General features: G+C 41.8%; 1 protein-coding gene and 1 long non-coding RNA gene across 3 annotated transcripts; both read right to left on the bottom strand.

Moving 5' to 3' along the window:
• Nucleotides 1-32,558: 32,558 nt before the first annotated feature.
• Nucleotides 32,559-40,313, bottom strand: LOC144899857 (uncharacterized). The gene is made up of 4 exons (XR_013628190.1): nucleotides 40,159-40,313; nucleotides 36,795-36,859; nucleotides 35,036-35,180; nucleotides 32,559-32,593 (listed from the first exon to the last, which is right to left on the bottom strand). It is a non-coding gene; the product is annotated as an uncharacterized LOC144899857 (long non-coding RNA).
• Nucleotides 40,314-41,493: 1,180 nt separating this feature from the next.
• Nucleotides 41,494-70,353, bottom strand: mxi1 (max interactor 1, dimerization protein). 2 transcript variants are annotated; one of them, XM_058073126.2, is made up of 6 exons: nucleotides 69,971-70,353; nucleotides 67,860-67,962; nucleotides 61,972-62,001; nucleotides 46,597-46,711; nucleotides 44,739-44,922; nucleotides 41,494-44,605 (listed from the first exon to the last, which is right to left on the bottom strand). In XM_058073126.2, the coding sequence occupies exons 1-6, from the start codon at nucleotides 70,197-70,199 to the stop codon at nucleotides 44,442-44,444; spliced, it is 825 nt and encodes a 274-aa protein (XP_057929109.2). In that variant the 5' UTR covers nucleotides 70,200-70,353; the 3' UTR covers nucleotides 41,494-44,441. The 2 variants fall into 2 exon arrangements, with proteins under 2 accessions (XP_057929109.2, XP_057929116.2); XM_058073133.2 differs by lacking the exon at nucleotides 69,971-70,353 and adding an exon at nucleotides 68,147-68,640.
• Between the last annotated feature and the right edge of the window lie 434 nt (nucleotides 70,354-70,787).

The raw sequence follows: 70,787 nt of genomic DNA, 5'->3' as shown, positions 1-70,787 counted from the left end.
CCAGATTATTTCTTTAGTGGTAATGTTCAAGTACTGTTTCTTTGTTTTTTTGCCACATCCGACCTGTTGAAGTGACCTTCACCTTCTGTCCTGCTTGACCTTGCTGCTCCGCTCACGGATTCCCCCACCCCCGTTCATATACTCTTGACTTTCAATGAACTAAAATCACAAAATTAGTACCAACTTATGATGAATAAGATGTGAAATGTAAAAAAAAAAAAAGTGTTATGACTGCTGAATCGCAAATGTACGGAGGTCCACTGTAACATAATTGGAACAGAACAGAATAATCTGAACAACAGGCGGCTTCTCCCAAAGCTCAGTGGCTGGACAACAAGTAGCTGACAGAGGCAAACCCCCTAACTTCCGCTCAGTCCCATGTATAGCCGAGTGAACCTGCTGTATATCCTTTGGCATGTAAGCCTAAGCCGCCAAATGAATTAACAGGTTTAAATGTCACACTGCACGCACTCACATGACATGCAATCAATCTGGGGGGTTTGGTTCATGTATGAATGCTGTGTTTGGATGTAAATACTCGACGTGAGCGACACTGATATGTTTTTTAAATATATCACAGTTAAATATATCACAGTATCACAGTAAATATATTTTTATCGCTGATGCTGTTTTTCCATACAGAATAAATGATTGATTGATATGCTCAATTTCTTTAATGAAATTCTATACAAAACATTTACCTGCATTACAAATGTTGTTCATATTCTGTAGCCCCAGTGACAAAATATAATGTACTACTATGTATATGTAAGAGATCAAATGACTTGTAACAATAAAAAATAAAAAATAAAAAATAAAAAATAAAAAATAAAAAATAAAAAATAAAAAATAAAAAATAAAAAATAAAAAATAAAAAATAAAAAATAAAAAATAAAAAATAAAAAATAAAAAATAAAAAATAAAAAATAAAAAATAAAAAATAAAATAAAAATAAATAAATAAATAAATGCAACATTACAGTGCATTTCTTACATCGATCAAAATATAACTTTCCATTATATACATTTGTATTCAACTATCTGATCACAAGCCCAAAAAGGAGTAGGCTGAAGCATAAGCTTATAAATGCCTACCCCTTTTTGCAAGATATAATCATGTTCATGCCACTGTCTTGTTTTCCCGTTATATCAATTATATCAAGAAAGCAGGAAGTGAACAAATGTAACAGTTACTGATTGTAAAAGTACCAGATGGAGGGGTAGGATTTAATAAAATTTGCTTCTTCCTACTCCTTTTGGACATGTGGAACTGTGAACTGATTATGTGATGCATTCAATTGTAATCTGATGCATGTTGAAATGAAATAAAACCATTACCGTTACCATTATCATTGTAATATTATTATTGTTATAATCTTTATCATTATCATTGTTGTTGTGTTGTGTCTGAACTGTAACGTTACACACAGTGACAGACACAGTGACAACTCCCGTGATAGACACCACACGGTGCAAAATCTATCTGGTCATCATGGCGTCACAGTGTGCGATCTGCTTGAATGTAGAGGACGGTGAATGAAGGAAAACAACATGGAGGCAGAGATGTCTGGAAGGCAGAGGATTAGCGGGGCCAGCAGGCAGCGTGCCATATGGTCCAGTCTAATCTGGGCTTGTGACATCACAGCCGATGAGTGCCGAGGCCCACCATCCGTTTCCAAGCCCTCATTTCATTATGGGGTTTGGTGGTGTCAGCTGTAAATAACAACAGCGGACTCGTGTCAGCCAGACAGACATACTTTGTGCTCTACTTGCTATCACTTAAGCCTTTTCTTTGTGGAGCTTGGGATTTTTTTTTTCCTCTTCCTGCTTGACTGGCACTCACATGAGTGGCGTGAACTCCTACACACTAAACTAGCAACCTGCATTCATTAGTTGTCTTCACAGATATTTCCAATTCACAATTACACATGTCTGAATAAGCAGTGCTACCTATTTCACATCAATTGCTAATACATTTGTTCACTTCCTGTATTCAAAGTGCACTATTTACATTATTCATTCATTCATTTTCTACCGCTCATCGCGGGGGTGCTGGAGCCTATCCCAGCTGTCTTCGGGCAAGAGGCCAGCCAATCACAGTGCACATATAGACAAACAACCATTCACACTCACATTCATACCTATGGACAATTTGGAGTCACCAATTAACCTAGCATGTTTTTGGAATGTGGGAGGAAACCGGAGTACCCGGAGAAAACCCACGCATGCACGGGGAGAACATGCAAACTCCACACAGAGATGGCCGAGGGTGGAATTGAACCCCGGTCTCCTAGCTGTGAGGTCTGCGCGCTAACCACTAGACTGCCCTATAATATATATTATAATTGGCAACTCCAAATTGTCCATAGGTATGAATGTGAGTGTGAATGGTTGTTTGTCTATATGTGCCCTGTGATTGGCTGGCGACCAGTCCAGGGTGTACCCCGTCTCTTGCCTGAAGACAGCTGGGATAGGCTCCAGCACCTCCGCGACCCTCGTGAGGAAAAAGCGGTAGAAAATGAAATGAAAATATATATTATTATTATTATTATATATAGTATATATACATTAAAGAGTAATGTAAATAGTGCACTTTGAATACAGGAAGTGAACAAATGTATTGCGGTTGAAAATGAATGAATAATATTATATAATAATAATATTATATATTATATTATAAATCCTAAAATTATATATAAATAAAATATAATATAATATATTACTCTATAATATTCGTTTGTGGTCTTCATAGCTAGAAGCAATCCACTTCCAGGTCTTCCTGTGCTGCAGTCATCATAATGTTAATGTAATTGAATATAGATACATGGGTTCCTAATTCCAGTAGGCCCTCGCAACATGCTAGTGATGTCAAATGTGATTGGACGTCATCTTCCAACTGCATAATTCGTTTGTGGGTCGTATCCTCCATTTTCCTTATTGTCATGCTTATGTGATCGGTAATATTCTATATTACAACAAGTACTCTTGCCTCTTCGGGCCCTTTGTTTAGTTTGATGTGTATTTTGCAGTTGGTACTCAAAAGTACCTTGTCAATCCTTGCTTCCTCAAGTTGCGTTCATTCGTTGTGACCTTAATAAGGCAGTTCATGTTGGTTCATGTGACTATAATTCTGCAAAGATCACAGTTCTGTTAGAGACTCATTGCAAGTTATCACAAATTTGATTGCAATTGTTCAATATGTGCATAAAGATAATTACACATAATAGTTTAAAATAGCTATGCAGTGGTCATTATACATCCAGTTAGCCTTTGCTATCAGACACTACAGATACAGGCATGAGCATCCCTGGCATCCCTGGTACAAACTATCATCAACAAAGTAGGGATTTTTTTTTTTTGCTTTAGGAATACAAAATGTTCCATCCGAATGTTGTTGACGCTGCAATGAAAATCCTGTCAGACTTTTCATTTTCATAACCGACAATACTTCTGGCGAGACCACACGGGCATGGTATGCGAGTGCGTCATATCACTTCCTGTCCAGATAGTCCCCTTTTTCCATGCGATTTATAAAAAGCACCCAAAACACAATAGGCCCGCCCCCCCTCCTCCTCAGCTGCACAGGTGTTTCCTGGTTTGCCAACACTGCGTCTGCACACTGTGCTGCTGCTGCTGTGTCTCAATAAGGCCATGACTCATTGCAGTCACATGACCTGACCACAATTGGCAGTTTCAAAATGTAATAGTGTCAAAAGATTGTGATTAGACTATTAGCTTACATTGGCCTGTTAGCAATAGTATGATATACGTAATATCAGATGTGCTAGTTTTCATTCAATGCTGTCTTCAGGCGAGAGGCGGGGTACACCCTGGACTGGTGGCCAGCCAATCACAGGGCACATATAGACAAACAACCATTCACACTCACATTCATACCTATGGACAATTTGGAGTCGCCAATTAACCTAGCATGTTTTTGAGAGAAGAAAACCCACGGGGAGAACATACAAACTCCACACAGAGATGGCCGAAAGTGGAATTGGTCTGCGCGCTAACCACTAGACCGCCGTGCCGCCCTCAGTTGTGTTGTTATTGACTAATATTTAAATGAGTTTGATGAGTTTGAACAATGTAAACGTGATAAACATGCAAACAAATAGGAAATCAGACTTTTTCACGTCACTGTATTCATCACAACAAGCACAACCCTCTCTCTGTTGGTTTATACTCCCACAGGGACGGACCTGTGCGTGCCCCTCAAATCAGCAACCTGCCAATCAATATATCAATATAGCAATCACCTGTTAAAAGACATACAGAGTATAGTATAGTTGGAATGTGGGAGGAAACCGGAGTACCCGGAGAAAAACCACGCATGCATGCGGAGAACATGCGAACTCCACACAGAGATGGCCGAGCGTGGAATTGAACCCTGGTCTCCTAGCTGTGAGGTCTGCGCGCTAACCACTAGTCCACCGTGCCGTCGATAATGGTGACATGATACTGAAATAATAAACGATTTTGACAATCAGATGTGGATTCTACCACTGATAGTGAAATATTTCAGATTCCGAATGCAACAGGAATGTTTGGCATTCTTTAGTACAAGTCATGATCAGATGGCACATATGACACATGCCGCATACACACACACACACACACACACACACAGACACTCAGCCACATACACACATGCTTTCAAGGCTTGAGTCACTCCTCAATCCCACCCACTCTGCTCCGTTATGACTCTTCGAGACAAGCCGAACCTTTGATGAGAAAGACGAGGGGAGAGAAGTGAAATAAATATCAAATGCAATACCAGTGAGCTCATCCGCGTGCTCAACTCATAAAACAACAACAAAAAGTCACACTGAGTGAATTTTCCAGTGAGTAAAAATAGTTCAGGCCTCAGGAGGTGACACACTTTAATTGTTTATGCTCCAGAGGTAGGAGTGTTGTGGGATTTCACGGCGGAATTCCAAGCACTGTTGTCTTCTCAAAGGACGCCATGTTATGTTCCTGTGATATTTTCTTAGGTTGCTTGCACATTATATGCGGTTCTAAAGTTGAAAAAACTTATGGTCATGCTTATTAAATATCAAAAGATCAGTGAGTACGACCACATGTGGTAATCCCTTGAACATCGTGCTCTTGCCTGCTTCGCATTTACACACACTCATATTTGAATGCAGCGTCACAACCGCCCTTAAACCAGGTGAATCATTGGATTACTGCTTTATTCCTCTTCCATTCAACCGGAGAGGTTGAACAGAAAAACATCTTTTTTTCCGAGTTTCCACTGTGACCAAAATAACAAGCCTTAGACATTGAGTTAGCGATGGTAATGGACAATGCATTGTAAGCACACGGCGCCGTACCTGTTTGTCGTTTAATACATTGATACCCTGTTGCGTCGTGATGTCACAATATTTGCGTAGCCGATGCTACTATTGTGATCCTGCCTACACACGTCCGGTATGGTTGGAACACGAGGCTGATCAGGGTTTACTTTACTCAGACAAACCATATCGAAGTGTAATACTTGTGGCTTGGGGACAAGAAAGTAAGGACCAAAAAAATGCAAACGGAAAACAGAGTTTATCAAAATAATAAATGGGGCGAGTTTCTGGAAAGGTGCCGTTTCCCAAGGATAGTCAACTGTAGTACACTGTATTGTTATAATAATAATAATAATAATAATACATTTTATTTGTATATCATTCATTCATTCATTTTGTGCCGCTTTTCCTCACGAAGGTCGCTGGGAGTGCTGGAGCCTATCCCAGCTGTCTTTGAGCGAGAGGCGGGGTACACCCTGGACTGGTCGCCAGCCAATCACAGGGCACATATAGACAAACAACCATTCACACTCACATTCATACCTATGGACAATTTTGGAGTCGCATGTTTTTGGAATGTGGGAGGAAACCGGAGTACCCGGAGAAAACCCACGCATGCACGGGGAGAACATGCAAACTCCACACAGAGATGGCCGAGGGTGGAATTGAACCCTGGTCTCCTAGCTGTGAGGTCTGCGCGCTAAACTTTACAGAAGAATGGAGTTGAATAAAAGCAAGTAAACGATTGGTTTGCGCGCAGACCTCACAGCAAGGAGACCAGGGTTCAATTCCACCCTCGGCCATCTCTGTGTGGAGTTTACATGTTCTCCCCGTTCATGCGTGGGTTTTCCCCGGGTACTCCGGTTTCTTCCCACATTCCAAAAACATGCTAGGTTAATTGGCGACTCCAAATTGTCCATAGGTATGAATGTGAGTGTGAATGGTTGTTTGTCTATATGTGCCCTGTGATTGGCTGGCGACCAGTCCAGGGTGTACCCCGCCTCTCGCCCGAAGACAGCTGGGATAGGCTCCAGCACCCCCGCGACCCTCGTGAGGATAAGCGGTAGAAAATAAATGAATGAATAAATTAGCACAATTAATAACTGAACAGCGGGCCTGCTTACCATCATGGCAGCCAAACATGCATAGGGCAAACTTGTTGTCAAGTTAATTTTTTTACTAGGATCCTTTGCTAGTATTATACACAGTATGTATTATTTCCCACGACTGTATACAGATAACGATGACATAAGATGTATTTATTCTTTTTGTTTACATTACATTGGTAGATTGACTCCCACACCTCCGCCATGTCTGTCATTTGTTTCCCCTTCACTGTGTTCATTCACCCCCCCCTGATGTCCAGTCGGCTTCCCCTCTCATCACCTGTGTGGGAGGCACAAAACCCAATTCACTCAGCTGAGATTAAACTCACTGGGACCATACAGATTGTGCTGATCCGCTTTAATCACCTACAAAGACTCACACACACACACACACACACACACCTGTACATTAACGCACACGTTCTCACACTGACACAGATGCGCTCCCACTCAGTGGATGGAAAGACATGCAGAGGCAGGGGTGGAAAGATGTAACAGGAGCGTTGGGAGAGGGTGGCGATGGGGGAAGGCGCGCACGTCACAGGAAGTGGGCGCGACTGTCACACACACACATGCACGCAGTGTGTAGGCACACACTGTTATCATTGGAGGGTTGGTGCCAGTGTATCACAGGATGGCTTGGGAACACACTGCGGCCTACTGGTGAAAGCCAATGAAAATAACAATTTCTACTTTATGTGAAGTACACTCGTCCTTCCTACATTGTTGCTCGAATTTTCCGGCTTCACTCTGGGCACTTTTTTAAAAAATGTATCAAATAAGATATAATATTATATTGCTCCTTTAACACAAATGGTTTTTTTTGCAGATATATTAGCTTGAAGTAGCTCACCAAGTCCGATTCTGCTCATTTTTGGCGCTTTGTATTGAATTGTGGACTCCTTTTGAGCAGCTACACACAATAACCTACAAAGAAAGCTTTCTAGATCTTCCAGATTCTGCACCTCTTTCTGCAGTGTTTCCACTGACTTCCTGCTTCTAAACCCAAACAGTCTGTTTAATTCACTCCACACCTTACCTTCCCCTAGATACGTACGCCCATTCCGCTGCGATTAGTCACACTCCTAAGTGCTCCCGAGAACTTCAGGCCCGTATAAGGGATAAAGTCCGGATCTCATTGATGTCAGTAGAAACTCTGTAAATCAGAGCTATTCAAAACTTCTTTCAAGGCTCACTTCAGAAGTTGCAGACCTCGTTTAACACGAGAATATAAGAATAAAAGCATGATAAGTCCTCATTAGCGGCACAGCGGTCTAGTGGTTAGCTCACAGCTAGGAGACCAGGGTTCAATTCCACCCTCGGCCATCTCTGTGTGGAGTTTGCATGTTCTCGTGGGTTTTCTCCGGGTACTCCGGTTTCCTCCCACATTCCAAAAACATGCTAGGTTAATTGGCGACTCCAAATTGTCCATAGGTATGAATGTGAGTGTGAATGGTTGTTTGTCTATATGTGCCCTGTGATTGGCTGGCGACCAGTCCAGGGTGTACCCCACCTCTCGCCCGAAGACAGCTGGGATAGGCTCCAGCACCCCCACGACCCTCGTGAGGAAAAAGCGGTAGAAAATGAATGAATGAAAGTCCTCATTAATTTTTCTGTTTGCGGCCCTTGGCAGAAATTGTTTGGACACCTCTTCACCTAACGAGGTCAGCCCAGACCAATTAAATATGGAACATGTGTATTATCTTTTGATGATTATTTGATGTTGGCAGTTTAGTGTCGTTTATCTGAAAGTCCACACTAAATAAACATAAACAGTGATATTGTGTATGTAAACAGTGACAAAATAACTGGATAAAAGCACATATCCCGCCGGCAGTGAAGATGGGGGTAGGTTTTGCGGGGAGTAGGCTGGAGTTTTGACAGATCTTCTCTCAACATTTGCCAAGAATTGTTCCAGGATCTGAGATACGGAGACAAACCGGTGACTCATACATCTCCCCTCTTTAGGGGGCGAGGGAGTAAAGCATATAGGAGGTTTGACTCGAAATTTCCTATTGGTTGTATTGGTTGTACGTCCCCCAGCAACCACCTCAACCCACCGAGTCTGGGGGGAAGGCTTGTTTCATTGAAAGGACATTATTTCGGGAGCACCCCCCCCCCCGACCTCTTTCCCGATGCTTCTTCCCACCGAGTTATCAGATGGAACAAGGCACTAATTTTATCTTAACCCACAACCTTGATTATGAGGAACCGCTGAATCTTGATAAAGCTGCTCTGTGGGTGGGGTGGGGTGGGGGGGTTGAAGAGCTATACAGCAGTAGAGGGGACGGTGGGGGTGTGCGGCACAATGCTCGAGGGGCAGCATCCTTTTCGAAAAGGAAAAAGGACATTCCTGGGAAGTCAGATGAATGACAACAAAACAATATGTTGCCTGAAAGAAAGAAAGACGTGTTCAAGTCTTACTGGCGTGAATCTAGCAAGATTTCAACCAGTAACGCAAAAATTGCTGGGTTGCAACGGCTTGTGTCACTTCGGGCTTTGATATGGAAGGTATTGATGTGATTTTAAAACGGTGCACATATCTGTCAGAAACATGAGGGATACAGATGGTAGGGTCCAAATCCAAACCGAAGCAAACCACTTTTAGGCTGATCTTTTGCAATCTCAACATGATGACCTGACAAATCGTGCAGGATTCAAACGAAACTAGAACGAAACGTGTGCATGGGAACAGCTCAATGTTGACAGTGCCTTGTTGTCAGTTTGTGTTGAAAGCAAATGTTGACTCACTCAAAATCCAGAAATATATTTTTTCATTAACAATTTATGTTGGACATTAAAATTGCACTCAGTGAATCAGCATGTTGGAAAGTATCTCCTCTCGAGTGACGTATGAGCAATAAGATGTGCAAAAAAAAAAAAAAAGCCAAAGTTTTATGTTTGTAGCCAAACAGACACATAATCCATAAATACTGTATAATACAACGGAGGGCATCAGGCGGGCTGATCAACTCCCCTCTCACTACTGAGTCAACAAGCCAGCAAAAATAGCACAGAAGACGGACAGTAAAAGGAAAGTCGATTTAAAAGCACAATGCCACTTCTATTCATCATGTTTGCTCGTTCCATTTAAACGTTCCAACAGCAGCGTTACAAAACTACTACTAGAAATGTTGCCATGAAGGAGATTTTCTCTTTTTTAGTTTTGTAGGAAATCATTGAAGGGAGTTGTAAAAACAGTCCCTGTAGGACTGCATCAGGGATCTGCTCTCAGCCCCTTCTTGTTTGCTATGGTGATAGACAGACAGGCTGACAGATGAGGTCCTTGAGAAGAATATCCATGGACTCTGATGTTTGCAGACGACATTGTGATTTGTAGTGAGAGTAGGGAACAGGTGGAGGAGATGCTAGAAGAGTGGAGGTTTGTCCTGGAAAGGAGAGGAATGAAGATTAGACGCAGCAAGACGGAGTATATGTGTGTGAATGAGAGGGACTCAAGAGTGGAAGAGTGAAGTTACAGGGAGAAGAGATGCAGAAGGTCAACAGTTCAGAACAATGGAGATTGTGACAAGGAGATGCTAAGTTTCAGCTAAAATGAAAGACAGGAAGCCGAACTGTAGGTAGCAGAGATGAGGATGCTGAGGTTCTCATTGGGAGTGACCAGGATGGATAGGATCGGGATCGAGTACATCAGAGGGACATTGCATGTTTGTGGCTTTGGACATAAAGGATAAAGTCAGAGAGGCCAGACTGAGATGGTTCGGGGGGGGGGGGGGGGGGGGGGGGGTGGCAGGGAGGACTTTCAGACCTTTATACATTACCCAGCATACTTTGCTGTTGTTAAAATTACAACTTATTGTGTACAGACAGGGTGTAATAGTTAAAGTACTACTGTTTTTAGTCATGTACAGTTAATTATTATGTATTTTGATCTGAATCATACTTAATAGCAGTTAAGAAATATATCCTTTCTGATTGTAATCTACCAGTTATTTCACAGATATTTTAAACATGATTTTATTTTATTTTTCAAAATCAGGCCTTAAAAAAACTGCGATTGGCTGGCAAACCAGTCCAGGGTGTACCCCAGCTCTCGCCCGAAGTCAGCTGGGATAGGCTCCAGCATACACCAGCGACCCTAGCGAGGATAAGCAGCATAGAAAACGGACGCTGGTGTCGTATATTTAGGCTCATCTTTATTGAGGTATTTTGTACATAGCAAAAACTAGCATAAAAGCAATATATTTATATTTTTGATGAACTAAATAGTATTTTGTACCACTGTGTTAGACCGACTTGTAATCAAGTCATTCAAGTCATTTAATTCCAAATTCATTCCAATTTCCATATTACTTAAGTGAAGTTACTTAAATTTACATTTTAAATTTAAAATTACAATAACAATTTAAATTTTTTTCAAAGTTAATTAAAGTTACTTAAAGTTAAATTACTTAAGTTAAGATATTTCATGGAAAGCGCCTTGTCAAAAATATATTTTTCATTTTACTATTTTTTTTGCACTGTAGCATTTCTACATCAGACAATACAATAGCCTCGGTGCACCGTACATAGCATGTTTTTTTAAGTCTCATTGTGTGTTCCGTGAATTGCAGGCAAATTAAGGCTGTAGCTTATTTTGCTGCACCAATGTCCCCTCAAGATAGAAGCAAATAATCATTCTGTGATTGGCAAACGTGCGTCTTACAAGGTAAAAGACATTAACTGCTGGTAATTTCCTGTCTTCTGTAAGATGAGGCATTGACGTAGAGTGACGGAACATTTTGCAATGGTCCCTAACCGGATATGTGAGTAAACAAGGTTATCTCTCGGCTTTGTTTATCTGCATTTTACAACCATATATATGTAAACAATGGAGTCTTAAAAATGCGCCCTGGAGATAACTTCTGGTTTGATTTGCTGCTATATAAATAAAATGGACTTGACTTAATGTGAGTGGCTCCGTGGCGTCTGCTTGCCGAGGAAGCAATCAATGACTGGAAATGAGCCCTTCTACCTGAATTCAATCAGGGATGCGGCTCAAGCCTGTTATCATGAGCTACCTCCACGACTGATGAAAGGGGACGAGGCAGGCAGACGTCTCTCAGGACACGGGTGGGAGTCGGGTGGGGTTAGATGCAAAGAAAGGAATTTGCTGGTCAAGTGGAATTCCTCCAAACAAACTGGGAACAGTGATCCAGGTTTTGGATGTTGATATTCCTCATATCTTTAGAGCAGGGGTCTCAAACACGTGGCCCGCGGGCCAAATGTGGCCCGCAAGACACTAGTTTGAGGCCCCCGCCTTGGTATGAAAGTTTAATGTTTGATATGGATGCTGTATGGTATCATGTACCCAGAAAAAAAATATTATGTTTGATTAATGTTCATGTTAAAGGTTAAATAACTGTTAATAGTTATCCTCTCTATCCGTGTGGAAGTGGTAAGTTTTGGGGTTTTTAAGTTTAAAGGAAATAACTTGGAGGCTACCGTTTAGGTCGCTAGCTCTCTAGTTTGCGAGTCAGCATGTGTCTCAAGACCCCGTAGTTGCGCAATATGTAAATAAAGAGTATAAATGTGACTATAGTCGTGTTTTGTCATGTCTACAGGGCTCTAATAATGCTTTGTTCATTTTAATCTGAAAAAATTAATTTGTCTACCCACCAACTATATGTGGTTTCTTAAGTTTTTATTATTTGCCGTTTTATTATTATTATTATTATTATTATTATTATTATTATTATTATTATTATTATATGTATTTATTTATTACTGATTGATTTTCTTTATTCTTGATTCGTTTATTTATTTTTCATCTTATTTTGTGTAGAAAAATAAAAAGTAAGATATTTGAGAACAGTGGAATGTTTTATCAGAGCTTTTCTTGTAGAAAATCGAAACCAAAGCAAAGTTTATTCATATTTCTGTTTTTAATAAATGTGTTTTTTTTGGGGGTTTTTTTGGAAAACCTGATGCGTCCCAGTCTCGCCCAGACCCTAGCTCCAGTGGCACCCAAGTAAATTGAGTTTGAGACCCCTGCTTTAGAGAGTCTAGGTAAACCAAGATTATAATAATAATAATAATAAATAATAATACATTTTATTTGTATAGTGCTTTTCAAGATACTCAAAGACACTTTACAGAAGAATGAAGTTGAATTAAGCAAGTAAACAGAATAGAAGGAGTCTTTGGTGACCTCAGGGATGAGTCTTCGCTGCGCTCTTGAGCCGGACACTCCTAGGAAGTTTCACTATTTTTCCAGGTTTTCGCAGATTTGTGGATCATGGCTCTCGCTGTGGTTTTCTGGAGTCCCAAAACTTAAAAATGGCTTTACAATCTTTTCCAGGGGGCAAATCGATTTTTCACACAGGGCTATATACTAAAAACTGCATTTTGCGTTCGGTTCAGTTGTATAATCTGATAATTAAGTCTGACAAAAAATTAATTGGGGGGCAAACATTTTTAGCTGCTATTTTTGTGAATTTGACCTCAGCCGCTTTGACCCTCACAAGAGTATTCCCATGCATTGTTTCAGTCTCGTGACAACCGATAAAGATGATAACCCACCGGATGAGTCAGAGAAATGGCCGCCCCCCTCCCCACCGACACTCAAGACACTTCGCCTTAACGGCTTATTTTATCTCATTTAATGGCACTTATGTACCTAGCCCCTTGACTCATCCTCTCGCTCTTTGTTTTCACCCACACACCAAAAACCGGATAAATGTCATCTCAAATAGCTTTCAGGCATCACTCAAAAACTCTTTTCGTTAACTCCACTCATGGAAGCAATGATCTAATTCATTGCAAACTTCCATCCATTTTTCCTTCAACTAACTTGCACTGATTTTGTCCGACCGTGGGAGTAAGGCTTCACCCGGGTGAGTCACCGCCATGCAGCCCCCTGTCTGGATTCACACTCTTATTAGCAGCCGCCGTCGTCAGCATGCTAATGATACTGCTGACCTCAGTGCTGACGACGGCTGAGGTCACGTTCAGACTCCACTGAACTGATTCCTGTGTTTTGTAGTGTGATGACGGAATATGACGGTGGAGATGTGTGACCACATAAAGCAGGGGTGGGCAAATAATATACATTTTTATATTCATTTTTCTTCAGGATAATTGTAAATATTTGCAGCTTGCTGTCTATTAGTGAATAGAATTTAATGTCTCTATTGTCATTATAACAGATATTGAGGATGCAATCCCCTAAAAAAGGATAATTAGATCACTTAGAAACTCTCAAAGTAATGAATGAATGATGAAATATCAGAATAAGGAGCTTCGGAATTCATAGTATCCTGCATTCTTTGTGATAAAGATATACTTTTCAAACGTAATTTTGTTGTTTTGATACATTTTCCCAGTAATCTTTATGGCATCAAACGGTAAATAGAAACAACAATAACACAGAAAATAGAAAACAACTCAACTTTGTCGATTGGTGGCACATAGACCAAAGAATTCATTCCATATAGTTTGAGTCACTATTGCAAAGGGAACAGTGCAACTCCCACAATCATAATGACACACCGCGGCTGTTTGTCATGATCCATGACCCAGTAGCTTCCTAACAACCGGATGGACAAACAAACACAAATACACACCAAATTTTTGTTAACAATTCAGCCTTGGTGGAGGTCTTCACTCTAGTACAGGGGTCTCAAACTCAATTTACCTGGGAGCTACTGGAGCTAGGGTCTGGGCGAGGCTGGGCCGCATCAGGTTTTCCAAAAAAAAACCAAACGCATTTATTAAAAACAGAAAAATATACAAACTTTTTCAGTGCTTTGGTTCCGATTTTCTACAATAAAAGCTCTGATAAAACATTCCACTGTTCTCAAATATCTTAATTTTTATTTTTCTACACAAAATAAGATGAAAAATAAATAAACAAATCAAGAATAAAGAAAATCAATCAATCAGTAATAAATAAATAAATAAATATAATAATAATAATAAAACGACAAATAATAAAATCTTAAGAAACCACATATAGTTGGTGGGTAGACAAATTATTTTTTTCAGATTAAAATGAACAAAGCATTATTAGAGCCCTGTAGACATGACAAAACACGACTATAGTCACATTAATACTTTTTTTTATTTACAAAATATTGCGCAACTGCAGGGTCTTGAGACACATGCTAACTCGCAAACTAGAGAGCTAGCGACCTAAACGGTAGCCTTCAAGTTATTTCCTTTCAACTTAAATAGCCAAAAACTTACCACTTCCACACGGATAGGGAGGATAACTATTAACAGTTATTTAACCTTTAACATGAACATTAATCAAACGTAATAATTTTTTCTGGGTACATGATACCATACAGCATCCATATCAAACATTAAACTTTCATATCAAGGCGGGGGCCTCAAACTAGTGGTCCTGCGGGCCACATTTGGCCCGCGGGCTGCATGTTTGCGACCCCTGCTCTAGTAAGTGACATTGTAGTCAGTAGTAATTTCATTATTATTTAATATCGAATACTTTTGCAGCACATCATTATAGGTTCCATAAAATGAGATGGAGATAAACACTCGGTACGTTTCCATGCCCTAAATTAGTCAGATTGGAAGTATTTGGTTTCTCCATTCGTCACACTTCAGTGTGATGTCCCTGTTTGGATTTGCGCAATCTCCATTCCATTTCATTTTTTTCCCCATATCCAGGTCGTGGGGGCAGTCTCCAGCCCCTTTTCCACCCGGACGACACAGAGGCATTCCCAGGCCAGCTGTGTCCTAGTTCCGCCCCGGGACCTTCTCCCGGCTGGGTAGCATCTAGACAAGGTACCCGAGCCACCTCAACTGACTTGTCTCAATGTGAAGGAGCAGCGGCTCTACTCTGAGCCCCTCCCGCATTTCCTGTGTGAGTCACCAGGGTGAGTTCAGCCACCCTTCGGATGAAACTCGTTTCAGCCGCTTGTATCCACAATCCTGTTCATGACCATAGGTCAGGGGTCTCAAACACGCGGCCCGCGGGCCAAATGTGGCCCGCAGGACACTAGTTTGAGGCCCCCGCCTTGATATGAAAGTTTAATGTTAGTGCGGCCCGCGCAAGTTTGATATGGATGCTGTATGGTATCATGTACCCAGAAAAAATTATTACGTTTGATTAATGTTCATGTTAAAGGTTAAATAACTGTTAATAGTTATCCTCCCTATCCGTGTGGAAGTGGTAAGTTTTGGGCTATTTAAGTTTAAAGGAAATAACTTGAAGGCTACCGTTTAGGGCGCTAGCTCTCTAGTTTGCGAGTTAGCATGTGTCTCAAGACCCTGCAGTTGCGCAATATGTTGTAAATAAAAAGTATAAATGTGACTATAGTCGTGTTTTGTCATGTCTACAGGGCTCTAATAATGCTTTGTTCATTTTAATCTGAAAAAAAATAATTTGTCTACCCACCAACTATATGTGGTTTCTTAAGTTTTTATTATTTGCCGTTTCATTATTATTATTATATTTATTTACTTATTACTGATTGATTTTCTTTATTCTTGATTTGTTTATCTTATTTTGTGCAGAAAAATAAAAAGTAAGATATTTGAGAACAGTGGAATGTTTTATCAGAGCTTTTATTGTAGAAAATCGGAACGTTCCATAACGTTTAACATCCGTTTCCTGTGTTATTCTGTTTTTGGAATAATTTTGAATTCTTCCTTTGGAATTTGTGTATTTAGTTTCAGGTATAGGTGTAGGTGTGTTGTAATACAACATTTTTTTTATAGATAGATAGGAAGCATACGTTAAATGTATTGAAATTATAAATTATAAGTGTCCTATACATCATAAGTGGCCGAGTGACTGATTTTCTGTAATAATAATAATATAGTCACCTTATTGTTAAGTGTCCTAAAATAGTATAATATTCTTACCACAATAAGGGTTGTGGTTCCAGAAGTGTGGCAACTAATGTTTCACTGCAGACTCCTTACTTATGAGCAAATGTAGTAAAAATGGAATATTTCAAAAGAAGGCAGCTACACAGCATGTTTTAAGGCAGGGGTTTTCTAAGTCTAGTCCAACACTAAGTGTAGTGTAATGCAGGTGGGGCCTTTTTTTTGAGTAGACCTAATAAGTGCTATTGCAGAATATTGCTCATTACAAAGAAAAGAGGAAGTAGTTTGACGCAGTTGTAGATGCACATAAAAAAGGGGGAAGGTAAATGGACAAATAAGGTATAGGCTACTTCCTGTTTCCTAGACAATTGCAACTACAATTTACTTAAGTTCTGATTCCAGGCAGAGTGGAGTTTACAGTACAACCTCTGACACTATCATACATTAAAAAAACTCACCATCTGATACTATTCCAACCGAGCTCTGCCATTATTTCCATCAACCCACAATCCAGTTACCCATTCCAGTAGTCACATTTGAATAAGCCTGACGGGCTACGACTATGAACATCAAACGCCCCAATCGTTTTCATCATGATTTGCATTTAAATAGCATTCATACTGTATGTGCGCAATTACATCTTCCATTTTCATCATTTTAATATGATTCATTGTAGGCATTCAAATTGTAGTCCCTGCTAACGTCTCATATTATCTTAAAACAAACTGACAAGTTGCGGACTTCCTGTGTGAGTAAACAAAATTGTAGATTCAGCACTAACACGACTGATTAGAAAGGTCATGCAAACACAATGTTCGGTATGCCAAAGGAAACAGGTTCCTGTCAGCCAGCATAGACTTCCTGTCCCCACACTATAGAATGACACAGAACTAGTCGTTACATTTCCTCAACAGGAAGTAGAGCTGCTTTTGTCAGGGTCTCTAAGGCGGGACGCTGAAACGGTCAATACTAAACAGACAAATCTTAGCTATTTATACTGATTTTAAGTGCATGTGTGAATGCTAGGATTCATTTGAACAACTGGGCACCAAAACCCGTCTAAATTAAAAAAATTGACATTACATTGGCATCTCTGAAATGTTGGAAATGATAGCTCTAAAAATGTGGAAAAATATGCATGGAAACACAGCATGGACACACTCATTTGTTTACACTCCCCCGCCAAGGATGCAAAGCAATGATAGCCAAAGTGCGGCCCACGGGCCATTTGTGGACTTCATTTTTATTCACCTTACGTCTGTAAAATATGATAATTTGGTGACTTCTGGGAACTTTTACAACAGCTTAGCTACTTACCTCACTGAAGAGTATCCCATTCTAACCTTTGCTTTCTGCGGTCGGGGACCAGACTTGATATGAAGGAGTAGGCAGAGTCTACTGGAAGAATGGAGACCAAAAGAAGCATATAAATATAAAATATTCATTCATACACCCTGGACTGGTCGCCAGCCAATCACAGGGCACATATAGACAAACAACCATTCACACTCACATTCATACCTATGGACAATTTGGAGTCGCCAATTAACCTAGCATGTTTTTGGAATGTGGGAGGAAACCGGAGTACCCGGAGAAAACCCACGTATGCACGGGGAGAACATGCAAACTCCACACAGAGATGGCCGAGGGTGGAATTGAACCCTGGTCTCCTAGCTGTGAGGTCTGCGCGCTAACCACTAGCCCGCCGTGCCTCCCCAATATTCATTCATTCATTTTTTACCGCTTTTTCCTCACGAGGGTGCTGGAGCCTATCCCAGCTGTCTTGGGGCGAGAGGCGGGGTACACCCTGGACTGGTCGCCAGCCAATCACAGGGCACATATAGACAAACAACCATTCACACTCATATTCATACCTATGGACAATTTGGAGTCACCAATTAACCTAGCATGTTTTTGGAATGTGGGAGGAAACCGGAGTACCCGGAGAAAACCCATGAGAACATGCAAACTCCACACAGAGATGGCCGAGGGTGGAATTGAACCCTGGTCTCCTAGCTGTGAGGTCTGCACGCTAACCACCGCCCCAATATATAATATATAAATATAAATATATATAAAAGTCAATAGCATTGATTGATTTTCACCCATGTTTTGCATTGTTGGATGTCGCTAGTTATACCATCGTCGTTTGCTGTGAATGATAGCATTAAATAATAACTGCATGACATGTATTCTGTGTTTTTAATACAAATCGGGTTCTAGTCATCATGCCGTGTTCATGCACAGTCATCTTATAAAAAGAAATGCTTACTTCACCGCTCTAGCAAACCCGTGTGTCTCTTTATCTGTGTACACAAAGCATCTGCTATCTGCTATCCATATAAAACTGTTGTTTCCTTGTCTGTTGAGTGCCACCGAAAACCACATCAGTTCTCCTTGTCAAAGACAAACACGGTGATCAGGAAAGTTTGTGGTCAGTTCACGTTTCAATTGAAGAAGTATCACTTCCCTCCTTACATTTTAATATGCAAATAATCCTGTTGGTAAAAGTACAAGCAACAGAGTCACTTATCTAGAGTGGTAATTCATAGTCTGAGTATGTCTTTTTCAGAGTCCCAGAACCCTTCCAAGTAGGTAGACAATTGACATCTTCTCTTAAAGATTCTTGGTCCTTGGTCCTTTATACGCCAACATCACGAATAAACAAGCCTGCCTCAGCCTCGCCTCGGAGTAAGACAACAGTGAGTAATCCAACCCAATCTGTTCCTGCACAGCACTCTGCAGACTTGAGCCAGGAGCCTGAACGTCACACAGAGATGGCCACACAGGGTATATTGTGTACGTATGAAACAGACCTTGGCTGCGATTTAAGACTACCATCATAGGGCGAGGCAGGGAAAAGGGTCTTATCAATCAATCAATCAATCGAACTGTACGGGACCACGGGACTACGGTAAAGGACCGATGACCGCACTATGTAATTAGACCGAGGGACCTCGGTCTATTGATTAACTGAGAACATACGTGTTAAGTGTTCTTAGCATGCACAGGCATGTCACAATCAAAACAACAATGGTGGATCCTACTACTGTCGTTACATTTATGTGTATAACACTTCCCCGGGAAAACCCACCCGTTTTCTATAATGTTTGTCCTTCTGGAGCCTATCCCAGCCGACTTTGTACGAGAGGTGTACACTTGGGACTGATTACCAGTCAATCACAGGACACAACCATTCACACTCAAACAACCCAGTTGTTCTCGCTTATTTTCTGCCATGCCCCGCCCCAATTTGAAATACTACTTATTTATCTCTACTGTACAAACTGAACTCAAAACTGAATGGTAATGGTAATGGTTTTATTTCATTTCAACATGCATCAGATTACAATTGAATGCATCCCATAATCAGTTCACAGTTCCACATGTCCAAAAGGAGTAGGAAGAAGCAAAGCTTATTAAATCCTACCCCTCCATCTGGTACTTTTACAATCAGTAACTGTTACATTTGTTCACTTCCTGCTTTCCATAATACAGTTTAAGGTTTTTTTTTGTTGTTTTTTTTAATAATGCACCTCGAACCGAAGTACAAGGTGATATGAGCATCCAATGACATAATGTGTACCATAGTAAGTGTCAATATAGTGATATATATAGCACATCATGACTGGTTCAAGACTCTTCATCCTTGTATTTAGCAAACATCAACTGCTTGTATTGTTTCTTGAATTGGCTCATCGTTGTGCATTGTTTGAGTTCCTTACTCAATCCATTCCGTAGTGGATTCCAAATCCATTAAATAGGAAAATGTACCAAAATGGAGAGCTGGTACGCATATAAGCATATTCAAGAGTCAAATTGCAGTGTGATAAATTTGTACATGTTGGCAGTTCTGCAGAAACACTGAAAGTACTCCCTGCCTTTCACCCCATAAACAGTTCACCGCCCCACTATCTGAGAAGCACCGAGTTAGAGTTCCAGTAGAATGTTGAAAAGCTATACTAAAAAGTTTCTGCTTAATCGTCGCCAAGGCTGCCTTGTTCAGCGGATGTGGTTAGACTGACTAGATCCCTCTGAGAAATAATGTCATCTGAAATTAGGGGACAAAAAGAGGAAACACACTAACCATACTAAGTGTTGGCCAAACAATGAATATGGGTATTTCCTATAGTTCTTGAAATAAATGTCATATTTCTTCATTTCATTTACACGATCTCCACTCATTCACTTTAGTATCACATGAGAGGAAGTGATGACACCTTCATGACCAACATGGGTGTGGCAGCATCTGACTCAGCCTCAAACTAAACCTTCCGATTTATAGTAAAACATTACCATTCAAACTGAAAAACACTTTAAAAATAGTCCTATTTGTTTCGATCTCTATTTACACATGTATTACGTCTTCATTGACATGTTGATACACAACCGACAAGAAAGGGTGTGTGTCTATATAACAGCATGTTGACCCCCCCCCCCCCGCCCCCCAGTGCGGTGTATGTACCTGTCTTACTTGTGAATCACCTGTTTGTGTTTGAGATGTATCCGTCATGTGTCAGTCCCGTAAGAGTGATTACATTGTTTTGACAAACAACATGTAAGCGAGTGTTCACCTTTGAGGCCCATGGGACAGAAATTGTTACACTGGGTGGCACTTGTGCCAGGTGTTGAGGACCCCAGAGCAGAGACCAAGGCAAATGTATTTAAAAGTATTTAACAATAAACAAAGGGCACTCACAGAGGTGGAAAAACTAAATACAACAAAAGACCAATGTCACTGTACTAAAGCTAAAAGTACAAACAAAAGAGTAAGAAATACAAGTACAAGGCAGAGAGACAAAATGTGCGGGCAGCATGAAGTATGACAACGATCTGACAGAGGAACAATGGAAGTGGAGTGGTATAAGAAGGCCTCATGGCTGATGGGCAACAGGTGTACAAACCAGGAGAGCAAGGCAGGATACAACAGGGGGCAGCAGACCAAAAACAAGTACAGATCATGACAGAAATTGTACCACTTCCACACTAAACTGAATGGTTGCATAATATAGTACTTGTTCAATCAAAATGTACACAATAATTGTGTATAGTTTATACACAATAAATAAAATCTAAATTTAACAAAGCGCTTCTTTACAGCCCTTCACATCAAGGTGAAACATTAGACTTGAATTGGGATGTAAAATAAATATAACGTAAATATATAATATTCATTCATTCATTCATTTTCTACCGCTTTTCCACACGAGGGTCGCGGGGGGTGCTGGAGCCTATCCCAGCTGTCTTTGGGTGAGAGGCGGGGTACACCCTGGACTGGTGGCCAGCCAATCACAGGGTCACATATAGACAAACAACCATTCACACTCACATTCATACCTATGGACAATTTGGAGTCACCAATTAACCTAGCATGTTTTTGGAATGTGGGAGGAAATCGAAGAACATGCAAACTCCACACATAGATGGCCGAGGGTGGAATTGAACCCTGGTCTGCGTGCTAACCAATCGACCACCGTGCCACCCACTGCACCAGTCATTCATCTGAAATGAATAAAAATATTTCAATGATTTTCATTCAGACAATTAAATGTCTTGTGGGTTTTTGACTCTTATGATCATCTGCAGGGCAGTATCATAACAACTGGTTCTTGAAGTTTGCCTAAATAACAAAGCATCTGACGCAGCGTTGTTTGGAAACGAACCATAACAATTGAGAAAGCATTGAAGTGAATGCTAAGTTCCGAGTGGGAAATTCTCTTGTAAATATCACTTGCTCCTCCTTCTCCGGTCTCCAGATGAAGTGACAAAAATGTTATTTTTCATGAAGAAAATAACAAGAGGAACATGTTTTGGTGTCATGGACACTAACCATTAGGTGTCACATACTGCTATTCTTGTTCCTAAGGGCCTTTTTTGGCATCACTGACTACCTGCCTTGACGTCTGCAGGCACTAACCTTCTCCCTAAGTGCTTCGGATGACTCAAATCCCTAAAGAGTTGTTTCCAACTGGGAAGAGTGAGTTTTCATTTCTCAGCCTCCGCCCTTTGAAGGTGCACGGTTAAGTCCATCACAACCGCTGCTTTGAAACCTTCTTCCGCCTTCACAGGTTGGGTAGCTGGCATTTTTTTTTTTATAGCGGCGTACGTACATTTGTAATGGGAATGACAAGAAATACTGTAGGTTATAGAGATGTGATTTTATTTTAGCTTTAAGTTGGCGGTGTGAGTCGGGAGGAGAGAGGATATTCACACCAAGCTGTCGGTGTTCTATATTGAGACTTGGATCATATTGTCTCTGCTGTAACTGTTATTAAGATGACAGTGGGTGTGTTATGTGCGGGAAAGTGACAACAATATAGAAATATACGACATGTGTAATCAAAACAGTGAGAGATAAATGCATGAGTGTGTGGTTATAGAATGCGTGTTGGATCTGCTTTCCTGGTAATAAAGGAATGACAAACTCATCCTATCTTAAGAGTTCTCGGATTATGCACATTAAATTGTTAGGCAGATATGTTATTTATGAATTGTAAAAGTGATTAACAGCATTTCAGTATGTGGAATCAAACTGTGGAATGGATTGAGTAAGGACCTCAAACAATGCACAACGATGAGAGAATTCAAGAAACAATATAAGCAGTTGATGTTTGCTAAACCCCTCCACTAGGACGTGGTTCCCAAGCCAAATGGCGCAATCCGACTGAGAACCATGGCCTCAGATTTGGAGGTGCCGTGTCTCATCCCAGAAGCTTCACACTCTACTCCAAACCTGTGCAGTGCAATGGTATTCTGCCACAGCAAATCAATCTCCTCCATCCAACCCTGTCTTCTGCATCTGTCTCTCTCACTTTCACACCAACTACCCTCATGTCCTCCTTCCCTACATCCATAAACCTCCTCTTTGGTCTTCCTCTACGCTTCCTACCTGGCAGCATCCTTCTACCAATATATTCACTCATGTCCCAACCATCTCAGTCTGGCCTCTCTGACTTTATCTTGAAGGAAGCTAACATGTTATGTCCCTCTGATGTACTTGTTCTTGATCCTATCCATCCTGGTCACTCCCAATGAGAACCCCAGAATCCTCATCTCTGCTACCTCCAGTTCTGTTCACCTTTCCTTTCATTTTAGTTAAAACTCTTCAATCATACATCACGTCTGACACTTTTCTCCACCCGTTCTGTCTTCCTGCACACGCTTCATTTTCACAATTTCCATTTCCAAAAAAACAGGTCACACGGCGACGGTCTGATGCCAAGGCCAAAGTGACAGGACTATAAGCTGCAATGTGAGACGCCGTCATGCACGAAGGAGCCTCTTAATTGTAATCTAGAGTCATGGTGTCTGTGAATGATTGCCAAAATAAACTACGTCACGGAGTGTGACGTTTTCTGACTAAACGTGTGTGTGGAAAGGGGAATGATTCTTCCAAAAGGTTCTAAGGATAGGTTGATATAAAGGAAAAAAATATATGAGGGAAAATAGACTCTTTTGGTTCTGCTCTGGAACCAAATCCAGTCTGCTAATTTCCAAGTGTTATTTTTAGAAAACAAAACAAAGCTAATGTGCTATATTTCTGGGGACATGTTGCAATTGGTTTTGCTCTATCACACAAGGAACCACGCAAAAAGCCTAGAGGCACACAGACACACAACGCCACTGGGGTTATAGAAAAACAGGGACGCAAGTGGTGACTCATTCTTTGTCAAAACATTGATGCGCACGCATGCTAAAGATTCTCTACTAACAACTGATTAAATAGGAGGAGGACGTTTATTAGGGATGGAGACGGCAGGCTGCCCCCTGCCTGAATCCTCTTTACATGCAACAGGATGCGGCGACCTCAGCTAACCTTCATTCAGTCGTCATCCTCCGTCTATTTTCTCATAACAAAATTTTTTTTTTATGGCGGGTGAAGGAAGAGATTTTTAGGTGTGTTGTCCTGTGCTGACCCACCACATGGTTATATACCAATGGTTATACCACTTGTTTTGTACTTTTGAATGTAACTTGCTTCGCAGCTATATAACTTTGTACTTTTGCAGCTATGCTATTACAGCTATTACAGCTATGTAACTTGCTTTGCACACTTTTTGACTTGTTTTGACTTCACACACTTAAATATTCACTGGTCCCGGCAACGGGATAAATATTATGCCCATATAGAATGTTGTGAATGTTGTGAGAAACGAACTAGAAGGTTGTGAGAAAAATGTTACCTTGAGGTGCCTGAGACAGAGGATGGAGGCGATGACTCCCCTCCTGCGGAGACAGGCTGGCCACCTGTTTTCGCACGAGCGAGCATATAAAGCATTTGTTTTCTCAATCCCGGTGAGAGTATGCTGTGAACTGTGCACGAGTGTCCAGCTTTCGGTTTCCAGATTACTCTACCGGGGTTTTTGGCTCTCCGCCCTCTGTCAACGGTAAGGTACGCTATTCTGGATTCGAACTGTGTTGATTGGAGTGTTATGTGGGGGCATGGGGGTGACAGCTTGTGTCTAGCATAATAACTCATGATGGGAAAAGTTGTGAACTGCTGTGTGTTTTACCATTAAATATCATTAATGTACATACAGTCGTTGTTTGTGATCATTTCTCTGCTGCGATCTCTCCGGACCTGTAACAACCTATTTCACAAAACATTTGGCGTCACGAACCTGGAACTTTTTGAAAAGGAGAGACTCAGTGAGAGAAATGTTTAGGAAAAAGGAAAATAGTCCCGCCGCGGAGAGCAGAGTTGTTCCGGGGTGGGGGGCAGCGCCGTGGAAGACGGTAGCTGATAAGTTGTTGCAAGCGGGGAGTTCTGGTCTGGAAGCATGGACAGAAAATACCGCTGGTGTTCCTAGGGTTGTGGTGAAACCCAAAGCTCCGCTCGGAGGAGCTGTTAAGACGGTAGCTGATAAGTTGTTGCAAGCGGGGAGTTCTGGTCCGGAAGCATGGACAGAAAATATCGCTGGTGTTCCTAGGGTTGTGGTGAAACCCAAAGCTCCGCTTGGAGGAGCTGTTAAGTGCATGTGGGCATGCGCGCAGGCATGGAAAATTCAGCCAGAAAAATATACTAGCCCGGAGCATGAAACGTTGAAACTAAGAGAACAAGTTGATAGAGTAAAAATAGAGAATCAGATGTTACAAACCAAAATAACATTGCTGGAGTGCAAAAAAGCTAATTTACAGCGGATGTGTGAGAAGGCTGTTGCTAGCACGAGGCATGTTACTCGCAAGCAGAGGAAAAATCTCAGGGGTGATGAGGTGAAAATACGAGCTTTTGTGATAAGTGGGGAGGATAATCCCGATGCCTGGGATCGAGAGGAGGATTGGGAGAAGTTTTTCCCTGATCTGTATCCTGACCCAGAGCAGGGGGAGGGTGATGGTGAGCTTCGTGTAGCTAGACCTGTACAGCGTCGGCGACGCGTACAAAGAGCGATGCCCCCTGCTGAGGAAAGGGTGACCGATGCTCAAGGTCAGCAGTTGTATGATGCACTGTGTAAATGGATGCGTGCCAATCCGCCACCAAGGGAGGAGGAGGTTGGTGTGCCTGTTAGAAGCTCTGATGATTCCGATTCAGACTCAACTACATCAGAAGGCGAACGGGAAAAGCATCAAATAGCTGCATTAAAGCGAGCACGCAAAGAAAGAAAAGAAAAGAGTAAGGCCAAAAAACAGAATCGGAAGGGGAGGCAGAATAAGAACCCCTTTTCGGAAGGCGGTGGTCTTTACCCCTCCTTAGCCAAGTTTGAATAGGATGGGGGTCAAGCCCCGGAGGCAGCGGCCAAATTTGTACCCCGCTGGTCACAAGAAGACCCTAGGCCTCATGTAAATATGATTATTCATTGGAAAAGCTCAGATCAGGAAGTAAGAGCTTTAGTTGATACAAGGGCGGAGCCCACGATAATTTCAGGCAATCCTGCTAAATCCAAGGGACCGAAAATATCCATGATTGGACTGGGAGGAGCATGTGTTTTGTTTTTCAGTCACAGCCTGGTGGCGAGCGTTGGAGTGTGGATGTTGAGGCTGCTGGTGGGACGTCTGGCAGAAGGGGCCCGAGGATCATTGTACCATGGGGTCCCACCCAGGAGATGGCCATGTCGGTTGTTGGGGCACTCTCCTGGCTGTCCTGCCTGCATGCGGCCCAAGGAACGCCCACTCTTGGGTGACACCGGTGGAAGGAGCTCCTCGCTTGCCTCGCGTGGTTTGAGTGGGATGGAAGAACAGCACCAATAATCGCACGCAGGATAACTTCCGCTGCCCTGCGTGGTCCGTCTGCCAGACTGCAAACATCACCATGGACTGCGACCCCTACCAAGGACCACATGCATGGTCCATGATCCTGAGAACGGGATGCAACGTTACCATTGAAGCTGAAGTAAGCCTCTGTCGATTAACAGGAAATCCCTTCCTGACGGAACATCCCTTCACACTTCGTGAGGACGTATCATGCTCATCGACCAAGGGGACTCAATGGACGGTAACATCAGGCGACACTGACATCTGGATTTCAAACTCAACTGAGATCACGGGACGCAGGTCAACAATCTGGGTCATTTTGGTAGTACCACCACATCAGCAGGTGACACACCCTATTCATTGGGAGATAAGGTTACCATCGATACCAACCTGCAAGCCACGAAGGAACAAACGAGCGTGGTATGATACACTGTTAGGGGGAACAGGAACTTTGTTAGGAATATTCAACACCATTGATGGGGAAGTGACAGGATCTATGTTATCATCTACAGGTCAGGCGACAGCTCATGGGTTCCGCAGGGTGGCACAATGGATGCCTACCACTGTAGAAATACAGAAAGGGGGAGCTCATGTAGTAGACACATTTCTGGGTTGGAACGTTGATATGTGGGATGCAACATCAGAAGTTTTACACAAGGTTGCAACGTTGAATAGTACCAAATGTAACTTGCAAATGCTTAGTGCTAAAGTTCAGCAAGAACGTCTGTTGAGAACATTGACCTCCTCAGCAGTGCAGCCGTGGAGACACTTATGGAACATATCGGACCGCGTATGGTTACAAGTTAAACCTAGCCTGACTCAGTGCAATGAAACACACTGTCAAGGGATGTGGTTGGAAGTAAACGTAACCCGACCCATGACCATATGCAGATATCGGATTTTGCCATTAATAGTGGGAAACCATTATTATTTCTTGAAAACGCATGGGGACTGGTTTAGTCCACAGACTAATCTGACTTATGATCTGGAAGGTTGTGACGTAATGGACAAGGGGACTGTATGCTTACAAATGCAAATATATCGAGACCCATGTTTTACGAATGACACGGCACTGTGTGATTGGAATGTGGAGAAGCCTGAGGACTTGCTATATCAGGTAGGGCCCCACTCTATTTGTGTAGCAACAGTGAATCCACATCCCCAGTTGCCAACGACACCGTTTTCCGGATGTTTATGGGACGTGCATCTGTTTACCTGGCACAATCAATCGTTTCGATTGACAGATTTCAGTTGGACAAACCGACTGTCTACTGTGCAATGGCAAGCCCTATCGCTGCCTTGGCAGGTGGATCTGACACGCTTCAGCAGCGCACTGAACCGTTCGGAGACACTTAAGCATCTTGTTAAAACTCATTTGACAGATGTGTCCAGGTTGCAGGTGTCCACCATGATCGCCCGGAATGAGGTGGTACATGCCACCAGGACAATTGAGCAATCTTCGGCTCATCACTGGTGGGATATATTTACAGGAATGTCGATAACAGCACGACGACACTTAGTCCCTCCATTATTGGTTCTTATCATATGCTTAGCTTTACTAACGTTGGTTAACTTCTGCATGTTTTGGTATATTAGACGCACCCGAGCTATGTTGTCGCGACGCATTTATAACGCAGTTTCTTGAATTATGAAAATAGAACTATACGATGATTTGGGGCCGTTTGGGAGGGAAATAACAAAGATGTTTGTGAAAGCTGACCCTCCGGGTCATCATGCATCCTGGTGGCCAAGGCGTTCGGACCCCCTGCATTTTACGTTTCCTGATCGTATTTCTATGTATCAGTTTGTTATTGGGCACATGTTACACGGGAATCATGACATCATGGTGTTGTTGCTCCAGGGGGATGCCTATGTTAATTGGATGTTTGAAAATGAAGATGATCTACCTGAACGGTTTATCAATTAAGTGGTGGTTTCAGCTCAGGCCACAGGGTGGAGTGAAGGACGTGTGTTGTCCTGAGCTGACCCACCACATGGTTATGCCTATGTTAATTGGATGTTTGAAAATGAAGACGATCGACCTGAACGGTTTATCAATTAAGTGGTGGTTTCAGCTCAGGCCACAGGGTGGAGTGAAGGAAGAGATTTTTAGGTGTGTTGTCCTGTGCTGACCCACCACATGGTTATATACCAATGGTTATACCACTTGTTTTGTACTTTTGAATGTAACTTGCTTCGCAGCTATATAACTTTGTACTTTTGCAGCTATGCTATTACAGCTATTACAGCTATGTAACTTGCTTTGCACACTTTTTGACTTGTTTTGACTTCACACACTTAAATATTCACTGGTCCCGGCAACGGGATAAATATTATGCCCATATAGAATGTTGTGAATGTTGTGAGAAACGAACTAGAAGGTTGTGAGAAAAATGTTACCTTGAGGTGCCTGAGACAGAGGATGGAGGCGATGACTCCCCTCCTGCGGAGACAGGCTGGCCACCTGTTTTCGCACGAGCGAGCATATAAAGCATTTGTTTTCTCAATCCCGGTGAGAGTATGCTGTGAACTGTGCACGAGTGTCCAGCTTTCGGTTTCCAGATTACTCTACCGGGGTTTTTGGCTCTCCGCCCTCTGTCAACGGTAAGGTACGCTATTCTGGATTCGAACTGTGTTGATTGGAGTGTTATGTGGGGGCATGGGGGTGACAGCTTGTGTCTAGCATAATAACTCATGATGGGAAAAGTTGTGAACTGCTGTGTGTTTTACCATTAAATATCATTAATGTACATACAGTCGTTGTTTGTGATCATTTCTCTGCTGCGATCTCTCCGGACCTGTAACAACCTATTTCACAAAACAGCGGGTAACATAAAGTGCTCCCGTGATCTGGATGCATCGAGAGTCTGACGTGGTTGTTTGTGTTACACTCATCTGAGTAGCCATCAGAGGATGAGGATGATGGTCTGACTGGGCTAGTTGGCTGTAAATTATTTTCCGTGGTTGGGGCCAAAACAGTGGGTAGAGTTATGTCCATGGTGATTCATATTTTATTTCATTTGAGAGCATGTATCATACTGCAGCTCATGTATTAATTCATTCTTAAACATTGTCCATTTTCAACAATTTATTGGGTAAATGTAACTCATTTGACACTTTACTTGGTTGTTAGAGATTGACGGATGAAGCGGTCATTCATCGATTATCCAATTAATCACTTCTATTTTTTGTATTGGATTCATTCATTTTCTACTGCTTTTCGTAATAACTTTTTCTGGGTACATGATACCATACAGCATCCATATCAAACTTGCACGGGTCGCATTAAACATTAAACTTTCATATCAAGGCGGGGGCCTCAAACTAGTGTCCTGCGGGCCACATTTGAGACCCCTGGTCTATGAGGTAGTGCTTGGCTTCTGCATGATGATTGGATGAATTGACTGAGGCAGAATCCCTTTTTGATTGACAGTAAAATGAGCGAAGCTAACCCGCCGGATGACTAGCCTTCTGTCATTCTGCGGTTTCCTTCCCCAACAAGGAGCGGCAGCTGCGGAGCTCTCCCCCGTCACACAGTAGCCTCACATCACGGCAGATACTAGAATTTACATATACGTAAATAAACACATTTGGTTGAACATCGTCTATAGGAGGTGCAATGTGGTTTTCCACTTGAAATATACCAGGTGATGAGGCTGATGGCGTGTCTCGTGACATACACCCCAGCAACACGGGTGACTCATCAGCAGCCGCCGCCTTCCCTCTTTCTCACCACCGCAATTCCACATGTTGTACTTCTTTAGAGCGACGTCTGTTTCATCCACGCTATGTGGTCTTATCCACCATCTCTTTAAATTGTCCTCACAAAGGAGCCTTACAGGTCACATGCTTGTGGCGGATTTGTTCCACATCACAGCATTGACACGTTTGTAGTCACGAAGCCATACTATCACATACACACACTCCATTCATTGAAAAAAAAAAAAAACATGCCAGCTGCTATTCTGGTGAATCCATTTAACCAGGTGTTAGCAGCCGCACCTCTACTTTCATTCAAATGTTAAGACTTCCTATGACTACATGACTTCCTATCAATTGCGGAATGGTGTTAAATGTCATTTTTTTTCTTATCTGTTTGCGTTCCTCATGTTTGACTATTTTACTGTGACAGTCCTCTCAGTGTTTCAATAATTGCATTCATCAAGTTACGATCCATTTGCCATAAATTAGGGACTATAAATTTTTCAAGCCCATACCGACACAGATAACTTTCTGCTGCTCAAGAATGATGATAGCACCAATAAAAAAAAATACTTACACATATCAATATCAGCTGATAGCAGTATAAGAATTTAAGTTTTCAGCCAAAAAGCCAATATCGGACATCCCTAATACAGAGATATGTATATGAAGGAAAATAGTGTAGGCTACTCGGTGGACCAAACAAGGCCAGTATTGTTAGTTCAGTGAACGGCATCATGGCACGCCTCTCACGTGAACAACGTCTCCAGGCACTGGGTGTGGTGGAGGCCGGTTTGAGCGACAGTGATATAGCCAGGCGTATAGGCTGTTCCCAACCAACAATCAGAAACCTGCATGAACGCCACAACACGATCAGATCAGCACCGGTATTGACTGTTGTGGACTTTGTGTTTGGCAGGCACCATTTTCTTTTGTTAGTTTTTTTGTTTTGAAATTATTCTTCAAACTTTAGATTTTTGTTTCTGTATGCCAATATAAAAAGCAGTACATTTTATTGCCAAAACAAGCGTCTCTCATGAGGACTTGTGTGCTATTTAGTCTTTGACAGATTGTGCTCATCAGTGCAGCAGCACACATCACCTGCCAAGGCGTGCGAGAGTGAGTCAACAACATGAGTGTGGATGAATATCATCTGAGACATCTTTGTGGCAGCTGCTCCGATGCGTGCTGTGCCCATCCTTCAATTTCATCACTAATGCTATTCCCGGCAACAAAGAGCACACCTAGAATGGAGGAGAAACAGAAAGTCCATTCTAAAGAACATGAACATTTCCAAATATCCATCCATCCATTTTCGACAGCTTATCCTCACAAGGGTCGTGGGCATGCTGGAGCCTATCCCAGCTGTCTTCGGGCGAGAGGCAGGGCACACCCTGGCCTGTTCGCCAGCCAATCACAGGGCACATATAGACAAACAACCATTCACACTCACATCCCCATCAACTAAACAGTCATTCATTTGTGAGATGGACCCTATTCCAGCTGACATAGGGCGAGAGGTGGATTTGACCCTGGACTTGTCACCAGTCAGTCATAAGCCACATAAGGACAACCAACTCACATTCACATTCACACGATTTTGACTCTCCAATTAGCCTACCATGCAAGTTTTTGACCTGTGGGAACATGTGAAAGGAGGACATGGCAAAAACTACCAAGTGCAAGGAAAGTCCATCCAGTCATTCACACATACAATAGCTCTATGCTCTCCCATTCATGAACAGGCATGTACATACTGTGTTATTGGAACAATGTCAAGAAATGGAGCAGGATTTTGCCAAACAACCGTTTTTAGGAGAAGGAAGGAAGGAAGGAAACAAGGAAGGAAGAAAACAAGGAAGGGAGGAAGGAAACAAGGAAACAAGGATGGAAGGAAACAAGGAAGGAAGGAAGGAAGGAAACAAGGAAGGAAGGAACAAGGAAGGAAGGAAACAAGGAAGGAAGGAAGGAAACAAGGAAGGGAGGAAGGAAACAAAGAAACAAGGAAGGAAGGAAACAAGGAAGGAAGGAAACAAGGAAGGGAGGAAGGAAACAAGGAAACAAAGAAGGAAGGAAACAAGGAAGGGAGGAAGGAAACAAGGAAACAAGGACGGAAGGAAACAAGGAAACAAGGAAACAAGGAAACAAGGAAGGAAGGAAGGAAGGATGGATGGATGGATGGATGGAAGGAAGGAAGGAAGGAAGGAAGGAAGGAAGGAAGGAAGGAAGGAAGGAAGGATGGAAGGATGGATGGATGGATGGATGGATGGATTGATGGATGGACGGATGGATAGATAACCCTTTGATTTGTCAGGCAAGAAAATGACTCTCACTTCACTGTCAAAAGATTCATTCAGAGAAAAAAATGCCGGAGCAACGATTTGAGCATAAAGGCAACCATGAGGATGAAGGATACCTCAAAGGCCTTCTTTCTTCTTCCTTAACAGCTGAGTAGTCATCACGTCTCCAGAGGCTGCTGGAGAGCACACAGGGATGGAGAGACCTGGACAAAAAAACGCCATTATTGGTCAAATGACAGCGTGTAGGAATAACAAATGTTCACACACATTCACTAGTAACCTTGAGTGTTCAACAAGGTCAACATGCGTCTTTATGACAGAGTCAGCTCACTGCAAGTATGCCGGTGTGTGCGTTTGTCACCTCTTTTTTTTTTTTTTACTGTGTGTGTGAAATGACGTGTCACTCCATCAGCGAAGTGCTACTTCCCATTCCGCCTGCAACAATCACACTGAAGGACAGCACAACAGCAGAGGGGGCAGACTGAGACCTTGTTACCCAAGTACGCACGACTGGCCAGCTGACACCCCGCAAGGGGAACAGAAAAGTAATGTGGATAGTGTAGGTACAGCCTGGAAGGCTGCCATTTGTGGGTTCACTTTTGTCTTGAGTAAGCAAGAACAAAGCTCTATTAGCTTGAAATAATATTCTATATATTTGCCATCCAAAGGTATTGTAATCCCTTGTTTATCGCAGCTGTAGTTATTGGTTCCAGACTCAACTGTGATAAGTGAATTTATACTATGAGTGAATAACTACTTTTCTTATTGAAGCACTGGTTTCATCATCATCCCAAAATTCAGGAATCGGTATCGTTATCACCGCCCTCCCCCGTACGGACTCTTCAGGTTCACCTCTTTTATCTGGCTTTTACTTAACATTTATTATTATCAACTAATTTCTCTTATTCTATTTATATTCTAATGGTATTTAATGTATTTTTATTCATTTAATCTTTATCATGCCATGGCTGATTTTAGGTCCACACACTGGAATTCTTTCTCTCATGTGTTTACAACATGTTATCAGCATGTAATCAACATGTTATTGTTAGAGCCCACACACTTGCTGAAAAATATCTGAGATGAACCGAATCCCTTTGAGGGCCATGAGCATAGCGATGAAGTCATTGTATTCTCGCTCGGTTTATAGGAAATGTGGAAAAAAAAAAAGTGTGATCACTCCATTAACGCGCATGTCACTTTTCACATATTCAAAACACTTGAGTGGCAAAGCTTGAAGATAAGTCACTAACTGTGAATTTTCACAGGAAACTCACACACATGAAACAGTTGTGTCCAAATAGGAAGAAACGCCAGTGTGTTCACACTGCAGGGTATGATGTTCAATTCACTTTTTTTGGGGGGGGGGGGGTTTCAAATCTGATTACCAAAAAAAAAAATACATCTATAAAACAAATCTAAATGCATATTTATTTTATATACTACATACCGTGACCATGTATTAACTGGCACATTCATGATAATATGTAAGACTTTTGTCGTATTTTGGTTCTTTTTGGTTACATAGCAACATGGGAATGAACGTCTATACCTAGAATTTACTTTTCCAAACTCAAAAACAAAAACACAGCAGCAGTGGTGGCAGATCCAATATGTAGCATCATCTTTTGGTAGTGGTCTGAGGCACTATAAGCACGGTGGGCAAGTGTGTGGTGAAGCTAGCGACTAGATGACTAGTAGCTAAGTCCCATCTATCCACCCATCTAGCCATCCATCAATTTTCTCTGCCGCTTAGCCAGACTCGGGCCAGCTGTTTTCAGGCGAGAGGCGGGGTACACCCTGGACTGGTCACGTAACAATGTTAATAATAATAACAATGCCGTAATTTGGTTAATATGCACTTCACATTATATGTAAACGGAGTGTTATTGGCATGTTTTGGATTTTTTTTCAGCAGGCTTTATAGGCGGAATAGCTGCATCCCATTACCTGCATACTCAGCTGTCTCATTTTACCTGTTTTTATATCTTTAGAATGCACAGAAAATCTGTACATGTCAAAATTCCCCAAAAGGGCAGTTTTCTTTGAAATATGTGTATAACATTTTAATAGCCTATTTACTTTAAAAAAATATCCCATCCTGTTGATCTAGATGCCCTTACATGCAAAATAAATTGCTCTCTAATAAATGCTCTGCCTGGAAAGAAGAGGCGGGGACGAGAAACAACAACAAAACCGCACACCTGGCCCCCGGATATTAACTCAAGTTAATTATTTCATGTTTAGGTTAGCATAGAAGGTTGGAAATAAATTAGTTTTTATGGTTGGAAATTACTCAAACATAAAAATGACATAGTATACATTCATTTGTAATTACTGAAGTAACGTGATTAGCCTGGGAAAGGAAATTAACATCTTTATGATTGACAGTTGTGGTGTATTTCTGTTCTGTCAGTAGTCTCGCAGTCTGCCTGTTCTGCCACCTGCTCAACAAGAAAATGTATTTATGGTACACGGGAAAAGCAGTTGTTATGTTGTTAAGATGCCTCTCCAGATGCTCAAACGACAAATTCAATGATGTTCATGGATTTATAAGATGAGTGAGCCAAATAAGACCTGAAGGCACAAAAAAAATTCATGTTCATGCAAGAGGAGTCTGGAGTCTTCTCATTGAAATAACTTACAAGTGTGACTAGCGAAAAAAGCTGCCTTTGAATAAAAACACGGTGCCACTTCCTGTTTGTCCTGTTGGTGGAGGTCGTACGTGCCTGCTGGCTGTCCACTTCCTGAGAGCATGACTGCACCCTCAGCTTGTTACGACTGCGTGCCCTGGAGCCTAGTCAGAGAGTACAACGTCACAACAACCAGACTCGCGCTCTGTCCCAGTGACACACTCTGCACAGCTGCACACAAACACACATTCATTCATTCATTCATTCATTCATTCATTCATTCATTCATTCCAGCATGCTCAGAAATGCACTGCATCCATCACAGGAGTAAAGGACATTTGTGTACTGTGTTACTCTTTGCTACTCTTCCTCCTCTGATCAGGTCGCCTTGGGGACAATGACTCATGTTCATCACTGGAGAAAACCCCACACCTTCATTTTACCTCCTCACAATCCCTTGCGGACTCCCACAGTGGACTCTCAGCGCGGTAATTGCATGGGCTGCAGCGAGCCAAATGGAGGGGGTAGAAAAACATCTAGAGCATGAAGAAACACGCCAGAGGATGAGTCATGAAGGGAGTGAAAGTGGGGCACAACTCCCCTGCTTTGTGACGTTTCTACGTGACAAATGTCACTCTCTTATTTGTTGCAGGGAACTCACAATGTTGATGAAACCTTTAAGTTGTTTGCATGTGTTCAGTAGCATATTTTATTCAAACGTACCCTGAGGTAGATGACCTGCAATATAGAAAATAGGCTTGGGTGACGATCTGGCAACTGGCTGATATTGTGGCTACAGATTAGCATCATTACCACCATTCTATTTAAAGGGGAACTGCCCTTTTTTTGTAATTTTGCCCATCATTCACAATCCTGATGTGAAATTTGGAGGTCTTGCGCCCTTGTCTTGGTATGGTCCATCACCTTTCTCTTTTGTGCAGTCCATGCATTTATTAGGTCGTGTATCTTGCTACAACTCTCTACACAATGCTTTGCATGATCACGTGCAAATATCGTGAGGTTTGTCATGATGACCTTGTGATCCAAGATGGTAGCGTAAACAAACAGGATGGTATTTTGGATGCTAAACACGCAGGTGGACGCAAGCCAAGGCAAAATTTTACCAAAAAATGCGGTTGTTAACTGGGCGGAGGTACCACTGTACTTGTGTACATACAGTATGTTACAAAAGTATGGCAAATATTTTTATTGTATCTCTTCATAGGACAATATTAAAGAAATTACATTTTATCTTTATTTCATAATTTTACTGTTTGAAGAATTACCTTCCGGTAGATTTTATTTCATGCTTCAATTTTTAATGTGAATAATAGCAAATTTGGGGGAAATTATAAAAATGGTAATGGTTTTATTTAATTTGAACATGCATCAGATTCCAATTGAGTGCATCCCATAATCAGTTCACAGTTCCACATGTCCAAAAGGAGTAGGAAGAAGCAAAGCTTATTAAATCCTACCCCTCCATCTGGTACTTTTACAATCAGTAACTGTTACATTTGTTCACTTCCTGCTTTCCATAATACAGTTTAAGTTTTTTTTTTTTAAATAATGCAAATAATGATATGACCATACAATGACATAAAAACACACAGTATTTAAAAGTAGAAGTATAGTTTACATTGTACTTTGTGATATGTATTATTGTATTATTTGTGCTCTGTTGATACTAATATCATATTACAAATCATTCAGTGATCTTGATAAATTTGTGGGGAAAAACAGATGAAGCAAAAAGAATTGGCCTACTCACATGAGCTGTCTTGTATTATTGGACTTGACTTCTGCAGCTCTCTTGTGCAGCCTAGTGGTGCAATGCTGTAAAATGCAGTAAAAAGTCATGCTGCTGTCTTTTCATCATTGCTATTCATTACTATTTATTAATCAGGAAGTTCTTCTTTCTTATTCATGGCATATTTTTCTGACAAAAGTATGCACACTGGGGCCTTGCTGGGGGTCAAAACCTCAAATATCCTCAATATCCTGGTATTTTTAAAATGACCTCAAAACTGAAACAAACTTGGGTTCTGCAGCAGGACAAAACACAGGACATTCAAAACACACCAGCAAGTCCACCTATGAATGGCAGAAGAAAAACAAAACAAATACTTTGGAGTGGCCTAGTCTTTTTGCTGGAAAACCCTCAAATGCGGCTGAATTACAACAATTCTGCAAAGATGAAGAAACTCTGCTAGTAGGGGTGAAGTTTAGAGAAAATGTAAAACTAGTGATGAATCAGCTAGATTGAGGAGAATGGAATGGAAACCCTGTCTTGCTAATTGCTACTGTATTTATACAACAGCAGGTCGATTGCAATCGCCTACTTTACTTTTTGAAGCAGGTCTTTTCAGAAGCCTTTTTTCAGGTGCAATAGATAATTTTGTCCACTAGATGGCAGAAAACTACTATTTCCGATGACGTCCTACAGTACATACAGAAATGATTCCTAAACAGTCTCAAACGCATGCATTGGAAATGTAACTCTGTGATGTGAATATATGATAATTTAATTAGGCATATACTGTTTTCATTCATTCATTCATTTTCTACCGCTTTTTCCTCACAAGGGTCGCGGGGGTGCTGGAGCCTATCCCAGCTGTCTTCAGGCGAGAGGCGGGGTACACCCTGGACTGGTCGCCAGCCAATCACAGGGCACATATAGACAAACAACCATTCACACTCACATTCATACCTATGGACAATTTGGAGTCGCCAATTAACCTAGCATGTTTTTGGAATGTGGGAGGAAACTGGAGTACCCGGAGAAAACCCATGCATGCACGGGGAGAACATGCAAACTCCACACAGAGATGGCCGAGGGTGGAATTGAACCCTGGTCTCCTAGCTGTGAGGTCTGCGCGCTAACCACTTGACCGCCGTGCCGCCCATATACTGTTTTATACAAATACATTCTGAAACACAACCAGTCCAGGGTGTACTCTACCTCTTGCCCAGAACCAGCTGGGATAGGCTCCAGCACAGGCTAAGCGGTATAGAAAATGGTTGGATGGATTGAAATTCTGAAACATTACATTCATCGATGATCTGGCAGCAAAATGTGCGGCTTTACTGTTTCGGGGAAGCAGAGGGGGGGCAGACAACCGAAAATAATGTAATAAGGTCAATACTACATCAGAGCTGTATCAAAAATGGTAACGCTTAGTTTTAAACATATTAAATGAACACCTCAGTCAGAAAAGAACCATTTTTGTAGTGGATCTCATAAGTTCATAGTGACATTTGTGACATGCTCAGTGCACTCCAAAGTGAATTATCTTTATTTTGAGACCAAGAAGCAAATTATTGACACTGACATGATCCTTGAGAGGAGAGTGCCTCGGTGACAGTGTGACATGCAGACGTTGTTCTCCATGGGAGGTCGGTCTTTTTAAAAGTATCTTTCACAAGCTGTGAACACTTGACAAACCCATTACATGTGCTGCTGGATGTTTCCGTGGTGTGCTAAGGAAGAAAATAAAAAGGTTGCCGCCACCACCGCCGCTACCACGTGAGTACATCCCTTAGGCATCGAGCAGAGCACCACACTGAAATACTGTATGAGTGGTGGTGACTGACACAAAATGGTATGTCACTTTCGATTCTTTGTAGGTTTCTTACCAGCGGTGCCAGATAGGTGCTTGAAAATGGAGGTACAGTGTTCCCTCGTTTATGCGAGGATTGGTTCCCAAAATAACCTGTGTTTTAAGACTGTAAAAATACAGATAATATCGATCCCAATGTTGGTAACAATATTGATCATTACCGATGTAAAAAGATCAGTACTTGGGCTTCAATTGATTTCCTGTCCAACTGTAGCAATTTCATTCAACCTGGCTGTGTGAAAATCTAGGCTACTTTGTTTGAAGTATTTTAGAATATTTCATGTGGAGTGATAATTTTGTAGGCTTGTTTATTTAAAAAGAAAAAAAACAAAAGAAGTGCAATATTCTCAAGTGATTTTCTGTTGTTTCCGAATAAAAACTTTTATTGTGGTAGCTAGGTATTTTATATTTACTTATGAACTCTTCTGCGATTGGCTGGCGACCAGTCCAGAGTGTACCCCACCTCTCGTCCAAAGACAGCTAGGATAGGCTCCAGCATGCCTGCGACCCTCGTTAGGATAAGTGGCATAGAAAATAAAAGAATTATAAACTCTGCCCAAATTCTTTCTTGAGCTTTAAGTGATTAATAATATAAAAGTCAAATAACACAAAAAGGTCATAACAATTCATTCAGATCATTGTTCCAGATTGATGATGCATTCAATTTAAAAAGTACTTTTAAACAGTAACAGTATCATTATGGATGACACTGGTATCAAATCAATACCAAATCTAGGCGTATCGTACACCACTACTGTGACCCCTAACCATACAATTTATACACTATATACAGGCGTTACAAGTACTCACATTTCTCTTGTTTAAACACTAAAAACAGTTAAAACCTACTTTAGAATTTTAATGATAAACGTACAGTTTGGAGACAAGAAATGAAGTGACTCACGTGTTATTTCACTCCTGTATCCATGCCTTTTCATCTTGACGTCGTTCCGCTGTACTGTAGTGTTTTTGTATCCTTGTTAAAGGGGACCTGTTATGTTTTTCCAACTTTTCTGACCTATAAATGTAGTTAAAATGTTGTATTCTTGTGAAAGAAGTTTGGGATGGCTCAAAACGCCGGGCTTCAAAAGGCGTGGTAAAACTGTATCATATAATATAATATAACATATAAAGAAGTCCGCCCCTCTGTGACATCACAAAGGAACGGACTTCCTTATATGGTTCATAGTTGGGAAGCACTTTGGGCATGTGACCAATCACAGCGGAGTGGGCAAGCCCGGATAAATTAAAACAGACAGTTGTGGCAGGAAACACAAATTAACAGACATACAGTTGGAATAGGTGCAGATTCTGCAAACTCTAAAAAGTTTTCTGTGCTGGTTATCGTGTGTAGCTGCTTTATAGGAGACCATAACTCAATACAAAGGGTGGAAAATGAGCATAATAGATCCCCTTTAAAACATATCGCTGCAGTCCTCCTTAAAACCGAAGATGCATTTAGAATACAAAGTATTCCATAAAGCCACGCCGAATAGCCACGCAAGTTATACATACCACCAGCATGTCTAGAAGTTCCTCTGCCTTTTGGGTGCAGGACGTTTCGTCGACATTGTGGCTTTTTTCAGGGAGAAATTTCAAAACATACAAACACTGCAAGCTAGCGACACGGCAAGCCGGCAGGGTAGCACGGCACGAGACTGATTGACAGCACTACAACCAATCAGGTGGTCCACAGCCAATCAGGACACCGAAGACAATGGGCGGTGCAAACAGGAAGTGAAGGTGACAAAATTTAAGTGAAAGAGACACTCAACTTCCCACAATGCAATTCTTCTTAAAGGGCCAGGCTCAGCCTGTAACGGCATTCTTATCTGGATTGTTACTTAGTTACGATAGTTACAATTTATTCTCATTTCTGCAAAAACACAACTTTATTTGTTGTTTTAGTTGTTTCTGATATTACAATTTTGTTTGACTTTATTTTGTACAATTACTGGTGATTTTTTTTTATTTTTCTGTAATTACTTTTCTTAAAAAAAACACAGTTTTAAAAAAAACACAGTCAGTCTGCAAATTTAATGTGTTAGTGAGTTGTGCTGAGTGGAAAGTGTGCTTGCCAGTTCAACGGGGGTAGGAAAAAGGTCCCCACAAAACACAGCAATACTGCCACCCGGTGGTCACAACGAGATTTATACTTTAGAGCAGTAATACATGAAAACATCCATCCAGACCTTATCCTCATTAGGGTCGTAGGGGCATGCTGGAGCCTATTCCAGCTGTCTTTGGGCGAGAGGCGGAGTACACCCTGGACTGTTCGCCAGCCAATCACAGGGCACATACGTATGTATAGACAAACAACCATTCACACTCATATTCATACCTATGGACAATTTGGAGTCGCCAATTAACCATTGGAGGACACACAGCATAGAAAATGGTGCTGTCTCTGTCCACTAAAGGAAGCCTGGAGCCCAGAGGGAGGCTGATGTCATCGCAGTGCCCCAATGAATGCAATTTCCAACAGGTTGACAAGCTTTTTGTGAGTGCAGTGATAGCTCATGATTGGCTCCTGCTAAAGGAAAGAACTAAAGTTACAATTAGTCATAGTTCTGAAATAAAGGAGAAGTCATCACGAGATTTAGCTGCACCGTAAGCCGCAGGGTTCAAAGGAAAAAGTAGTGCTTTATACAGCGGAATTTACAGCCCTTCAACTTTAAATGTTGCCTCCCTTGTCAGGTTTTTAGTCAGCAGTTTTGAGAATGGGTCATTTCAGCTTTTTACAGTGACTTTTTGCTATATTTCTCCCCTTTGTGCACTCCTGGTGTGTTGATAAAGGAAAGGTTTGGAGCTAGATAATATGTGACAGTAATTCCAGGTGGAGTCAATAGATCAGGTTTGAAAATGTTTTTTATTGTAAGTATTGCATTTCCAACTTTGCAACAGAACACGTTCATCAGAGCGCATGTTTTACAAAGGATGATCACAGGTTCAGAACAACAGGACGACTCCCCACAAGGGACTCGTTTGGTTGCCTTTAACTTCACCTCATGGACCCGTTTTCCTCACCGACACTGGAATGGAGTGTGGTTTCCAAAAAAAAAAAGAAAACATGAACAACCCCGCTGCAAACACTGCAACATCTACTTCCCCTGGGCTTGGCCTAGACTGTTAAAAACAGCTCAGGTCGTCTGGAAAAGTTGACCACACAGACTCAAGAGAGTCAGCTGAAGATGTGCGACGCAGTGCAGGTTGATGAAAGCAACATAAGGACATGGAAACAAAAAGGGGCAGAATGTAAACTTTCCCTCAAAGCAAGCGAGAGAGAGCACTGAGAGACACTGAGGTGTTCGGACGTGGTTTTGGCATTTCTTCTTTTTAGGCTTGAGCACCAAAAGTGGTCATTTTCTGATTCAGTGCCAACAACCTCAAAGTCGACTACAACCTTCAGAGAAGCCAAATGAGTTGTTCTCGTCCTTATGTAGGGCTTGTAAATGTAAGACACACGTTGTCAACTAAAACACACGTCTAGTAAGTAGACTACAATCCTCCTACAAGAGGACAGTGGCTTTTTTTTTTTTTTTTAGACCCCAGTTTGGGTAGAAGCTGGCTCAAGATCTGCCAGTGGTGATGACCCCATCACCCCCCCCACACACAAGAGGAAAATATTCTCAATTGGATTGGCAGGCTTGGTTTGGAGGGAAGCCCATCCAGTGGTTGAAAACATACATGTGAGTCGTATAAGGTGGGGGGGGGTCAACATCCAAACAGGACAGGTGACTCGACAACAGGCTCAGCAACTAAGAGCAGCTTAGGGGCCTTTTTACATTTCAAGTGTCCATTGAATAAAACATCCAAACCAAAAGAAAATGGCTACATTATGTTACCCCCCTCCCCACACACACATACACAGTTGTTAAAATAAGAAATGAGGGAGAGAAAAATTAAAGTAAGACAGGACAAAAAATAAGTTAACTTTTACCCCTCGTTTCGTCTGTTTATTGAGGGATGGAGAAATAAATATTCCACATTTCTCACGCTATTCATTCATTCATTTTCTACCGCTTATCCTCACGAGGGTTGCGGGCGTGCTGGAGCCTATCCCAGCTGTCTTCGGGCGAGAGGCGGGATACACCAAGGACTGGTCGCTAGCCAATCACAGGGCACATATAAACAAACAACCATTCACACTCACATTCATACCTATGGACAATTTGGAGTCGCCAATTAACCTAGCATGTTTTTGGAATGTGGGAGGAAACCGGAGTACCCGGAGAAAACCCACAAATGCACGGGGAGAACATGCAAACTCCACACAGATATGGCCGAGGGTGGAATTGAACTCGGGTGTCCTCGCTGTGAGGCCTGCGCGCTAACCACTCATTCGCCGTGCAGCACCTATTCATTCATGAGCTGGAAAATGAAAGACGGCAGGAAATACAAACAAATAAAATCAACTGTGGGCGAAGTGCAATTCTTAATGCCAGTGGAGTTGGGGCGGCTTACTCGGACATCAAAACAACCCGTTTCTTTTCATCCTCCACCGATCACCTGACCACCAGTGGAATCCCATACACACACACACACACACACACACACACACACACACACAAGCATACACTCCAAGAGAATATCATGTGTAGTAATAAATTAAACGCTGCATCCTCCATTGCAGAACTTTTTCAACACATGACAGCAACACAATTAGTAACTTGAGGATGTCAACCAGCAACAAAGTGTCCAAAACCACGCCCACTGCGCCTCCATATATGGAGTTTCAAATGCACAATAAACACAAGTCAGCAACAGAGGCAAAAGTTCTATCCATGAGCTCTACCTTTTTTTTTTTGTCCAACTCATTTTTAACATTAATTTATTAAGCTATTTGTATGTACAAAAAAAAATAAATGTGAATTTGTTTCTTTTTGGACGGTCACAAGGGAGAAAGATGACTAAGTGTGAAGTGATGACTTGAAGAGTTATTGCTTGTTACTGCTGGAAAGAAGGTTGACGTCTTTTCAAAAGTTTGTTTGTTGCTGTAGTTTGAAGGTTTGTGCCGCGTCTATGGACAGCTGGAAAGTATTTAAGTGCAGGATAGCCTGTGGAGAGGCGAGGGGTGGGGGGTGGGGGGCACACACACCGAGCACCCACATTCAACAGAAATAATAATTTCACTGTCGTCTTGGTCCGTGCTAGCTTGGAAGCAGAGCCACTTTGGCTGTTGTGTGTCCCGTCTGCATCCCTGTTGGTGTAACATCACAATAGCACCGAGTCACGTGTCCCAAGGTAAGATGAGAGTCAAAGTGGTGGCGGAGGGGGGCGTCAGATGATGTCGCCATTCCGTGTGCTTCCCTTCGGCCGGGGCCCGGCTGACACACCCATGCATGAACACCATAGAGACACCAAATTGGAGTTATCATGGAACTATGAAATGAGTTTAAGTGCATTTTAGGATATATTAGGGGTTGGATATTTCAAAGACAATACAAGGAAACGCAATCATTTCAAATCGGGTGGGTTTAAAAATCTAGGGAGTACTTTTCCATATCTCTTTTTAAAGAGAACTCGTCTTAAAAAATGATTAAAACCAAATTGCAGGTGTCTTGGATTTTCTGGTCAGAGCTCCTCCTTTGGGGTTTTCAGCTGCATGGAGGAGCAGCAGGAGGCTGCTGAGGGGCAAGGGAGATGCTGCAAGTGGGTGTGACGAAGGTGAAAGGATGCCCGTGGGCAGGGCCGGGTGGGTGCACGGATATACCAGATGGGAGGGCAGGCGGTTGGCCAAGTAGGAGAAAGAGGAGGAGGTGTTAGCGGTGGTGGTAGTGATGGTGGGTGCGGAGCCTCTAGGAGGAGAAGGCAAGTTTGACACTGCAGGAGGAGTAGCCCTCGTCGCTGGCCATGCTCTGCAGGCTGCTGTGGTCATCCAGGTCGCTGGTGCTGGCTGTGCTCACACTGTCCAGCTCTCCATGGGAGAACTCCGTGCTTTCCACGTCCACCTCAATCTCCTCTGCAGAGAAGCAGAAGCGAGGATGTTAACTATTTGTTTGAGACTATTAGGACAAATAAAGTTTTTTTTTGTTTGTGTTGATGATGGACTCTTCTTCTCAAATCAGTTACTCCACAATATTACTAGAACTCACCTTGGTCGGAGTCAGAGCGATCAGAGCCGAGGGTGGAGCCCACGCTATCCATGCGTATCCTCTCTCCCTCCCCGGCCATGCTGCCGCCTCCTCTCAGCAGCTCCAATTGGCGCTGGAGGTGCCTCTGCTCGCGTTCCAGAGACTCCAGCTGGTACTGGCTCTTCCTGTCCGCTTCTTCAAGTTTCTGGACAAGAAATTGGGTGCCGGGCTTAAATACAAGTGCACTGGTAGGTGAGGCAGATGCTTCAATCAATCGATAAAAAGAAGAGAAAGAGAAGCGATAAAAGTGATGTAATCGAGAGAGAGAGGAATGTGCAGATTGTTGGCAGGACAATGAAAACATAAATACATGAGATAAGGCTGAAAGGAGGTACAGACCCCTTTTGACGCCAAAAGATGAAAATGAGAAACAGAGCAATATTTCAGCTTGAACTTAGAAGATAGAATTATTTGAAAAGGAACACCACATTTTTAGATGAGCAAATGTATTGGAACATGTGAGTGACGGGTGTGTTTTATTGCCAGGGTGTGCGCTATCACATTGATTATTTAAACATTCATTAGCACTAAACGTCTATGCTCAGTTTCAGGTTTGGGTTTTTCCTTAGCCGACATCAGAGGAGTAATAAACATGAAAACAAGAGCGTTGTCGATGGGTGAAAAATAAGAAGTTGTGAAGCTAATACGAGATGGAAGATCAATCGGAGCCATTGCACAAACATCAGCCATAGTCAGTGTAACCATTTGGAATGTCCTGAAGAAGAACTAAACCACTGGTGTACAAAGTAACAGACATCCAATGGGTAGACCAAGGAAAACAACAGGAACATCATGAGAGCTCTAAAGAAGGACCGTAAAACAACTGTTGGTAGTATCTACTGTTCACAGAAGACTTCATGAACAAAAGTACAGAGGCTACACCAAAAGATGCAAACCACTCATTAGCAAAAAATACAGATACAAAAAATACAATGAAACAAAGATGAACCTTTATTAAATTGGTGGAAAGGCTAAAGTTTGGAGAAAGAAAGGATCTGCTCATGACATTCAACTTTGATGTCATGACATCACATTCAAGCTCATCTGTGAAACATGGTGGAGGCAATGTTATGGTCTGGGCTTGCATGGCTTCTTCTGGAACGGGCTCATTAATCTTCATGGATGAGGTAACCCATGATGGCAGCAACAAAATGAACTCCGAAATCTACAGAAACACTTTGTCTGTGAATATAAAGAAAGATGCATCCAAACTGATTGGGGGCTCATTCATCATGCAGCAAGATAATGACCCCAAAACACTGCAAAAAAATCAAAACAAAGGGGTTCATCAGGGCAAGAAGTGGAAGGTTTTAGACTGGCCAAGTCAATCTCCAGCTCAAGAAGAGACTGAAGGGAGTAACCCCCAAAAACAAACAACTGAAAGATGCTGCCTTGTGCTGCCCGTGTTTGCATGCTGCCAACCAAGTGAGGTGTGGACAGACGCTGTGCTGTGCACCACATCGCAGCCTTATGTCACCGCTGTGGTGACGAGTGTGACTCTCGGGGACAGACCAAAACAATGGGCCATCGATAAGCATCAGAGAGACTCAAGTTGACAGCAGCAGTTGTGGGACAGGGGGTGGCGGGGGTTGCAACAATATGGGCTTTGTTCGATCCCTCCCTGTTTCACATGCATGCTGCCCTCACGTTGAGCTCCAAGTGCATGGGAAAGCATGAGGCAGGCCGTCTTCGTTTTAAAACGACCCACTGCACATGTTTTGGTTCAAATTGTGAGAGCGAAATCGTGTTGGGCGGGCGTCACGTGATTAGCTTCTTTGTGAGCCTCATAGAGCAGAGTAACTCTGAAGGGTTTACTCACCTTTATATGTGCTTTGGCTTTGTTGAGCAGGCCCAGAGTGGTGTGGCGAGTGCAGTCCGGGCCCAGTGGGATGAGAGCCTTCAATCGCTCCAGACACAGCCGCAGGTGAGCTCGTCTACGGGCAAAACGGTAGGAGTGTCATGAGATACTCACTTCACGAGACAAGACCAAACACTCATTACATTCTTCTACACCCTGCGTGTATGCTACCGTCTATACCTCCACCCGCCGAGACAAATGACTGAAAAAATGGCTCAATCCGTACCTGTCAACATACCAAACACTCTTCCTGCCTGCCTGGAGGCATGAAAACACATGCACATGGCGATTTACTGAAGCTGGCAAAATTTTAAAGAAATGTTTTAATCTTGGTGGCAAGGCGGTCTAGTGGTTAGCGCGCAGACCTCACAGGTAGGAGACCAGGGTTCAATTCCACCCTCGGCCATCTCTGTGTGGAGTTTGCATGTTCTCTCCGTGCATGCGTGGTTTTTTTCCGGTTTCCTCCCACATTCCAAAAACATGCTAGGTTAATTGGTGACTCCAAATTGTCCGTAGGTATGAATGTGAGTGTGAATGGTTGTTTGTCTATATGTGCCCTGTGATTGGCTGGCGACCAGTCCAGGGTGTACCCCGTCTCTCGCCTGAAGACAGCTGGGATAGGCTCCAGCACCCCCGCGACCCTCGTGAGGAAAAAGCGGTAGAAAATGAATGAATGTTTTAATCTTGCGACACCCCTACTAAACAGTGTCAACAGTTTTCTGCAATGTACTCCTTGCCAATATAATGTTTTATTAGTCATGTATCTCTATGAAGATGCTTATAAAATGCCACCCACAGCAATTGTCGTCCTCTCGTGTCAATGTTAATCAGTGGGCCTTTTAAAAAGCTAAACACAGATGTCAACTGTTGCTGCCTTTACTGTAGCAGTAACTCATTTACAGCTGACCGCTAATGAGGACATAGGAAAGATTTCCACTTCAACACCCTAATGCAAGATGTGACATGCTTGAAGAAAAGAAAGCAAAAGCTCCAGAACAGACTCATGCATTGTCACTTAGCTTAGATTTAAAGCCAGTGCCTGAGCAGGTTACATATGGTTTAAGCTTCTGGTCGATACGTGATCCTCTGCTGGTGTTTCTCTCAGCCAGATTCTGTTACTCCACTCATCTATATAACAAATACATCTTGGATGATAGGTGCTGCCGTGAAGGGAGGAAAGGTATAATGGCATTTCCTGGACCTTGCTCAGCCCATACGCTCCATCATCTAGACAGTGCCTTATTGGGCGACTGGGGGGTGGGGGGGGCTTGGGGTGACATCTATCCTGCTAATGGCCCGGAGTTGAGAGATAAAGAGAGATAATTATGGCTATAACACAATCAGTGCTCCATTAACAGGAGCTGCCCTTTCAGCTTGACTGAGGGGATGGTTGGCGGGCCATTAAGAGTCTGGGGGCTCTGCGTAGTGACCCACACTTATGAGCTGAAAACAACAGCAGTTCAACGCTCCAACTTTTGCTCAGCTAGACTACTTTTCTGCTATGTATGCTGCTTGAAATGCTAGTGGAGACATATGAGTGCAGCCTGGAATATCTGTCTGTCAGTGTGCTGGGACGGGACGTGAAGCTATGCATGAATGCCACTGATAAGAACAGGAGTGCAAGCCATTAGAGCAGTGTAAGTATATACGTGGGTGCGCTTTAAACGCTCCTTGAGCAAAAGGAGGAGGTGCTGTGATGTAATCTGCGGCGCTAAAAGTTTAGAGGTCACAAGACACGCCAGCAAACTAGGCTTCTAGTCTTGCTGTTCGCCTGATATGTATCAGTCTGGCTCAGGTCCTCTGTCTGTGCCTTATCTTCTGCTCACGTGGCCGAGCAAAGTTAGTGCGTCTGCCTCGTGTGGACGCCCAGAACCATGCTTCAACCAACATATGATTTGACAGTTCATCTCTCTTTCAGAGCAGCCTGGCTCCACCTGGGAGATGGGCCATGTTGGACTGTTCTCTAATACATGGCCAGCCTCCATCTTTTGCTAAACTATATAAATAAATAAAAGACTGATGAGAAGACTGATCGTAAGCCGAATAATTCAGCTTTCCAAAACACAGGCTACATCAAAAGGAAAAGCTGTATTTCCATGGTAGCAGGCAGTGACACACTGCTCAGGACCATTAAAAAAACCTGGTAACACGCTGTGTGGTGAATAATACGGGGAACATAGTAGAAACAGAATGGGTTTTGTTGTATTTGTTCATCCAAAAGTAAACCTACTGTAACAAATTTTTCAGTCAGCAATACAACCACCATATTATTGTTAATGCACAGTTGTACCTAGATTTTTGTTGTCACAATAATTGCCCAATAATTATCTAGTTGATATGAGGAATTATGACCTCATAGCAATAAATCGGATAACTTATTAAAGATTACAAGTACTGTGCTGTAGATCGCTTAGGCTGAGCACATAAAGTACTCCTTTTCTATGACCCCTGAGCTCACTTGTAAATAAAAAAAAAAACAAAAAATGGAGTTCATTGTGACGTTTCGCCGAAGGGGAAAAAAACATTGAACTTGAACACATCAAATCTTATCAGCCACCTGAAATGGCAGCATCGCTACACCGCCTGGGGCCCGGGACTTGTTCCTAATGCCGCAGCATTTGAGAAGTGCAAACAGTTTGCCATAGATGACCAGAGGGTTCAAGCGATCTGTGATTTCATCATGGAAATCATGGCGCTGGATGACCATCCCTTTACCATCACTTAAGAGACTGGCTTTTGTCAGCTAAAAAACGCCCTGGAGACATGGTTTGTCCTTCTGTACTCTATTTATATATATATATATATATATATATATATATTTTTTTTTTAAAATGTTTTGTTAATAGTAGCAATGACACAATACTTTGTTAGGACAAATCCACAAGTAGTTTGTGAAATCCCACTTTGTTTGTGTAGTTGTTACTTCCACGAGTGCACAAACCACAGTTCAATTCAAATATAAAAAAAATATATTACTAATATCAGTATTGGCTTTTAAAAGAAGTATCGTGCATCCATAATTTTCTGTATTAATTCCAAAAAGTGCGACAAAAACAACAAAATTATTATTATTCCAGTCACTCCATGTGTGCACGGTTCTAATGTCACTTTACTCACAGGCTACTCCACTACAACTACATATGACAGATAAAGAAAGCTAGATTGTGGGTCATGTGAGGGGACTGTCTGTGGCCTGTCAGACCAAGACTCGCGTGAACAAGTTCCAGGCTCCAAAGAGATAATTCTCTTCCGCCCTTACCAAGACTGAAGTCACTATCTGAACAGACAACCAAAAACACCTCCACTCCATTCCTGTTCTCCTTTGACCTCACTCGCCTCTCACCTGCTGCAATAAAGACGAAACACCCACAGAGTACAACCACGTGGTAAATTCACTTGTGGCTTCACCAAGATTTCTATTTGCAACCGTGTGAGGTCACTTGTTGCAGCTTTTGTCAAGTCTGTGCAAAATCACAAGAATGGTTGAACACCCACATGACAATGATGTTAGGGAGGAATTGTCATACTGCCACGTAGGTTTAACACCAACGGTTCTACTCAGAAAAGATCCCAAAGGCCTATGAGTGTTTTATTGTGTTTGCACTGTTTTTTTCCATTGTAGACTGCTGGCAATTATAGAAAAGAGGGCACGGCTACACACAAAAGATGCTAAGAATACGCATCCCACTATACGGGTTGACATGTTGCTATAGCAACAAATCAAAATTTATTGGCCAAGTGTGCTTACACAAACAAGAAATTTCACTTCAGTTAAATAAGCTCTCACAATATATATACGCACAACGCTTAAATAAATAACACAAAGTAATTAAAAACTAAGATTGAGATGCACAAAAAGGATAAAAGCAAGGCACGATTTAAAACATATGCTTTAGCCCACTGCAGACCATAGTTAAGTAAAAATAAAAAAATGCTGTGCACTATCCTCATTTTGTAGAACAGAAAGTCGTGTCCAATTTTTTAAACTGTTCTGTCAAAGCACTTGGGAGTTCAGGTTCTGTTCCTTCTAGTGCCATCTTTAGTACAATGTGATCTCCTGTTTTAGTAACACAAGTGGCTAGTTGGCAGCATGTTGCCTTCAAACACCCTCAATGTGCCTTTCAGTGATAGACAGGATTGTAAAATGTCTACGTGTCTCCATTTGTCCCAATGTCTGGACACACGCCAGGCTCTTGTGAGGAACACTCTGATAACTACACAACTCTTGATGACTACAAGGGCGGAAGCAGTGTGCTTCTATTCGTTATGGAAGTACAGGCCATCAAAACTACAGTCAATCGTTAGTCAAACTTGCCAGGTTAGTATTTCATGAACATTTGTTGCTAAGATAAAAAAAAAGGATAAACGATAACGGCAAAGCAGTTCATCATGTCAGTTCTTCCTATCTGTAAATGTACCACTAAGAGGTTAAAGGCCATGCTGGAAAGGACAGCTTATCGTGTAGGCCCCCAGAGTTTAAGAGAGCATAAGGCTAAACTAACACTATGAGTTGAGTTACCATAAATAGTTGTATACTGTAGAGTTGTTTGTTTTCGGGAAAAAAATACTTAGAAATGAAAGACTCTTATTCTATTTTGTGTATGCTCAACATTAATGTTTAACCCAAGTAACACGATAAAAGTGGAACATCCATCTATTTTCTATGCCGCTTATCTTCACTAGGGTTGCGTGTATGCTGGAGCCTATCCCAGTCTTTGGGTGAGGGGGAGCCTATCCCAGCTGTCTTTGTGCGAGAAGCGGGGTACACCCTGGACTGGTCGCCAGCCAATCACAGGGCACATATAGACAAACAACCATTCATACTTACATTCATACCTACGGAAAAAATGGAGTCGCCAATTAACATTCCAAAAAATGCATGTTTTAGGAATGTGGGAGTAAATCGGACTACTCAAAGAAACCCCCACACACATGCACAGAGATGCCCAAACAGAGACTCAAACCCAGGTCTTCCCGATCTACTGACTGTGTGGCCTACATGCTTTTTTCAAACTCGTAATGTAACGTTCCCACAAACACGGCCCCAAAAACGTCTGTTTCCAGGTCATTGTTGATTGTTGTTAGCAACTCCACATTTGGCGACCCTCGACATGAGTTATATGTCGATCAACAACAGCGCAGTCGTCGTACCTGTGCCGATGGCAATGATAATGAGACAGCTAACGACGCCTGCACTATCTATCCTTTCCAGGTAGTGGCTGCACTGGACCTCCACTTTCCCTCATATCATAGGAATGGTATGGTGCAAATGGTATAGTGGTATGGTGCAAAATTTTAGTGGGTTTTGACTTTTTCATATCGTGGTATAGCTTGAAACCAGCAACCGCCCCAGGCCTTGTCTGCAGTCCATTTAACTTATGTTGGTATGGTTGAGGACTGGTAAGAAAAAATGTGTGTGTGCTTATTTATGCAAGTATCTACGTTTGTGTGTGTGAGTGAGACTTGTGTCCCTGATGGTCCCCAGATGGGTACGCAGGAGGGCAGCCCTGCCTTTTGGCTTTGACATGTGAGCGAACAGCCAGCCGACCATGGGTCACTGCACCCTGCCTCTCCTCCGCATCCACACCCCTCCCTCATCTCGACTCCCTGCCGATCACATGGGCACCGTGCCTTGTCTATTGCAATGCATTGAACTTTTTATTTCCGTTTGCAGAACCAAGTGTATGCATGTACTATAATTACATTTGGGACACACACAACCAAGTACTGTCATCACGAATGTGCACCCCCCCCCTTTAGTAGCAGCTTCACTTGAGTTTTGAAATGTGAGAAAACTGCCTCCAATGTGGGTTTTATTTTTACAGAAGCGCTTTGATTCTCTCTCCAGCTGGTATATGAGAGCTGCCCACCTGCTCTTACAGAACCAACGCACATCACATGTACATCTCTTTTTCTCAGTTCAAAGAAGTGTGGTTCACCACTCACCTCCCTCGCTCTGCTATCATCCCTGCACGCGCACGCACACACACACAAACACACACCAAGTAACTGTGTGAGCCATGGCAAGTCCAATATGAACTGAAAAAAACGTTCTCTTCTCATTTTGTGTGGAAGTGGTTTTAAGTTTAGAAGAAATTAAAAAGGCGAACTGGTTAGCTTGTGGCTGTCTCGAGTCCCTGCAGTATAAAGGTTCTGCTGTGTGGTGTAAACAATGAATAATAGTAGTGTAAACGTGACTACAAGGGGGTTGCTTCATATCCACAGGGCTCTGATAGTGTAAAAACCGTATTTAGAAAGTCATAAACAGGGTTTCTATGCTCTATGAAAATATTACATATAATAACATTGAAACCTATATTGCAGAAATTCATTTATCGCAGTGTGGAACCAATGAACCACTATAAACGAAGGACAACTGTTCCAATGACGATTAAAGAGAAAATGTAAACAGAAAGGATTTGGATTATTTTTGAATATGTAGTCGCCATGGCAAAATAAAAAAAAATATTGCAAAAACATTTTTAACATTTATTCCAGTCATTTTGGTATACTATGATTACATTAATTCCAATAAAACCAGCATGAGGAGAATTGTTCCTTTTTCAAAGCAGCAACGATTAACCAACCCCAGTTTCTCCTTATTCTTCATTCAGAAAGAGTCTTGAGGCAGAACTTTAAGTTAAAGCACCAGCGACGGAGGGGGGAAAAAAGGCTGTCCTAGATTCCAAACTTGTGAATACATAAATAATAGATAACTTCTCAGGCTGAGATGTCTGACATAATTACTGGCTGTGCTCTTAAAGGGAGGGTCACATTTCCACAGTCAATACACTTCTCCATGGCAAATCCCCCACTCTTTCAAACCCATTTAACACACACAGACACACACACACACACACTCTCTGACCCAATTCTATTACATGCAGAGGGAGTGAAAATCTGACCCTTCACCCAGTTATTACACTAATTACACATCAGCACGGTCCCACTCAGAGGTAAATCTCCTAAATTGACTTAAAGAAAGGAAATACTAATTATTACAGTCTAATCTTTTCAAAGAAAAAAAATGAATACCTTGGCTTAGCAAGGGAAATCAACTTCTCCTCTTCTTTACAGACAAGGCTCATTGGAAGCAGCTGGAAATCCTAATTCACAGTGACGGTGTCAAAGATTAGAGAAATGCGTTGAGAGTATTTTGTAATGCAAAGCCTCATTTAAAGCAGTCTAATCCATGTCCATTGGCACTACATTAGGTCAATGTCAAATTATCTCACGGTGGGGAGGAATGCAATTAAATCAAGCCCACTAAATGGGCACGCAGTTTGTTTTGCTTTCTGCACTAAGAGCATCCTAATTCTAGTCTTCCACTTATACGTAAATAGATAGGACATGGTGTAGCCGATTGAAATTGTCCAGACCGGCAGGCAAATCACACGTAAGTGTTTCCACATCATACATAAAGAAAAATAAGCACGTAAACATGTGGCGCATGAATACATACTGCAGAGGGTGGCATGCAATATACATGGAGATGGGAAGGGCTCAGCTCACGTGGCATTTCATACATCCATCCCCCATGATGCTTTGCTGTGACTGACTGCTGTTGATCCCATCGTGCTTTCAACTCTGCCAAGGGCAGACGGGCACGTGTAAAATAAAAGCATCACTTTAAAACTAGTGTTCTACCTGATATCTTGCACAACAACTGCATTATGCTGCCATTGACTAAATCCATTTTTGCTCCATTTTAATTATGTAACATTATAAAGCTAAGTAAAATCAACAGCAAGATTCTTTGAGCTGGCTTGGCAATTCAGTAGATAGCTGATTAGGACAAAACGTAGTGACTTTCTTTTTATAATAACATTGCCTCCACTGGGATTCTCTGCTGTTCCACATACCCCCAGTTTTTCTGTATGACTCTTTTCCATGGAGCAGTGCATCCTTCTCTGTCTTTCTCGCTCACATGAGCACACAGTCACATGTTCGCCCATACAACCCGTAGCACCTGACTGAATAGGCTGTTTTAATGGGGAAGCTACCACTGCTGGAACACTCATTACAGAGCCACTAGCCTGGGCGCCAAACTGGGGCCCACCATATGTGCTTTAGCCCACAGCTTTATGATGTGAACCATGAATACCTCTTACAGATGGAGAGTCAATTATATGGAGAAAACGTCTGGATTTAGCAAGGAAAGTTATAGCAATACCCTTTTAGGCTTGTCCTACCCACCCTTTCAGTCACCCACAACTACTTTCCACTAGCAAGACGAGACTCCTAGCTCATCAAATTGGAAGGGAGAACCATTGCTGAAATCCCAATACTTAAGACGTGAAAACTCCATGTGTACCACCAGCATCATGTGCGTCATGTTTAGAGTGAGGTAAAGTGACATAACATGTATTTGAAATCTATGTAAATATTATAGTCTGGATTAGAGTACTATTATTTGTACAGATGCTATGATAGAGGCTACAGACAGTGAAAGATCATCATCCCATTGACAGTAGTAGAAAAAACAATCCAATACTCCTATTGTAAATTAGACAGTGGGTTGTTAAGGACAATGTGCAAGATAAGGAAATCTATGTTGTTCCTACTAGTGGTCAGTCCACAAGTTACAGTTTATCAATAACACTTTAATAATTCAGCCCTTAGACAGATCTGTGGGTTTGTCAGATGTACACTGATAACATTCTTAAAGTTCTGTTTTGTTTTCTGCAAACACAACAGTTCGTCCATCCTGTCTCCATGCCCGTGCACATTCCAGATTAGAGAAATATTTTCTCTACAGACACTTTGGGCTCTTCTCTCCTATGTGACTGATGATTCCCTCATTCCTTTATGAAATATGGACAGATGGGAGAAATGCAGAAAGAGTTGAAGTGAGATAGAGCGGGCGAGAGATGTAGAGTGTGGGGGAGGAGAGGGTGCTATGCCTCTAATCTGCCCAGAAACTAGCCATGGGCACAAACCAGTGCCCATTTAGGTTTGGGTTAGGTTTAGTCATGGCACGTGCCATAAACACATTGTCGCTCACATTCCACCATTTGGATGGGGACAGCTGGGGAGGGCTGTAGATAAGTATTAGGATGCTTTCGTAATTACAAGCATAAAAATCTGTTAGTCATTCATCCAGTTATGATTATAAAAAAAATGGACAGCAGACTAAATATGATTAGTTTGGGTGTTAAAAATGTGATCATTTGTGCAATAAATAATGCCGCAAAATGACAACCTATGAGCTGGGTTGTCAGCGTTTTCTTATTATTATCTCCCACACCTATCCCAAACTCACCTATATGATAAATGAAACAATATTGATAAGTGAGGGAATTCTTTGGGAACTGCGATGGTTTCTGACCTAGTATATGCCGGTTACATAACTTGAAGGAAATGCAGAGGAGTGAAAATTTGTGCCTGTATGTGGGTGGGTGGGAATAGCTAGGACTTTGATAGCTCTGAGCATGCAGTTGTGACCTCAATCCCAAAAAAGACATTTATGGAGTGGGGAAATATATTCTGGTTCTGCAAAGTGCTCATATATTAAACACAATGCTACCACAGCAGGGGCACAATAACATGTTAAGAGGAAAAACAATGTACATTTGCAGAAACTTGCCTTGCCAATCCACAAGTGGCAAAGAATAGGAACCCCCAGTTTATTACTAGGCAGACAGATGTTGTTGCCATGCTAACCTGCTGAGGCCATAGTGTCACCATGCATCATGACACATCCTAAGAGTGCAGAGAAGCGATCGAGAACACAAAGTGGAACTACAGGGTAAAAAAAAAAGACATTCAGAATGAAAGAATAGAGCAGTAAATTGTCCCTCCTCAAGCAGCCCTCACAGGCATAAACACGTGCTTACATACACACAAACGCTCGTGCAAAGTTCACTGGTGAGAGACGAGAGTAGGGGGGGCCTGTGGGGGAATGTGCTAGCTGCATGAAAGAGCCAGGAGACTCTGGGGCTGAAACCCATCACTAACTCATGGATTAGTTCACACGTGCACACTGCCTTTTAATCTACTCCAATGAGAAAGAAGCAAAAAAAAAAACACAGAGGGAAGCCCAGAGAGAAAAGATAGAGATGTTGATGTCCAAAGCTTACATTCTAAAACAAACGAGCATATTATGAAAACCAATTGCATACACCCTCACCAAATCTCTTTAGTAATAACGTATACAGATCATGTGATTGGATATCCACTCATCCCTTAAATCCTTCCACTGCCTATCTGCGTGTCCTAACATGCAACATCTGATGTAAATAATAAAGAACTATAGCATCTAAATTTCTATACACAATGCAACCTTACCCTACAGATGAATGCAGACAGTCATCTTTAGCCCAGTGTGACCCAAGGGGTAAAGGCAGGAGCTTTGGATTAAAACACTAACATAGACAGGCTTCTGAAATAAGTCTGGTGAAAAAAAACAGAGCTACAGCCAGATGTTGGGTCATGAGGGTGGTGGGGTTTATGTGTGTGTGTTGGGGGGATATGTACAGTGTGTAATCCTAATATTGTATGTGGGAATTAAAAAGTGCAAATAGACATTCATGTGTCAAGGCTTTTAATGTTTTTCGACTGACCCTTTGGCCAGGATGCATCACACTGTGTCATGCGGATTTGTGTTCTTCTAAATGATTTGAACACAGAACTCTAAAGAGTAGCACCCTCAATCTTGATTTGACCTTGTGTCTTTTGGTTCAACTTCCAATCATCCAATGCTTCAACCTCTCACAAAATCTTTCACAGGGTGGTCCTTTTGCACCCCACACCTTCCACGGACTCATTATCATTACTTGATAACCAAAAAGCCATCCTTCTTGGCATCGATGAGCATCTTGCTTGGCCCTACACATTGGCAAGATGAGTCTTATTTTATTTCTTAGGGTTTCAGTCTGTCATAATGATGTGGAAGCAATTGAAGGCAGTATAAAAGAAACTGCAACTTTATTCAGTGATTATTAATTGTATGTCTCCCATTGGTGCACAGCTAACCTATGTGATTGGTCAGAAGGCAGTGGTGCTTTCTCCCCATTTGTAGGTCTAAAAATAGAGGCCACAGTCAGATATAGACTAATCGTGTCTTGTTTCTTCTGAATGCATCCTATGTTCCTCTCTTTCCATCTTGTCTGTCTTACTTCCCCCAACCCCCAACCATCTCCTTAAGGTACAGATTAAGTTAGCTCAGCAGCAAATGTGACATTCTGCTCCAGAAAGAGGAAGGAAAAATCCCAGAGTAGGTCTTCCTGGAACAGTATGCAATATCATGTTTGTCCATGTTTCAACAACCCAGACAGAATGTTTATAACGGAACATGTGGAAGAAACAATGTGTGCCAGAAATCATATACTGTATTGCCTCTAGCCTGGCTATAAAGTCATTTTGCTATATACAAAAGTGTTTTCACTTGGCTTAAACTTGCTGACTGTGTCATATGATCATGTTTGGTTTACACTGCCCTTTTACAAAATGCTGCCAGGATACTCGTAGGTTGCATAAAGGCATAACAAGGTCGAGACAAAAGGAATTAAAGGTCAGAGGATACAGACGAGATAAAACAATGTGACAAATGACAATATTTAACTGACATAGTTTACAAGCATCCTTCAGAGAAAGTTTTATTGAAGGTTCTTTTCTAAGTGGAATAGATCTATATATTTATTTACCATTACTGTTGCATTTAATATTTTTTAGATTGCTGGATTAATAACAAAAGAACATTGATCTATTTATATTTAGTTTCTCAGTTTCTTTTCAGGTTTATTGATTTTGATCCTTCTGTGAAGTCTCTTCTGAGGTAGTCATTGGGCAATTGGCAGAGTCAATCAACAAAGCTTCGGAAAAGGTCCTTGTTCGCACACCAAATCAGGGGTAAAGTGCCACATTTCCTATTTGTAGTTTTTTTTTTCAAGATAATGAGAATCTGTGAACTTCAGAGAGGTACAAACACATGTCCAAAACAAGAGACTTTTAACATAATTGTATACCTATACCTACTATTGATTCACATTTCACTGTTAATTACAGGGTGTAAATGTCCACTGTCCACACACTGGCACACTGGGGAGGTTAGATTAGGATTGTTTGCTGCTTTAAGTAAACCTTAGTCAGGTGTGTTTGACTATTCTTCTGCTCATCCCATCAGCCTGTCAGTTACTTCCTTGTCCTCTGACACCATCGTTGGTTAAGCCAGCATCAAGCGATGCTATTAAAGAATAGCACCGGGTGGCCTGTGTTTGTGTGTGGGGGGGGTGGGAGGTCGGATGAATGCGCTCCAACACGTGTACATGTTCTAACTGGGCTCACCAGACCAAAGATCAAGCCCCGTAAGCAGCTTTTCTGAGCCAAGAAAAGCTTACAAGCCGTCACGTTGGTAAGAACAAACGATGGCGGTCCTGGGCCCTGCAGCAGGGCCTGAGAATAGGCTACACTCGCTGGGGAGAGGACAGAAAGCTTTAGCACAGCCACAGAAAATGTGGCCCAAGCTTTTTCATGCTTAGCAGCTCGTCCAACCCTCGAGGCCTCCAGCAACTGAGCTCAGTTCAGTTCCCACCAGTTACAAGGGATATCTGTAATACCATAAGAAAAATGTGACACCTAATAGTAAATTCAAGTGTCGGGTTCTCACACAAACTACGATGAAAGACAGGTGAGTACAACTATGTCAGTCTGTAGAAAACTGCAAATGAGGTATAACTATTTCGATGTAGACTATACAGATGGTGCAAATACTCAATCCACTGATTTAGGGTCTTCTGGTAGTGAAGGGTAAATGAAAACATAATAGTTCATAATTGATTGCAGCCAGTTCTGTTTGTAATACTGACTCGCTGTAAATTGTTAAGCTCAAAATGTGGAAAACGCTAAAATTAAAATGGAATTCAATAGCGCAAAGACCCCCCCGACAACACTCAACAAACCAAATTGTACCTTTAAATTTAGACAGATATCCAACAAGCACACAGAAAGTTGTCATTTGGATTCATGCATTAATTACTAGTATATGATGACAATTAACACTTGCATAGTTTTGCGCAATGCTAAAGACAAAACAAAAAAAATCAAACAGCAATCAATATACAACCTTCTCAGTGGAGCTGTAAAAACGGATTTATCTTATTTCGTACAATTGTTCTTCAAGACAAGTAACAACAAGTAACCTCTGCCATTTAGGAGACATAGTATAACAGGTAAGGGATGTGAATCAAAAAAGAGTTCTTATTGAGCGCCAGTTGTGGCAGTGTTTCCACTAGATTTCCACTGAACCACAAGAAGCATGGAAACCAAGCAGCACAATCATTTCACCAGAAAGGATGCCAACTGGGCAACAAGTCATTGCAACGTGGATATTTCATCAAAGAGAGAAAATACTACCAATGTATGTAGCACAATTTACACACACAGCATGTTTCAAGCCACTCCAATCTCAACCCAGCAGGAACGGGAACTTTAGTACGTCCCCTGCTGTTAATACTACAGGTACTAACATGGCAGGTAGGGCTGCCTGCCATGTTAGTGCCATTTGCCTCATTATAACATAAAACGTCATGTTTCTCATATTACACTTTTTTCTTTCATTCTTTATTTTTGTCTATTTTCCTGCCTCTTTTTTTCTATAATCATATTTTAGACTGTGCCGAGGGGCAGTAAAAATACAGCCACAGGCCTTAAATGGACCCCACTGGACACCCCTGCATTAAACAGAACTGGAAATGGAATCGCAATCTTAAAAATGGTATTAATTCCGCTCCCTATTAATAGAGATTTTTGGTTGCAAAATTAAAGTAGCAGAACCAATGTCTGGTCTCACTATGTTGACGCTATGGGCTCTGTTGTCACGGTGACATCAGTCATCGTAGAGGTCATCAAGACCTGCAGTTTGAGTCAGTGGATTCAACTGTTGAAAATGGGCACTCTCTCGCTCTGTCCTTGTTCAACTTGACTGAGACTTTTTTTTCAGCACTTATAAATCTGCTGCAGTAGAATCATGGTATAAGCCTGACACACTTGGGTGAACAACTTCGTTTGATACATATAGCTTACAGTGGGGCATGTTCTGAAAAGGAATTGGATTAACTGCTGGCAAAGACGGGGGATTATAAATGATCCTGACAAGTGCGCTTCTAAAAAGATGGATTACCATTTCAATTTTACTCACTTTCCTTAGTAACAGAAATTTAAATTTATCTTTGACTGTGGAACTATGAAGCAAAAAAAAAATCCAAGAGAAAAAAAAACAGTGTCTACTTGAGGAGTAAGATAAAAGACATCAGTGGATTTTGGTAAGCTGGTATGTTACAGGACCGCCTGGACCAACAAAAGACACGCAGGACAAGGAAGAGGTGAAGGAAACCCTCAGAAGAATGAAAACAAAAATGCTGACGGAGTGACAGAAACAGCATTCACGTTGTATGAACTACTACAAAACAATGCAACCTGCCATGGACTCTGCGGTCTGCCAGATCTAGCCAACCAACCGCATTGTCATGTGTGGCATCGCATCTGAGCACCACAGTGACACATCAACTCTTGTCTATATTTAAACACACTGGCTCCAATGATGCCATCTTTTTACTGGAGTCTGCCAAGGAGAATAGCGAGAACAGGCCGAGGTGATATGTGATTGCACTGAAAGGATCCAAGGCTCCCACATCCTCTCATTGTACCTACACCCTTAGAGATAATGAAATGGAAGGCACGCTCTTCTCTCCTATTTACTATAAATCCTGCAAGTCTAGCCGCTCTTATTTATGGTGTTGAAGAAAGCTCTTTAAAGATTGACTCGTGAAGTCTGCACACATTGCATAAACACCAGCGAGAAGCCAATGTGGGTGGTGAACTCAAATCAGATAAGGACCTTCAGGAAACCAGAGTTTGCGGTGTTCAAAGGAATCCATCAAAAGCAAAGGCCTCCCCGCAATACCACACAAAATATGATTGCATTGGAACCAAGGTCAGGCATGAAAACGATTATTTATACTGTCTATAAAGCCATAAAATATACAGAATATTTTATACCTGCTTCTGGACGTTCATAATCAAACTGCTGTTTGCTGTAAAAGTGTTAGCTTTATTTTTAGTTTTATTTCTAAGGACCGGTTGACGAGGAAATGGTTACATTGATTATAAAAAGGGAGGTCTCTGGACATGTGAGATGTGGGACTCTTGGGACTTTTGGGGGACTATCTTACTAGCACCTTTTACTCCCTGTAACATCAAACTATAGTTTATTTGGTTTGATTTGCTTGGATTGTTTTTTTTTTTTTTTACAAACCCATCAACAGAAAATACAATACAATCACCTGGATAAATGAGAATATTCACAGGCCTGTGTGACTAAAATGATTGTCCACTCACCTATTCTTCTCCAGCTCATTATGTGTGGACCTGCAGGGGCAGAAAAAAAAGATGACATTTTGACACACATTCTCTTATTCATGAGGAAATTAAACACAGGGGACAATATTTTATACAAAAAATGTCACAGTAGTAAGAGGATTCTCCCAACATGTTGGTTCCCTCCATCTCGTGCCCACAGCAGTTTAAAGGGGAGCCCAGAATTTCCCGTAGGTGTGATTGTCGGTGGAAAGAATTGTCTCTATATGACAACACTGTAATTACCTTTTGTCAGCAGGATTTCAGTTATAGCTCCTTTAGAGCATGCACAGCAAATGCTATATCACATATATGGACATGATTATTATAAGATTCTCAAACAAAGCTCAAGTCGAGGTGTAGCTTACTCAAGTGTTTGCACCATCAAACATCACAAAGTGACAGGCAGGAGAGCACGATCATCTCCTGCTCAATAACACACGGCATTGCTCAGCAGGCATTTTTAAGTGACACCGACTTGCGTTCTCTTAGGTTGACACGGAGTGTGTTTTTTGGGATGGGCGTGTGTGTCTACATACATGTGCTTCTCGTGAAGTCAGCGTGAGAGCATGTACATGCCCTGTACAAGAAGAAGGGCAGGGTTCAGCACTCTGTTAATAATGTAAAGTGAAAGAGCTAGTCCGTGACACTGGCTTTGTGTTGCAACATATTGAAAGGGGACAAAAAACCCTGCCCCCATGTGCAAAAGCATCCAAGCAAAGTGTGCTCCACCTCTGCTGAAGTGATCTTACTTTTAAAGGGGTGGGAGGTATTACAGGTGTATCTTCCAAACAGATGCAATATATTCCAAATATTAAGTCCACTGACACCTACCATAATGGTAGTTTTGATTTAGACAAGGCGATATCGCCACTGTTCTACATCACTGCCTTAGAGGAAATTATCCCACCCAAATTAATAATTAACATGAATAAAAACACCATATGTCTGCATTAGACTTCATTGCTGTTGCTGTACTTGGGTATGCAAGAGTGGTTGTTCAATCAGCCACATCAGTGGATGTGATTTAAAACGACAAGGCCAAATGCATGGTTGACTACCAGCTATTACCATAGAACAAGGTTGGACTCAAGTGGATGTTGGCCTACAAGAGCTTACATGTTGACATGTATGTTGCGGAGGGATTTAAACATACATAATCTACAACCCAGTGGAAGTCAGGTAGTGTATAGTCACATTTTTATTTATTCTACATTAGGGCTGGGCGACATATTAATATTTTAAAAATATCAATGTTTACAATAAGCACGACATCAAAACCAACCATATTGTTGATATCGATATTGATTGGATTTGCACTGTATCTCCCTCATCCCTGAATGCAGAAGGAGGTAGGAGGGGCGGAGCAGTTCATCAGTTAAAGCGACAGGCTACCACGTCTGCGGTGGAAGAATTCCAGCAAGAATAAGCACTATCTCAGTTACAAGGAGGTACTTTGAATTCAGAGCATAAAAACATATTTTTCACAACCTTAAAACTTGGCACAAACTCCAATATGAGGAATGTGTGCCATGTCTGCCGCGCTCCTGTTGCGTTCCAGAAAAAGCAACCTATCACTTTGCTAAGATATGGTCCCCATTGCAACGGTGGGATTGGCTTTGAAAACCTGCTGAAAATGATGGACTCGCCACGTCCAGCAAGGTTCGCAATCACAATTTACATTAACATAATTGTGCTACTTCCTAATGATGGTGATTCAGTTTTTTGAAACTGAGAAGCACAAGATTAGCTTTTCTGGCAGAAGATTGATTACTATACAAAAAATTCACACAGTTTTTTATAAATATATATTTATATATTCCACCAAACATAAGTAAGGTGAGCCTGTGATGACAGGTGAGTGGAAGTGGTATGTTTTGGCTTCTTTGCCCTTCTTCCCCACTTCATTTTAAACCCTTTACGTTTAAAATACAGTTAATAAACTAATCACTTAACTGCTATGGTATCAAAAATGTTAACAAAAAACCCTTCTGTCTCGAGAGGCGATGGTAGCGCCCCGGGGTTGGTCATTTGTACCCATGACCTAGCACTCATACATGACAAATAGTATTAACTAGAACTCTATTTCGGAGCAACACTGATGTCACCTGCACCATCTATTAGTTCGAGAGCCACGCCATTATTCAGAGCTGAGGCAAGCCCCAGCCATCAGATGGGTCATCTATACATCCTTTATATAGATGCAATTTCACGGAGATCATTCTAAGTCAGGCTGCTGTCCTATAGTACTTTATCATCACAAACCTTTTCCCTTCATCCTGAATCAGATAGCAATATGTCGGCAGCTCAACAATAAGGCAAACCAGATAATGAACTGGCTCCAGGCCATACACAACTGCAGTTTGCTTACTTCTGTTGGAGGACATTATTTGTGCGTGTATGCGTGTGTATGTGTGTATATGTGTAGGCAGAAACAGTGGGTCACTGAGATAAAGCACCCCTGCTATAAACGGTAGGCAAGTGAGGACAGTCAAGATAAGCTCATCACTTTAAGCCTTAACGCGTTACAGAGAAGGCAGCTGAAGCAGGCCAGTGCCAAAACAATATTGTCTTCAAATAAAAATGTATTATTAAATTGTCTATGTCCTTATAGGAAAATTTCATTGGGACAATCTTCACACTAAAACAAAAATGTGCAAAAGTAACGATGGGCGCATGTACTGCTTGGAAATCATATATATAATCATACATAAAAGAGATAGACGACGTGCAAGAATATCTTTTTGAATTGAGTTGCAGATGGCAATGGGATGACAACTCATTAATTGCAGGGGGGATGAGACAGGATCAAAGATTTAGTTTTTGTTGGCACACTGTGCAATTCCACTGGGAATAACGGCATCACATATATTTAGGACAAAAAACGGATGTTCGGTGACAATTCAAAAAGGTGTTACTTCACGGAAACAGGGGTAGCTTTGATGGAAAATAGAAAACAAATATACTGTAGATGAATTGACATAGTTAATGGCTGATCCAATGGGGGGATGATGGAATAATAAAGTAAAAAAGGGGACGATGGACATTGCTAGCATTTAATGGAAATATATGAAAATCAAGGACATATTTCAACATGATGTCATTCGTGTGACGCCATCTTGCCTGATCACTATAATATGAAATGCCCTGTGACAGTTGCACACAAAATTCTCCCCGGTGCTACTTCCAATTCATTTCATTTTTACAACAATATTACCATTTCCAAAGAATATCCCAGCTCACAGAAAGCATTATGAGTACAGCATCAAACCAATACATGGTCTTGACTGTTGCCATGCAAGAGCCGGCAGTGTTCTGTACTGATGATGAGTAATACGCAGTTCCTGTTTGTTGCTCGCTCTCACATTAATATTAAAAGGGCTCCGAGCAAGAGAGTGGTGCTTTCGTTTGATGTATGACTATCAACTGACAGATTAATGTAAGCAGCTCCTGCACCATGAGAGAACGCAATACCAATGGGTCTTAATTTGAGAGAATTTCCATCATCTACTACATGGAAGTTTCATTCATCAGTGGAAGGTACTGCAGCACAGAAGAAGCTCAGTCTTTAAAATTAGCCAATGCCGTGGTATACATGTGTTTCCTAAAAATAAAACATCAATACACATGGCACTTTTTAATGGGAGATATACTTTCATGATGGCTCTTGCATCCTTTCATTTTTCATCATGTGGCCCTCATTGGTCACTGCTCTAAAATGTCCATAGCCTGAAACGCTGTGCTATTTGCAGCACCTTACAAAAACAGCATATAATACAATATATTCTTTGGTATATAAATTAGAACAGAACTGTTTCAAAACAGGTTACAGAATAGGCTACTTTCTGTTTTAAGTTTACTAAGCACTCAGTCTGTTTCGCTACTTTATATTCAAGCTAGCTTAGCGGTTAGCAAGGGAAGGCTCTCTCTTGCTCGATGTGCTGCATGTTTAGCTTCTTCTCCAGTCCTCCAGTGACAATGATACTTGTAGTTTATTTGCCGCCATGGAGGTGAGGATTAGTAACTTAAGAGGAGGACATACTTTAGCTGCAGCGCTACATTACGTAACATTGATGACTTGTTGCAGCTGCAGCTAGTCGTTCTCAACTTTTCCGGACACGGCTAGATTGCATCAGCGATATGCATTATAGCAATGGAGTGATTCATGTCAATTATACGAGCTTTGATACTCACCACCCGCACTGATTAGGCATATGTTGCGGTGCGTTCACAACTAGGACAATAGATGTGCCACATACATTTCTAAATTTCCCATGTGCACTGACATGCAGTCCCACACAGCTTACACACACTTCACACCAGTTTACAACCAATTTACTCTTTGGTACGCAGTTTTGCGTACGACTGCAGAGACATAATGCGTATAAGTGTAAACGAGGCTTACTGCTCTGGCCATTAAGCATTGCAGTAGTAGTCAAACAGGATTATGGCATTTACTAGGGGAGTCACGAGATCTCGTGAGATTAAAATGTGATGAGATTTCTTGTTTGGAGAAAAGCTGTTTCAGAACAGAACAGAGCAGCCACATTGTGAACATTGGCATCGGCACTATTAATGATAACACAAGAACAGCTTCTGTCGTCTGAACGTCCAAGCAGAGGCTCTAGTAATTCTACATTTGATCAAAGTTACCTAAGATTTGTCAGATCAAAACATGTAGCTGTTCGGACTAGTCTGCATCCTTAATCATTGAGCGGTTCTATTCACATGTGTTACAATGGGCTGAGCGCCAAATTTATAAGCACCAGCAATCACTGTTTCCTCTTCACACCACAGCTCTTAAGTAGAAGAGTACGGGTGCAAGTAAGGGTGCGCATTGTAAGTGAAAGTCAGGAAGTGTATCTTGGATCATGCATTTATTGACTAATTAAATACAAGTGTGAAGTATAAATAAATCCAAAAAGAAAGCTGAACAGTACGTAAAATGTAAAAGGATATAAGACAAGTAGATAAGACAAAAACAGAGATCTGGCATTGTTCAACTACAAGCTGGAACTATTAATGCTTACACCCCTATTGAAAAGCTAGTATCTGACAGACAGTCCAAATTGCCTGTAAAAAAAATACAGGTCAGAAATGCCAATTGTGAAAGATGACATATCAAAAGAAATATTTCATTATTATCATTATATAACAGTGGTTTATTTGGTCTACAAAAATGTATATTGGCAATAATATCATTTAGCAGCAATTTGTGGGACAATAAACATTTCAAAACACATCTACATTGTTTTGTGACTTAAATAAAAAGTTTTGCAGTCATATTTTTTTATTGTACTTTTCTTAAAAATTATGTATCTCATCTTGTCTCATTCTTGTTGACCCCCTAGTATTTACCTTTGGATGAGAGTAAACAGTTGTCATGTACATATAGATACTAGGCTACTTTTTCCGCCTTGGGGAAATCCTCTTCCCACCTCCTATAGAGGGCAATGCTTTAGGCAAAAACGACCATATTTACTACTAAAACAAAACCAAACGATGTTTGGTGATGAAGGTTCTGCACGACAATACACGATGACGTTTTTCGTTTTTACGCCGTCACGTTCACGACGATCCCTAGCCTCAGGCACCGCAGTCGCTGTGGCAATCAGCTGATGAACAGAGAGGTTGCTGCCTCCCTTCCCCCCCCCACGAATGCACACAACAACGATATGGATTCACATAAAGTGCGTGTCTGCAACGTTAAATCCTGGCAAATTAAACCAAAAACTTTTTTGTTCCTATGCTGCCATTATCAACTCGTTATAAACCCATATCGCCATAACATAGTATGCATGCAGTGTTTAATGGCGTGCTGCAGGAAGCTAATCCATATATCAACTGTCATTAATATAAGCTCCTCTTACCTATTGTGGTTGCTGTTGAATTTCTTATTCCGGAATTTCCTTTGCCTCTGATAGTTTGTGTTCTGACTTGACGGAAACGTCGAAGCATATCCGTGTTCACACTCTGTCGAAAGAAGACAATATGTGGTTAGCAGTTGTGCCATGAGCGATTCCCAATAGCATTTCCTTCCACAATTTGCCATGATCCCTTGGATGAAGGTAAACATGGGTCATTTCTCTCCTGCACATGGACGGGTTCTGACAATGACATGAGCTAAGTAATACATGCATTCATTGAGTAACATTACCTCTTTCTCTCCTTTCGAGATATTCCGCGGCTTCCAATAATCGCTGGATATTCATTAGCTGAACAGCCGTCATTCTTTCCTGAGGCTGACTGTCGTGCACCTTATCGCTACCTGTGCTCTCTATAGCGTTTAACGTTAGCTGCAGCAAACACACGGAAGACAGTGCTTCGGTTATCAATACAATAAATAAATTAAATATACTATGTAAAAAAAAGTCTCGTTTTGGTATGTTATTCTGAGTCTTTAACGAGGAAGGGAAATCGTGTTCCCAGTGTTTGCAAGCTAGTGAGCTACTGCCAATCCTCGCCAGGGTGATATAAAATCTCAAAACCGGCGTATGAAAATAGTCAAATGTTCTCAGAAACACGACGGTACTTTGTTACAAAATCGGATATAAATTATATAAAAATTCCCCGAGGAAACCGGGAGCCAGCAAACTGCCTGCTGCTGCTCGTTTCCTCTCCTCTCCTGTTTGTTTTCCTTTACTGCACAGCTTGGAGGCGGGAACATAAAGGAGGCGGGCCCGCTTTAAACCCAAGGTGTTCTGGGAAATTGTGTTTTTTCATGTATTGCCATAACGCTGTCAATTGTCACGTTTTAGTGTGGCCTATCTTCACATTGCCCTGTTAATGGAAACAGCACATATAATGACTGCTTGGTGGATACAACTACATGGTAACATTTAAATATGTACAGATGGTGTTAATAATTCAACAACATGAAGAAATTCTGTATTAATAATCCACTCATCCATGTTGTCCTCACTATCACAGAAGTATGATGAAGCCTATTACTAATAAATCCATAGCCTCGTCATTAGTTAGTCCATAAGCCCAAAATGTTAAATTATAGCTTGTACAATGTCATTATCTTCGTTTACAGTGACTTGACAATAAAAACGTCCACGCTCCACACAATAAACCATACAAATCCCATGATACACCACGTTCACGAGGGCGTGGTTGACTGTTAAAGCCAGGCCCAGCAACACGTGACGTAGCTCCCGAAGAGTGCTTTCATTGGCAGATAGCTTTTGACGGACGTCGAGGGCTGAGCACTCCTTTAACCAATCAAAGAGAGACTTTGCGCCATGTGGAAATAAATGAGACACTCCCACAAATAGCAGGAAGCAAACAATCGGGAGAACTGTGTTGATGCTGAGAGCTCTTGTTGCGAATTTGCAGCTCATTTTTGTCCTTTAAGTGCAACGGTTTGACTTAAAGGCATTTTATTTAAATGCACATATCTTTCTGCATAACAAATCAGAACAAGAATAACTGAAATCTATTCCGAATTATATTAATACACGATGGAAATTCTAATTTAACTAAAGATGTTTTTAATGGGGCCTTTCAGCATCATATTGCATATACGTTTTTTTCTTATACGAGTTGAAGGCTTTTTTTTATCAGTCTGCGGGGGCGCAATGACATCATCCCAGAAGTGGCTTGTAGGGCGCTGCAATGTGGTCAGATGCATTGTATTTGAGTGGAAGCCAGCATGCACACCCACTCAGCAAATCGATATATGTCATATTTGCTATTTGTGAACTGTATGCATAACAGTGACATATTCCTGCGGCGAGACGCATACACCGCACTGTGGATTGACTGCACGGAGATAACGCCAATACCAGATCCACGTTATAATGACGTTATAAGATCTTTTCCTTGCACAGAAAATCCCTGTGGTTCCCAAGCTTAGGCTGTGCTTACAGTCCAAACAGTACTTAGTTGAATGAACTCAGTTCTTTGTTGTCTGCTCACAATTGAAGTGTGTTAGTCAAAATGCAAAACGACACAACGCAGCACAAAATAAACTCACTTCCGTCCTTCCTCTCGGCGCTCTCAAGAAAGCGAGCAGCCTCCAGCAACACTTGGACATTTTTGAGAAAAGTGTTGATCTGCTCCATGTGGGAGTCTTTGGAGTTGAAGACGTCATTGAAAGAATAACTAGACATCTCCAGGTCTTGCTGATCCAAGAGAGACGCATCAGATTCAAAGAAGAATTCCTCGCTCTTCAAACTTCTTCTTTGGATGTCACTTTTGGCCATTTTTTTCCTTGCGAGTTTGCGTGGCGGCGGGGACGTGCAGCTCAAATGAACAGCGAGACTTGTTCCTGTGGAAGATGTTCGTGTCAGATGGAGCCCCTTTTCTTTTTTTTTTTTTTTTTTTATGAATGCGGGATGTCTAATGTGGAGCAGCAGCCAATGTCAGTGGATGCTGGTGCGTGAAAAAGCTAAAGCCCGCCCCCAAGGCTGAGAAGCTCCGCATGGTCCTTTTGCCCGTTATCCACTGGCACTGCTATTTTTATCCACTGCCTCAAGATTATATGTACGTATATTTTTTCACTAAAACATAACATGACACAACCACGGATGTTATCAATGGTGGGAGAATTTGAGAACAAAGTCGTAAATGTACAACAATAAAGTCACTCATGCATATTTACTTGGAAAAACATTCATTCATTCATTTTCTACCGCTTTTTCCTCACGAGGGTCGCGGGGGGTGCTGGAGCCTATCCCAGCTGTCTTCGGGCGAGAGGCGGGGTACACACTGGCACATGTAGACAAACAACCATTCACACTCACATTCATACCTATGGACAATTTGGAGTCGCCAATTAAACTAGCATGTTT

This window comes from Doryrhamphus excisus, linkage group LG9 (genome assembly GCF_037039965.1).
Source record: "Doryrhamphus excisus strain RoL-2023G ecotype Guam linkage group LG9, RoL_Dexc_Guam_v1.1, whole genome shotgun sequence".
Lineage (NCBI taxonomy): Eukaryota > Metazoa > Chordata > Actinopteri > Syngnathiformes > Syngnathidae > Doryrhamphus > Doryrhamphus excisus.
Note: the sequence above shows the minus strand (reverse complement) of the source record. Positions and strands in the feature narration are given on the sequence as shown.

What these genes read in the sequence shown, in the direction of transcription:
- mxi1 (XM_058073126.2), bottom strand. Translation starts at nt 70,199, where the DNA reads ATGGCCAAAAGTGACATCCAAAGAAGAAGTTTGAAGAGCGAGGAATTC. An exon ending in TTCAACAGCAACCACAATAG is followed by an intron (nt 62,002 to 67,859) that starts GTAAGAGGAGCT and finishes CTGCCCCTGCAG; the next exon opens with GTCCACACATAATGAGCTGG. An exon ending in AATGAGCTGGAGAAGAATAG is followed by an intron (nt 46,712 to 61,971) that starts GTGAGTGGACAA and finishes TTTTGCCCGTAG; the next exon opens with ACGAGCTCACCTGCGGCTGT.